Source organism: Adiantum capillus-veneris, chromosome 16 (assembly GCF_014529385.1).
Source record: "Adiantum capillus-veneris isolate H3 chromosome 16, ASM1452938v2, whole genome shotgun sequence".
Taxonomy (NCBI): domain Eukaryota; kingdom Viridiplantae; phylum Streptophyta; class Polypodiopsida; order Polypodiales; family Pteridaceae; genus Adiantum; species Adiantum capillus-veneris.
In genome coordinates this window covers 59,890,628-59,962,716 of record NC_140946.1, presented here as the reverse complement: position 1 = coordinate 59,962,716, position 72,089 = coordinate 59,890,628, and the positions used below count along the sequence as shown (strand labels likewise).

At 42.4% G+C, this 72,089-nt stretch overlaps 1 protein-coding gene across 3 annotated transcripts; it reads left to right on the top strand.

Annotated features, from left to right (window-relative positions):
- The first annotated feature begins 31,877 nt into the window (after positions 1-31,877).
- Positions 31,878-36,468, top strand: LOC147439133 (uncharacterized). Of its 3 annotated transcripts, XM_086485038.1 has the most exons (10): positions 31,878-32,016; positions 32,435-32,973; positions 33,571-33,746; positions 33,865-33,963; positions 34,568-34,717; positions 34,815-34,880; positions 35,545-35,610; positions 35,700-35,765; positions 35,907-35,946; positions 36,042-36,468. In XM_086485038.1, exons 2-10 carry the CDS (start codon positions 32,538-32,540, stop codon positions 36,083-36,085), a joined length of 1,143 nt encoding a protein of 380 aa, XP_086341164.1. In that variant the 5' UTR covers positions 31,878-32,016; positions 32,435-32,537; the 3' UTR covers positions 36,086-36,468. The 3 variants fall into 3 exon arrangements, with proteins under 3 accessions (XP_086341164.1, XP_086341162.1, XP_086341163.1); XM_086485036.1 differs by having other exon boundaries at positions 35,907-36,468; XM_086485037.1 differs by lacking the exon at positions 31,878-32,016 and adding an exon at positions 32,064-32,335 and having other exon boundaries at positions 35,907-36,468.
- Positions 36,469-72,089: the final 35,621 nt, after the last annotated feature.

Sequence of the window (72,089 nt, the reverse complement as noted above, 5' to 3'; positions counted from 1 at the left end):
GTCTGATACTTTGTCTTCAGCACGAATGTCTTCGCAGCTTCCAAGCTCTCGCAACTGATGAAACATTTGATCACAGCCTGTTGTGCGATCACTTCAAACTGTGGCACTATACCTTCGACTTGTGTTGCCGAAACTTGACTGGATCCCGCTTCCATTGTTCCCTGCTAGGGAACACGACTTGCACCGCATGTATCGGGGCGGTGGGATCTCGACGCCATAGTGTCGTGCTAGCCGTCTGTGTGTGGATCTGAGCTGCGTGGGTGAGTGAGTGCGCTCTGTAATGTAGGGTGAGCACTCCTGTGCACTCTCGCTGCAAAGGGTGATGTGCTTGAGCTCTACTAGGCCGGTGACTGCGTGCACAGAAAAGCTCCCTCTCTAGCTCTCTCACTAGTGCAATGACCAAATGAGGTCCCCAAATGGCCTATATACCCACAGGTTTCCGTGACTTACCTTGACACTTGATTCTGAGCATACCATTGTGTAGCATATTCCGTGACATGCAAAATTGACTGTATACATCACATGCTTTGCTTGACGACGCTCTTCTCTAGTCTTTGACATCTTCAAGCTCTTGCCGTTAAGTGGCCATTCGGGCGTTCTTTTTCGATTCTGTCATTTGACCACTCCTTAGAAACCTCTTCACTTGTACCTTCGGCGTTTGAAGTCCGTTTCTGATTTGGAGCTTCCAGCAAATTTTATGGATTTTTCAAAAGAAATTGAAGAAAAATAAGGAAAATTAAAGAAAAATGCCAAAATTGACCAGAAAAAACACAAATAAAGCTCATCAACACACTTTAGCACAGTTGCTTAACTTTTTTCATGATAACACCTTTTGGACTCCATTTGAGCTCTGAATTCTCCTAATTAGTGCTTGGAAAGTGCATTTTGCGCTCGTTTTGGCTCAAAAAGGCAAAAAATTTCAAGAAAACAACCATACACACACGCCGCGCGACATCACACGAAGCCCAATGTGTGCTCTAGACATTAGATTTTAAAAATTAAAAAACAATCCTCCTCACGGTTGACCTGTCCAGCACTCGTGACTCCCCCCCACTTAATCGAAGCACTACGTGCGACAACGTGGTTGTTGTAGGAGTGTGTCGGGTACGAAGCTCGTGTCTATGCAAGGTCTTGAGTGACCCTATGTATGCGTACACAAATCATGCATGTTAAACCATATGCTGTGCAAGAATAGGTCATGGACGATGTTTCCATGGGCTGTCGATGGCGAAGCTCTATCCCATCCTATTCTAATTGATTATGTACAATGTAGGCGATGTCTTTGGTGCTTTGTCACCAGAATGACCTTGAAGATCATGGTGTCATAGGGATACGTTGATATCCTTGCTTCTTTCGAACTCTCTCTTGCCAGGGTTGTGATGGCAACTTCACATATCCTTGTTGGTGACAAACCATTTGTAACCCTGACTTTGTTGGCAGTAATATTGAGCTCCATCCGAATAGCTTACGCTGCAATTCCATAGCTTGATACCAAATCGGCTTTTTGCTTGGAATTGCCACGTCTACCCTTGCTGTGTTTCGTATGAGAACAGAACTCACTTTCTTCACCCATATCTTGCTATGCATCTTGGGTTTCTTTAGTATCTGCATGTCTCGCTTTACTCCTTGAGAACTGTTGTGTGTTGTCTTTGATGGCTTTTGCGACATTAGCGTTTTGGGAACCCAACTCATACCATTATAAGCCGGATGAATTAGACTCTTGGGAACCCACTTCATCTGGTGTTTCCCCTTTGGGTATTCTTCGTGTGTTCTTCGTGTTAGCTTTTTTGTTGTTTCCTGCTTCGTCAAGCTTTGCACTTCATCCTTTCTGATCCAAACCTGTGTACCACTATGAGTTCGTGTGTTTCTAGACTTTGCTTGCTCTTTGGGTTTGGTATTCTTGGCATTTGTCTTTGCTTGTTTCTGCATAGCCGTGTGTGTCGTGGATTTTGATTTGTCATCTTTTCTTTTCCAAATCCATTGCTCTTTTCCCGCGGCTGTGCTTGGCTTCTTGATTGTCTGCTTTTCTTTCTCAGTCTTTGCTTGATTGGGAGTCGTGTGAGTCGTGGATTTGATATTTTTTTTGCTGGATTTCTTTACCCATATCCACTTCCCTTTTGCCGCAACTCTTTCTGGTAGTTCTTTTTCTTGTTTATCAGTGTGAGTTGTGCTTTTCTTGTTAGTCCCTGTTGCTGGTGTAGTTTTTTTTTCCTTTTTGGAGTCTTGTGCTGAATCCGATGCCTCTTTTTCTTGTGCTTTTGGTAATGGCAGCACTTGTGGACCATGGAATTGAGTTGGAGTCACCAGATCCACCCACTTGTGTTGTCCATCTACCTTGCAGTGTACTGACCTTTCCCCCCAATTGAAGTAACAGTCGTATTTCGCTTGATATGTCCTTCCCAAAATGATAGGCACATCCTGCAACTTAGGTTGGGTGACAAATAACTCGTCCCCACAGGTTAGGTCACCAACATTTATCATCAAATCGCAAGCACCTAATGCAGTGGACCTATGTCCTGAATAATCCTGAAATTGTAACACCGTAGGACATACAGACATGTCATTCAAACACCCATACAGTTCATGTGAAATGGTATTACCATCTGCTCCTGTATCTATGAATGCATGTGTTTGCAATTGATTATTTACTGTGACCTCAATGAAAGGCAGAGGTGCATCTACTAGCGAATCATCTATGAACTCTATCTTGTAATGCTTTCCTACACTTTCCTTGAGTGGAATTGCTTGTTTGCGTTTTTGAGCCCGAATTTTTGCCTCCTCTTGAGCTAACTCAATTGTAAGATGCTTCTTCTCCTGTCTCCACTTTGCTTTGTGCAACTTAGCTAGTTGCTCGTTGGTCAGCGGCATATGATACTTCTTTATACGACAGCCACTGATCCAATTCGGCATCTGCTCTCCATCTAGAGTTGAAAGCCTGACTGCACCTCCTGAAGACAATTGACTAATCACGTAAGGACCTCGTCCGTGCTTGGTGAACTTCTTGGCAAACTCCTTCACAGTGTATACTAACACCAGATCACCTAGCTTGAGCCGCCTTGTGATGATATGATCATCGTGAAATTGCTTCTGTCTTCGCTTCAAAGCGTACATTCCTACGACTGCTTTCAGTCTAGTCTCATCAAGCTTTTCTAGCTCTTCTATTCGTTCTAACAACTCATGTCCTGTCCATTCTAGTTCTTTTGCGACACGTAGGGTTGGCATTAGGAACTCCATTGGCACTATGGCATCCAACCCAAAAACCATGTTGAAGGGAGTCGTACCAATTGCCGTTTTATAAGCAACCCTGTAAGCCCACAGAACAGATGGCAGTTTCATTTCCCAATCTGTCTTCGTGTCACTGACAATCTTCTTGAGCACTGTACACAGAATTTTGTTCGTGCTTTCTGCTTGACCATTCGCTTGGGGATGATAGGGAGCTGACTTCTTATGTATCACCATGAACTCGCTAAGCAAGTTCTTAATGACTTCATTTAAGAAGTGTGTACCCCTATCGCTGACTATCTCTATCGGCAACCCGTATCTTGTGAAGACATTTTCATACAAAAACTTCGCGGTGGTGTATGCATCATTCTTCACCGTTGCTTTGGATTCTACCCATTTGGTAACATAATCTGTTGCGACAATGATGTACTCTGGGTGGGAGATGGCTCGATTGAATCCCTTCGCTTGGTTTGCAGAAGGGCCTCGTTCATTAGAGTGACACTTAGCCTCTCTAACCTTCGGCCTTTCACTATTTGACACTCATCGAGTTTCAGCACAAAAGCGACTTTTGTGCCAAGCACTACAAAATAAATAGTGCTAAGACCTTAAACTTCAGAGTTATAATAAGAATAATACCAAAGAAAAAAGTAAAGTGTGTCACCTTCTTCGGGTAACTCGTAAAATCTAAGCATGGCTTCTTGAAGCCTTCTAAGATCCACGAAAATATTGTTCCACATTGTGTAAGGAAAGCCCTTCTCCGAAGGTCTTATGGATTGTTTCTTACCTTTTCCCCTTGTCTTTGTTGCGCACGAAGCATAAGGGGAAGTTGGCATTGTGTCCTCAATGTGTAGGTATGTCCCAATGCGGGAGAACACATCTTCGTTTGTGGCCTTCTTTGCGAGCTTGACCTTGTGAGAAATGGGAAAAAGGTTTTCCACAATGCCATGTTCTTTGAGGGCATCCTTTAGGAGTTGTAAAATAGCCTGATAGGCTTTGGTGCTGATTCCAGCCTCATCACAAGCTTGTTGAACGTCATCATCACTAACCACATTTCTTAATTTACGCATAAGGTCCTTGGTGACTGCATCCTTAATGTGCTTACCTCCAGGTGATTGTAAGATAGAAATCACGTCCTAGGTATTGAGACAACTAGTGAGAAGGTTGACTCGATCATCTTGGCTTGTTCCACCGCATGCCTCCTGGATGAAGTTTCTAGCAACAAATAAACATAAATGTTAGAAAATAGTGTGAAGTAAGAATGCATCATGCAAGTAAAGACCAAATCACCTTGTGGCTGTAACTCGTCGTTTGCGTGCTCCTCCCGAATGTGCAAGAGTTTCAATGGATGAATACGTGCGTTTGTGTTCCCTTGCACCAAGGGGTGTTTCTTTCAAGTATGTGATGGTGTTGGTAAGCTTCTGGATGTGGGACTCCTTTTCTTGCATTTGTTGTTCAAGAGTTTTAACTACCCTCTCCGAAGAGGCAACACTCTCTTGTAATGCCGTCGTCTTGAGGTGAAGAGCTTGACATTCGTGCATCCACATATGCAAAGAAGCACCTGCACCCATACACAACCGCTTGCAATAGCCTAACGAACCTGCTTCTTCCCTCCCAAGAAATTGAAGAAATGTGGAAAGGCTATTAAATGGTGGATGGAAGCGGCTTATAGGATCGTAAGGGTACAAATGGCCATCCACCCAAATGTCAACATTGGTCTCACAAGCGGTGCGACGTTCCTGTGATGACTTTTAATCACCTTCACTAGTGGTCTTCGGTGCAAATGCCGTGGGTAAGCGAATATGTATGCTTTTGGTGTGCGGAGTACGTGGTGGTGGAAGCAAACCATTTGTGATGTCTGTGAGCACCATGGAAGCTGTTGCGTGAGGAAGAAAATGATGAAAAGATAGAGGGGGAAGGGTAGAGAGGTTGAGGAAGATGGGAGGAGAGAAGGAGGGAGGGGGGGGAGGGAGAGATTGGGGAGGAGGAGGAAGGTAGGGGCAGAGAGGGAGAGGAGAGGGAGAGAGAGAGAGGAGGGAGGAGGGAGGAGAGAGGAGGAGGAGAGAACAAAATGTTTATTACTTTTTGGGGGAAAAGAGTTTTGAAAAAATGGACTTTCTAAGCTTGTGGGTTAAAAAATGGGTCAAAAAATGATTTTTGGATATGTATATATATTGGGAGGGAGTTTTAAGTTAGAAACAAGTAAAAATGATTTATTTTTTTTAAAGTCAAATTTTGTCTCTTTGTGACCCACGTTTTTGCTGATGTGGACACACCCCTGTGCTTCCTTCACTTTAAAAAAAGCTAGAGAGAGAAAGTAACCCTTTAGGTCCACATCCTACATTTGTCTAAAAAAAAGGCTAGAAAAGCCTACTCAAAACTACCTTCTTCAATGCCCTTGCCCCCTAAACCCCACACAACATTAGCCTTAATCCGTAAAAATTAGGATTCCTTACAAGGCCCATGCAAGGTTCATATTTCTCCTAATGGACTGCAGGAAGTGGTGGTTGGGGCTATAAAGCTAAAGCTCCCTCTATTTCAAGGTAGTGACGCCTTACCCGACAACATGCATTTTTTGGAAACAGGGGAATGTCCACTCGATTTAACAAAAGGACAGAAGCAATGGCTTACCCGGAAGGCCACAAGGTATCGACTTATCAATGACGGTTTATATTGTAAGGGTAAGGACCAAATACTCAGGAAGGTCCCTCTCTCTAATGAAATTACGGGGGTAATTGCCAGTTGTCATGATAGTGTTTGTGGTGGTCACTTTTCCCTAGATATAACAAGTAGGAAAATCTTGCAGGCTGGTTTTGTATGGCCTAGCCACCACTGGTGTAAGACATGTAAGTTGTGTCAAAATACAGGCACCAGGTCACTCATGCCTGAACCACAGACACCTATTCTTTCATATGGACCATTTGAAAAATGGGGTATAGATGCCATACGACCATTGCCTAGGGCCAACTCAGGAAAGTTCTACATCATCATGGGAGTCCACTATATGACTAGATGGGTGGAAGCTACAACCACAACTAGGATCACAGTTATAGAGGTAGCTAAGTTTGTCTACGAGCACATATACTGCAGGTTTGGCACACCATTAGAAATTATCTCTGATAGAGGACAAGGTTTCAGAGCAGACTTGGTAGGAGAGTTAATGCAAAACTAGGCATTACAAGGAGGCACTCCTCACCATATTACCCTCAATGTAATGGCCTAGTTGAAAAAGTAAATGGAATGGTTTATAAAATTATCACCAAGCGGGTTAAGAATCATCTTGGGGATTGGGATAAATATCTACTCCCAGCTTTGTGGGCCTATCGAACTTCATTCCGCACATCTTTGGGGTTCACCCCATATCATTTGGTTTTTGGCAAGGAGGCAATCTTATCTATTGAGGTGCAACTAGCAAGTCTCAAAGTGATGGCAAGACAGCTTCAATGACCCAACATGCATTTGAGAGATCACATCCTTGACTTAGAATGACTACAGTTGGACAGAGAAGAAGCAATCAATTATTATGCGGCACAGGTAGAACAGAGACGGCTTAGTTTCAATCAACGTCTTCGACCAAAGATTTAAAGAAGGGCATGTTGGTGCTCCGCCATGACAATCGCTTTGACACACACAAAGATAAGAAGATCCTACTCCAATGGGAAGGCCCTTTCATCATTAAAAAAAAAGTATGCCAATGGAAGTTAACAGCTTATGGAAGCTGATGGTAAGCTTCATAAAACCAAAGTAAATGGTTGGCGGTTCAAACCTTATTTTCTATGATTTGATCAGACTCCACCTATCGACATTCTTGATGAGGACACAACATCAATTGGCAATGAGTTAATGGCATAAACGCCCTTACCTTAGGGGGAGGGCTAATGATACTGGATTAGCCGCACCGCCCTCTAGCACAGCTAAAGAAACTGAAGTTGGCCGAGTTTTCAAAATCAAGGCCGTAAAAATCAACCCATCCGGGAAGCTGGAGGTAAAGAAACAACAAAAAAAAAGCATTTCTGATTATTATTATTGCCGCCACCGACCAGCGCGCGTGAAGTAGGCAGCCACGTCTCCTTTTGGCACCACACACACTCCCTTTCATTATTTATTTCCTCTCTCTCTCTTCCACCAAGCCCTGCAAGGTGCTTAAAATATCACACACTCTCTCTCCCTCTAGCAGGCGACCATGCTTTACAAAAGTCTCCCTCTCTCCCTTCCATTATTCATATTAGCTCAATCTTCTCTCTCTTTTACCCCTCCTCACTCGTCCATACTTCCCCCCCGTGGCGGGCCGCCATATCACGCTCTCCCTCTCCCCTCTCGTCCACACCCCCTCGACCTCACTCTCCCCTCCCTTTATCCCCCGTGTCTTTCTCCTACAGGCGGGCCACCACTCTCCCAAGCTTTCTCTCCCTAGTCTCCCTCTCTCCCTCCCTCGTTTTTACACTCTCTCGCTCTCTATGAGAACGGCCCCCGCGGTCATTCTCTCTCTCTGTTTCTCTCTCTCTCTCCCCTCGTCAGTCAGGCCTGCAGGCACAATGCAATGCAATGCTCTCTCTCTCTCTCGCTCTCTCTCTCTCTCTCTCTCTCTCTCTCTCTCTCTCTCTCTCTCTCTCTCTCTCTCTCTCTCTCTCTCTCTCTCTCTCTCTCTCTCTCTCTCTCTCTCTCTCTCAAGCACCCACCCAACCCACACTCACTTCCCTTAGCCCGCTACTCTCAACCCCCATCCAGTTGACCATAAACCCCCCCTCCCACTCTCTGTCGGCCACGCGTAGGCCCGAGGCTCTCTCTCTCTCTCTCTCTCTCTCTCTCTCTCTCTCTCTCTCTCTCTCTCTCTCTCTCTCTCTCTCTCTCTCTCTCTCTCTCTCTCTCTCTCTCTCTCTCTCTCTCTCTCTCTCGCGCGCGCGCGCGCGCTCTCGTCAGTCAAGCCCAAAGGCACCACAGTCGAAAAAACACACTCTCTCTCATAATACATACACACACACACACACACACACACACACCCCACCTCTCATACCCCCTGACGAGCTCGCACGGCATCGCCCCAGTCTGCGTGGAAAAAGAATATATATATATATATATATATATATATATATATATATATATATATATATATATATATATATATATATATATATATATATATATATATATATATGTATGTATGTATGTATAATAAAACTACCTTCTCTTGCTCTCATCCACACATGCATACTCTCGTTTTCAACGCACACACTTCTACACACCCTTACTCATTGACACAATACACACAGGCATATACGCACACCCACCAAAAATAAAAAAACGAAGGAATCGACATCATCAACAAAGAAGGACGGCCAAAAGCACACCGTAGCGACATCAAATCAAGGAAAGGCGCCGAAGGTGCACCCTGTCTGGCACCGAAAGGAAGTGACACATAGCACCTCGGAATCACACAACAAAATACCAATTCTGGCAGCATTAAGCTTCACACCGGCCACTCGAACCATCAACAAAACCCCTTGTAAATGCCCCAACCCCCCACTCTTCCCTAATAACCTAGCCATGGCTAGTGGATTGTAAAAAGAACTCTCCCCACCCCACTCTTACCTCCTCTCTCTCTCTATCTCTACCTTCTCTCCCTCTCTATCTCTCTTCCTAGAGAGGCATCTAGACTCTCTACAGCGACCAATGGATATTTGCAAGGACCATTAGGTAAGGACCACCTCTCAAGCCTATATAAAGAGGCCTCCGCTAAGCACAAAGTACACAAGGGAAGGAAGAATACACTAGCTCCATGCACTCTACATTTTAAGCACCACTAAGCACGTAATGCACCTCCCAAGCTAGGGAGCTCATGACATCATGTTTTGTTGCAAGCATGGGCAATTTAGCATTGGCAACATCACCATCATCCCATTCTCCACCACACCATGGTTGAGTTATTAGTCATGACCACCCCATGCATATAAGGAACTCACTATTACCCCCACAAGGCAACATGAGCATGTTTGAATTGAATGCATCGACACCATACTACCCCGGGCCATTCTCGATGCTGGTGATTGACGTCATCAGTGGCTGCATCATCTTGATGTTTCCCTCAACTAACCTCGTACTAACGTGCTAACCTCCCATTAACTTCAAACTTCACCATGCACCATATGTCGCTCGCATTCCATCATGCATCGCGAGTGCCAAGAGCAAGGTTGGTAACAGTCAAGACCACCGTTTGTAAGTATCATCATCATCAATAAAAGTGTGCAATGCTGTCTTGATCTTTGAGTCCACTCTCTGTTCTCCTTAGCTTTGTTTTCCCCACATTCGTGGGATGTTTCATCTCTTGTATATCACTCTGCTTGTGCTTCATCACGTGCGGCCTCTCCAGTTAGTCAGTATGCTCCATTCCGACCTTGTCACATATCTCTCTCGTACACACAGTCCTGACTGTTGACTAGGCATTTTTTACATCCGAACATTTTTTTATTACCATTTCATGTTGGTTACCTAGAGGGCATCTCACTTTTGCTACCCTAGGTCATCTATGTCTGCGTCCTAGCCGCACTTATGCTAGGTGGTGCCCACTCTAGTTATAGGATTACTCCTACCTTGAGATGATGCTTGGGGATGTTCAGGCCATGTGTGGTGTAGAAGCCACCCCATATGGCTTGTCTTTTCGGGTTATCAGTGCAATGCAAATGGAAGCTTCATGCACCAAATTATACTTGAAAAACACACCTATTGGGCCTAGCCTCAGTCCCAAGACCTCACACACCTTCAAAAATGGTGAGAGCTAGCAGGGAATGAGGAAAGATTGAGAGGAAGATGTTGTATCTTACAAGAAAGAAGTATACTCCTCACATAATCACTCTAATAGCATATATTAGCTTTGTAATTAGCATGGTAGAGGAGATGAGCATGCCATTGAAGCTTTGCTCTTGGTTGGATTTGCATTCCACAGCCAAGAGTTGTTGGTGTAGGCCTCTACTTCTCAATGCTTGGAGAAGGAGATGGAGTTCTTGCTCAACACATGAGTTGTGTGTGTGTGAAGCAAAGTTGGTTAGAGTAAAAATGTCACTCTCTCTCTCTCTCTCTCTCTCTCTCTCTCTCTCTCTCTCTCTCTCTCTCTCTCTCTCTCTCTCTCTCTCTCTCTCTCTCTCTCTCTCTGTCGACCCCTCTCCCAAATTTCTCTTGTTGGCTTTCCATTCGCTCCTGCAAAGCTTAGCCAATAACAATTAAGAAGCATAATTGATAGCCTTGTGACATGTGTCCCCCTTTCCCCTTTTGTGAGAGCTTTAGGTAATTAAATAATTTGTTTAAACTGTCATTGGACCTTTTAGTCTTCTGGCCAATAGGAATCAAGCTCGGCATTGGGATGCTGGATGCTCATTGGACCCCTTGGTAGATTGTCCAATAGTCTTCTAGGGAGCTTAATTTCTATGGGTTCTTTTATCAAGCATTTTTAAATTGATTAGACTAATTTTACTCTAGCGTAATTGTCATTGGTCTACCTCTATGGCCATCCAATAGGATTCCAGGGGAGATTGGGAGAAACTGGGCTAGGAGCCTGCCATGTGTCCATTCTTCCCTTTGCGGAGAGCTTGTGTGTGTGTGTGTGTGTGTTCCTCGCTCTTCCCCTACCATTAGGGCTCGCCCCCTCCTTCCTAGGGATGTGGGAAGACTTTTTAGTCTTCCCATAACCATCCAATTTTTCCCCACTTTGGCCATTGGACAATTGAATTAATTTTAGGAACTTTAGCCTATGGAAGTCGTAATGGAGCTGAACCTTAGGTCTTTTAAGCTCCATTGATGCACATTGCTGTTTTGCAGACTGTCACCCCTTTGGATCCCTATTTTCCCTCCTTTGGATCCCTACTAAGACCGGTCTAGCAGCCTTACCAATATTCTAGCTTTTACTCCCCTAGTACCTCCCCGTATTAAATGATCAGTTTAACATGAGAAAATCATTTGGGAGAATTAGATATTAGTTTTTATGACATTGTAAATGAGTTCGACTACTATAAGAGATGAATTTAATTGTTTAGGGTCCATAAGCTATGCATTTTGTACAAAAAGTAGCTTCCTCTTTCAAATGCTCTCAAGGATAAACTTAATGGTAGATGGGGCATTAACTAGTCAAGTTATTGGTGGAAGTATATGTTTGAAACAATATGGGCTTTTTGTCAAAACATCAAACACTCTTGCTTGTTGTGGCTCATCTTGCATAGGGCTATATGGACTGCTCAAAAAACATTCAAGCTTGGCATTGGTGCATAAATATGATATAGATATCAATGGCAAAATGAGGATATAATTCACCTTTTTTCTCATGTTCATATAATAGGCCACACAAGATCTTTTTGCAAAATTCTTTCAAGCTAACTCATCTAAATCTTTTTACTAGGAGAGATTGGGAGAGTGCATATGCCCTTCATATGTCTTTATGGAAAACTTTCGCATGCCACTAGGGCAATCATTTAATGGTGCACATGGAAGAAAAGATAAGTTTCCCGATGGAGCCTATTCCAGGAGTCCTTCATCAATTCAAGTTATCTACTGAAGTATATGAGAACATATACAATAGCATGCCATATGATGATGACGAGAGCGATGGTGCATCCATGTTACTTGAAACACAATTCCAGAACCCCTAAGTGGGAAAGTGAATGTTTTTTCTCTTAGACAGAATACACGTTTTTCTCCTCATGATTTACTATTTTTCTTGCTATTCTTCACTTCCTCTGTTCAATATTTGAGATTGATGTGCATTAACTGTCAAGCTATGAACCAACTTGCCCCTAACCAATACCAGAATAGTATTAACCAGCACCGAAAGGGACCTAATGAGCACCAAAGTGATGACAAGAAGTACCAAAACATTTACAGTAGAATCCCTTGCATAAGCTCATGAACCAAAAGGGAGCTAATCAATACCAAAGTGATTACAAGAAGTACCTAAATTTGGTGTGTAGAATTCTTTGCATAAGTTCATGTACAATATTGTGAGCATTTGGTGCAAGATAATGGATCCAAGATGCAACTATATATTTGCAACTTTAGGGTTTCAAATACAAGTGATGCACAGTAGGGTCTCCAAAACCTGATAGACAACATTGCTCACTACCAGCATGAAGTGAACAGTGCCAAATTTTTAAGAAAGTTTGGTATTGTGGATAGCCTCAAGTTTTGTCCTGGATAGCACCAAATTTGGTACTGTTCTAGCACCATATTTTGTACATTTTCACCATTATATTAAACCAATGTCAAGGATTTCAAAAAATATGATTTTAGACTACAAACTACTAGATAACACAAGAAAAGACACTAGAGATCAAGATCCCAAGACAGTGTACCACAAAGCGGTTTTCCATTATATAATATGTGACATGATACAAAATTTCACCAAATACAACAATTCAAGAATCTCCTAGGTCAGGGGAATCAAATTTGTAACAGTAACCCTCCATCTATATGAAATAATCAGCAACATACCCAGAAATATCATCTTCTATGTCAAAGATAGGGTTCTTGCGAGTGTACGATGTTGGGTATCGATCTGAGCAACCACGGCAAAATGAGGTCCGCCAAGTAGAAAGAGTGTTCTTTTCCTACCACAATAGGGTAGTATGATCTCATTGCAAGACAATTCTCATAGTTATTTTTTAGTGACTTGTAGCTACTGTCATCCACCGAATTGTGTTGCTAGCATCAAAATCATGGTGCCTTGCCCACACTGTCCGAAGGTTCTTCAGGAAAACAAGCTTATCGCCCACCGCTTTGGGCACATGCGACACCTTCACCATACTCTACCACCAGGTCTCACAGTCTTCTTAGCAAAGTATATCTGCCATGCCAAAGAGGAGGTTAGAAGTATGCATAACTTAGTCTCTGAAACACTGAAGGCTTACATGAGTCACCTACAAAGTACTTCTGCCTCACATGTTCGAGGAAGCAAGCGTTCAACATATCTAAAAAAAATTTCCTTCTACAGTAGGACCACAAAATTATCTTGGCTTTCTTTTTAAGAGTTAGTATGAACTCCTCAGCATCTGGCCTTACAAGACAAATTAGGGAGCTATTGAGTCTGACAATCTGTGGTTGGAGCTTCTTGTCCAAAACCCAAATGCCTTCTGGAAGTTCGCTACAACTTGTCAGTAACACCCCATTAAGATCAAGCATAATCAACCGCATGGGTTTAGCAGCCAAATCAGGCGCAAGCGTTGTGTTTGTCGGTGGCTCATCTAGCCACCAAGAGTTTACTACAATACGAATGACACGGGGTTAACCGCACCGCACTCTAGCTCACCTAGAGGCTAACGATGCCACGGCTCAACCGGGAAGCATGAAAATATAACAATAAAAATAAATTTTATTTTTTTTTCCTCTCTTCCCTACATGCACCACCTCCCCCCCTTGCTCACACGCGTGCAGTGCCCCCCCCCCCCCCGCACCACTCCCTCCCTCTCCTCCATTAGCGCCACCCCTCCCTCTCCCTCTCATTCATTTGCAAGCTGCCATAGGCTATCTCTCTCTCTCTCTCTCTCTCTCTCTCTCTCTCTCTCTCACCCACTCACACTCCCGTTCTATCTCTCACTCTTGCCATATTCTCTCTCTCATTCTCTGTGTCACCAAGCCCATAGGGTGCATAAAGAAATATCTCTCTCTCTCTCTCTCTCTCTCTCTCTCTCTCTCTCTCTCTCTCTCTCTCTCTCTCTCTCTCTCTCTCTCTCTCTCTCTCTCTCTCTCTCTCTCTCTCTCTCTCTCTCCTTTCGTGAGTCGCGAGCACCATAAAAAACCCTCTCTGTCTCTCTACACACACCCACACACACATACACTCCCTGTCTCACCCTCTCTCTCTCTCTCTCTCTCTCTCTCTCTCTCTCTCTCTCTCTCTCTCTCTCTCTATGTAGTCAGCCAAGCCATCCATGTAAAAAATATCTCTCTTACACTCTCATTCCCACACACACACTTTCCAACACACTCACCCACTTACACACACACACACACACACACACACACAACCCCATATACATGCCCACACACTCCCTCGGTCTCTCTCTTTCCACAAACCTATACACGCACACACTTACCATACACACTCACACATTTACAAGCACACACAAATAGTTAAATACACCCACACAAACACAAACGCACACACCCATTCACACAAGTATACGCTTATACGCACAGACATTTATCAAGCACATGCTAAACTACGACAACACCTAGTATAAATCACCTTTCTAGCAAGAAGAACACAAGAAGCAAGAAGGAGAAGCGAGACAAACGGGGGGGAGCCATACGATCTAGGTCTCTTCATCCCATAGCATCCCAACATCGACAAAATACCGACGACGACAGAAGAATACTCCATCCCCTCTTCTACGACTTTCTCCCATCGGCAACACCCTTGTAAAAAACCCTAAACTAAGTTACCCTAAGTCTAGCCATGGCTAGCACTTGTAAATTCACTTATCCCTACCCCACTCCTTCCCTCTCTCTACTCTCTTCACCTTCTCTCTCCTACTCAACAGAATAAGAAGAGGCTCCACTGGAGCAGGTCCCGCAATCACATGGCACACTCACACTCTCTCTCACCCCACTGGTAAGAGAGGTCACCACTCCCAAAATCCTATATAAGGAGGGTGAGCTCTCCACTCAAGGAAGAGGGAAGAACGCCAATGCAGAGAAGCACAACATCACCATACCATATGCACACACTACACAAGCATGATAGACAATTGGTAGTTTTTTTTTGGAAGGTTGGCACTCTAAGCACATGGAATTAGGAGCGCTTGATGCTAGCACCATGGAAATATGGGTTTAGACACACATCTAACTCATAAGAAAATCTCTTGGTTAACGCAAGCCACATCTTGGAGCTTGAGTAGCTTGTAATCTTTCTGCGGAACTACATCAATAGTGAGGACCTCTTCGCCACCAAGACCTGTGTACTTGTGTTGTATCATGTGATAGAAGTCGGGTGTAAGCATTCACCCTCTGGGTGGCAGTTTCTTCTCTATGGAAGTTCTTGAGTATGGTTGTGTATCCATTTGGAACTTCTCATAATAGGGAATAATAAGAAAAGGGTAATCTCTCTCTCTCACCACACACACACACTCTCTTTCATAGTCAAGATTCAGAAGAATGTGATTTGGGTGTGTTGTGCTAGGGTGACAGAGGCTATGATATGTGCCCTAGCCGCATTTATGCTAGGTGGTGCCCCTTAGAGTTATAGGATAGCCCTTCCCCTTGAGCTGATGCTTGGGGACTTCAGGCTATGTGTGGTGTAGAGGCCACCCCCCTTGGCACGTCATTTCCGAACATCATTTTCTTGGTGCCCCCACTGAGGATCCTTTTAAGAAACCTTTAAATTTACAATACTGAAAACCCTAAAATTTTGTGGATGGATGAGTGGTTAGCAGGGTTTGCTAACTAGATGACAGAATAAGAAGAGTTCCAAGCACAGCTGGATGAACTTTGCATCTCCATCGAGGCTCGAGTGCCAATCATACCGGTGATAGATTTGCAGTTCCCAGCACGTCAGAGTCAGTGGATATACATAGCCTGTGTTCCAAGGAGAAGAAGGAGGAGGTCGAGACCATGTCTGCAACCTACGACCAACCCGCAACAACAAGATGGAGGGAGCTCTACACAGTAGAGATTTGACACTATTCTACTTCAAGAATCGGGTAATTCAAGTCACCGAGGTAATTATCACAATCAGTTTCCAAGTCGCACCTGATGCTGCAGCACAGATAATGGACGCACATGCTCACGCCCTCACTAAAGAGACTAGGGATCTACTAAGTCTATTTCACAAAAGGACACCACTCTCTCCCACTAGTTTTGACAGCAACTAAGTACCTCTAAGCTTCACATGAGTCAGTACAACCTACCTTAAGGCAGATCAAACATTCCGATACGAATACGTTCAATCAAGGTAATACTGGATTGGAAGGCTCACTACCAGCAAATCATCAACACCATGCTGGGAGGGGAGTGCTTCTTTGAGGTTCTAGCATCAAATCAGCCATTTGTCCTACCGTTAATACAAGGCAATGTACCATTTGAGATTTTAATCTATGTTATAGTATAGAAAGGGTATACACACCTTTTTGTAAGAAAAAAATAATATTAATGAATCTTTTGGTTATAAGCTAAGCAGTGTATCTTTCTAGCTCTCTCTCTCTCAGTAATCATGGCAAGTGTACCATTTTCAACATTTAAAGGAAAGAAGGGGGAGGATTTGGTAGCAAATTTCTTGGATGACTTTGAAGTAGCATGTGTAGTAAGCAACAAAGACACATATGAGTCCCGGGTTAGAATGTTTAAACATCTCATGCAGGTAGAAGCTAGGTCGTGGTCATGACTTTGCACACTTTCTTCATCAACTTTTGAACCCTCGGTGTCTGCAACCCGATTGCATTCTACCTTTTCATGCAAACTTTCCACAAGAACAGGCTTTACCTCTTCAACCCGCACCGGAACGTCCACATCTGCTACCGCTTTTGCATCTTGGTTCACCTCGACATGGAGCTTCTCCTCGTTGACAAGCTCGTCCACCCTCGGCACATGCACATCACAAATCGGAAATCTCCAAGGAACATAACCAACAATAGGCCTTACCTTAACAGGCTCTGCACTTCGAACAATTGGAATCACTTTTGGTCGGACCAAAGAGCACTTTGTTATCTCCGCAACATGCATATAATCTGCTGGCTTCAACACGCCCAACTCTAGTTTTTGCTTCACCTTTCTGCTCTTTATCTTTGCCACATAGATCATGTCTTCATAGGTATCCACACCGTCCTCGACCTTCTCTCAAATCCTCGGATGCAAGCACTCTAGCAGCTTTGACAGCTTCAAGTATTGATTGCTTCGTAGCAACCTCTAACTGCTTCCAACAAGCTTCAAACTGCTCAATGAAAATAGAGAAATCCTTACTCACATCTTGGCATACCGCCTTCAACCTTGCACCAGCTTCTTTTGCCGTAATCACCTCTCAAAACCACTTCAAAAACTGACTTTGCAATCTTTGCCATGATTCTCGATCACTGCTCTTTAAACAGCGGCACTGTCTCCAACTTTTTTTTGCATCCATCGACATATGCATCGACAGCAGCCATAACTCAAAATCTGCTAACCAATCCTCGGGATCTTCGACGCTTGTAAAGACGGGGCCAAAATTTGGTTCCACCATCTCTGTCAGCTTCAGACTTGACCATCAAACATCTCGACCATCAGCCAACTGCTTTGTCGGCTAAAAAACACCACTTTCGACCTCAAATTAGAGCATCAGGTAGCTCCTCCATGAAGGCACCAGAAGATGGAGAGGGGGAAAGGGGAACACACCCAGCACACAACACAATGCCTCACTATAGCCCAGGGTATACACAACGCCCCAATCCACTAGAGTTCACCTTCAAAACTCGACACTACCCGTAAGAAAACCGCCGCTTGCACACAACCATACGCACACACTCCTTGCAATGCCCCAGAAAGACAATCACTCAACTCAATTCACAACCTTCCACACTCACACAACCTCTCTCTATCTCTCTTTGCACGACCAAATTCGGGGGGGGCACACACGCTTTCACATGCCCGGAAACACACGCACACAAGCCTAAAAGAGAAGGGGGAAGGGGAAATGATGCCCAGAAACAGTAGAGAATAGCCTTCTTGCATATGCAACACCATATACAACCAATACACTGCCGGCATGAACCTCGGCAAAAAAACAATGGCTCAAAAGCCTAGACAAGCAAAAACCTCCAATGGCCAAAAGACCTCTGGGAGAAAGCGCTAGAAAATGAAGTATATATCCTTTTATAGGGGTGTGTTTAGGAGACCTAAAAAATAAATAATGGGTGAGCTCCCATCTCATGCACTTCACTTGCAGCTTCATCTGGAATTTCCTTTGCATTGCTTGCATTTGTCATAGTTTATTTTTGGCAACCTCTACATGATGTACCCCTATGCTTTGTCCACCCTTGCACTTGCCCTTTTGGCTTTTGGACACCCCTCAGATAGGCTCTCTCTCTCTCTCTCTCTCTCTCTCTCTCTCTCTCTCTCTCTCTCTCTCTCTCTCTCTCTCTCTCTCTCTCTCTCTCTCTCTCTCTCTCTCTCTCTCTCTCTCCCACATTTGACCTTTGCTGTGGGATAATGCCCTTGACTTGCCCCTTGACTCGCCTCGGGCTCGTATTCTCTCCATCTTCTCTTCTCACTGCATGTTGCCACGGGACCCCTCCCCTCGGGAGCAATAGCGACATCGCTATTGGGGGCGGGGTACCCCTTTAACCTCAAGAGAATGCGCCCCTTAGCGGGCGCAGCGGGGGAACCCCTGTCATTACTGGTCGGCCACATCACCAATGTATTGACCACCGACCCCTCACAAAGCGGGTGTGCCACTGGCTATGGCCACTGCTATCGAGAGCGCAACCAAAAGGCCGCTAGTCGGCGCCGAGCACGTCATCGCTGAGGCAAGGAAGCTCTCACGCTTCACCACATGCTCTATAAAGGGGTTGTGCCCCAACTCATATACCCTTGCACCTCACAACGGAGCTCCGCATGCAGGACTACTCGAATGGACGTGGTGGCTCCTGGTTAACATGGCCTCCAAGCCCTCAAAACTTCAAAATTTTTTCCCAAAAAAACTCCCCAACCTTTTTTCCCCCCCACTACTTGTCCTGCTTGCCAATTGGCACCTGGTGATCCAATCATCGAGCCGTAAAACCCGACCGCAAACTCACTGAGCCAACTCTGACTACCACTGACCTTGTCGCACTCCACAATTCCTTGCGCCCCCGAATCGAGGCCGCCAAAACCGAGAAAGTCATTTGCAATCAATTTTGAACAATTGCACCCAATCTTCCGACTACTTTAACTTCCTGTTCCGGGATCCACTTGACGTGCAGTCAATTCCTGCTAGCTCCGTATGATGCATACCCTACTCTAAAAACTTTTCAAGGCTCAAAAGACACTAGATTGCACGATCCCCCATGTGGTCGGTGGGCACCAACCTAGCTCCCGACAAACTTAAACTGGCCATCACTTGGGCTCCGTAGCTCGGTTTGATGAGCCGCCTAGACCTGCTCCTTCAGCACTTCAAGCTCTACATTCTTGGACCCAAAGACTGCACCTTGCATCTCCTTCATTTGCTCCCCAAATTAGCCCCTTTTGGAGCCTTTCTTGGTCTATAGACCGCATAAGTCATACATCTCCGCTGCTACCTGTCAGCCCATGATCTTCCTAGCTGCTCCACCCTTTTGCCATGCTTCTGCTAGCTTGCACATATCTACCCATGCCATCTTCTATGGTCGGCACATTTTGGCTGTACCAACGTCAATAAGCCACAAGACTCTCTGTGTATTAAACTTGTGAGACTGTTCTCTTGGCTGAACAGTTGCATTCAAAAAGTTGACCACATCAGCCGCACACTTTATAAGCCAGCCATCTAGTTTCAATTCCTCATGCGTCAAGGTTCTCTTGATGACTACTCTTACCCCATCATGCTCTCCTTTTCCATGCCTAGATGCTGAGAAGTTATGCATCATATGCAAACCTGCTATCTGATAGTACTTGGCCACAAAATAGTAAGGTCTACTAGCTTTGAATTGTGAAGCAGCGCCATCTGACCACATCCGATGGTGCTTCAAACAATATCCATGTTTCAGCCACTTGTCATGAGGCATGAAACAATGTTGTACAAAGAACGTATCATGCTGCCTATCCTCTGATATGTAAAAGTGTAGTGTCTTTTGAACCCCACCTTTTGCATTTCTTACATAAGTGATGTGCACAAGTATTGTGACTTGAGTAGACCACCAATGCATTGATTGAATCTCATTCTGAATTTTAAAACAATAATTCTCTGCAAAGTTTGCTAGGAAACTTAAGCAAACAATCCTTGAATTGTTGGGCTTGCCAGCGGAAGACAATGTTGTGCTTGATAAAGCTTGTGAGGTGGGCTGAAAGTAGGCTAAGAAAAGGTGCACTTTTCATTCGTTGCACAATCAAGTCCTTTCTCTTCTTCTCTCTCCCACATACATCAACTTGTCCCGTTCCAACATGTTGAAGATGATGAAACAGGAAACAGAAGGAAGACAGCAACTCAGAGTAGGAAGAAGATGGAGAAGGAGAAGACACAGAGCTTGTGTACGAGATCTCTGTAGTCTCTCTCTCTGTATTAGAATAATAGTGTATACAAACTCAGAGCTACAAAGATTATATGAAACCCTAAGGGATAAGGTGTCCTTTCACACCGGATGTCCAGGGGGAAAAACCCAGTGGGAGAAAAGTGCCCCTGGTGAAGCGCATATACACACTAACACTACTACATGTCTACAAATCCCCCCTGTAGTGATAGTGTGAATCCGTACAAGGTAGCAGATCATCATGTGTATGAGAGTAAGCCCAAAGCTTTTCGGAAAGATTCAAACTTTTCTCGTGATAATGCCTTCGTAAATAGATCTGCAATGTTATCTTGTGTAGGACAGTAAGTTAGTGTGATCTCCCCTGCATGTAGCCTTTCCCTGACATAGTGGTAGTGAACCTCTATGTGCTTTGTTCTTGCATGAAATACTGGATTCCTTGCAACTGCCATAGCACTCTGACTGTCAGTGAAAATGGTAGTGGGTGCCTGTTGACACTCACAAAGATCTGCCAATAACCTGCGTATCCATACACAATCAATTGTTGCCGTGAAAGCTGCCCTGTACTCAGCTTCACAAGTTGATGTAGCCACTGTGGGTTGCTTCTTGCTTAGCCAAGATATACATGCAGTTCCCAAGAAAAAACAATTGCCACTTGTGGAATGTCGTGTGTCAAAATCACCAGCCCAATCTGAATCGCTGTAACCAAGAAGCTGCATAGAACTGTGCTTTCCATACATATCCCCCCTTGGAAAGAACATGGCAAGATTAGGGGTACCTGAAAGGTAACGAAGTATGCGCTTCACAGCCTGCCAATGATGCATACCTGGGCTGTGCATAAATCTGCTTGCTTGTGAAACCCCAAATTGAATGTCTAGACGAGTGTTGCCCACCAAATATATCAAGCAACCAACGGCTTCTGCATAAGTATGTACATCAAAAGGTTCTCCAGCATCGTGCATGCTCAACTTTGATCCAGTTTCTACGGGTGTAGAGATTGGTTTACAATTTTGCATACCAAACTTGTCCAAAATTTTATGCAAATATTTTGCCTGCAACATGTATATGCCATCCTCTGATTGCACAAACTGAATACCCAAGTAATAATGTAGCAAACCAAGATCAGACATCTCAAAGTTTTTTCTCAAAGCATCTTTAAACGCTTCAATTTCATCTGCAGTATTGCGTGTAAGAAGCATATCATCCACATAAAGTGTTAGCATAATGAGACTCCATCTCTCTTTTTGACATACAAAGTACTTTCTGTTGGACTATTCCGAAATCCCTGGCCAATCAAATAAGTATGTATCTTCTCATACCATGCACTTGGAGCCTGTTTGAGACCATACAAAGCTTTACGCAATCTACATACCTTTTGCTCTTGACCTTTTACAACAAAACCACTTGGTTGACTTACATAAACTTCTTCCTGCAAATCACCATTCAAAAAAGCAGTTTTGATATCCAACTGATGCACTTTCCAACCATGATGAGCAGCAATTGCAACTAGTGATCTAATTGTGGACGCACGAGAAGTAGGAGCAAAGGTTTCATCATAATCTATGCCTTTCTGTTGCGCATAGCCTTTTGCCACAAGCCTTGCTTTGTACCTGTCAACAGTACCATCTTGTTTCCTTTTTACCTTAAAAACCCACTTTGTACCAATAGGCTTTTTACCTGTAGGCAAGTCCACTAGATCCCATGTATGATTCTTATGAATAGAATCAATTTCTTGCTGCATAGCATCTTTCCACTGAACACACTCTAAAGCTTGTTCAAATGAATCAGGCTCATCTGCATCACAAAGAGTGCTAAAGCAAGCCAAATCTACTTGCTCTCTACCAAAAGTAGTACCAGTACGTGTTTTTCGTGGCAACGGTGCATCCAACTTGCTATCCTGCAAAGTTTTCTGAACCCATTTAGGCAAGGTTCTTTCTTCCCTGAGAACTTCTTGCTCTTCACGCACAATTTTCTCTACATCATGAGGTGTCACATGCTGATCAAAAGACTGATCAAGATTATCAACCTGTTGTGATTCTTGATTCTCCACAAAAGAAGGAAGCAAACCTTCAAATACATCATGTGTCTGCATATGCGGTACATCAAAAGCAACCATAGGTTGAGCAGTAGTTTCTGCAAAAATTACATCACGACTTTCAAAAATCTTGTTTGTAGCAGGATTGTAAAGTCTATAACCTTTACTTCCACTACTGTACCCCACAAATATACATTTGATTGCCTTATCATCAAGCTTCCCACGTAACTGCTGAGGGATGTGAGCATAAGCAAGACAACCAAAAACACGAAGATAACTGATTGAAGGTTTTCTGTCATACCAAGCTTCAAATGGAGTAATGGTCTTCAAGGCACGAGTAGGACACCTGTTCAAAACATGTGCTGCACAAGCAACTGCCTCCATCCATAGCTTATGAGGCAAACTCTTAGCCTTGAGCATACATCTAGCCGTCTCCATTAAAGACCTGTTCTTCCTTTCTGCAACACCATTCTGTTGTGGTGTGTATGGCATAGTGCATTGGTGTTTAATGCCTTTCTTTCCCAAAAAATCCTTAAATGCACCTGACATGTATTCACCTCCTCGATCGGTACGAAGAGTCTGTACTTTGCAACCTGTTTCATTTTCAACCATGGCGACATAATGTTGAAAAACTGCAAACACATCTGACTTTGCTTTGAGTGGATACACCCAAAAAAACCTGGAAAAGTCATCAATGAAGGTCACAAAATAAAGGCTGTTTCCTATAGATGGCGTCCTCATAGGACCACATACATCACTGTGTACAAGTTGCAACTTTTGTGTCGCTCTAACTGAACCATCCTGCGAAAATGCAAATATGTGCATCTTTCCAAGAACGCAACCTTCACATACATGTCTTGGTGGAATCTCCAATAAAGACAAATCATGCACCATATTATGACGTTGTAAAGTCATCAAACTGCCATAACTAACATGCCCAAATCTAGCATGCCACAACTCAACATCCTGCATGGCCTGAGTCTTTGTTTCTGCAATACATACCTGAATCTGCTTTTCATAACGATCTAGCACAAATAGTCCATTTTCCAGCGTACCTGTAGTGATAAGAGAATAACCATTCTCTCGATCTCGTACAACACAGTTGTCATCCTCAAAAATGACCCGAAGACCATTTTTTGCAAGAGAGGATACAGACAACAAATTCTTCTTGATCCCTGGAACATATAAGACATCTGGCAAGCATAAATCTGAACCATCTGAAATGGTAATCAAAATATTACCAACGTCTTTGATTGGATAAGAAGCATTATTTGCACATGTCACCTTCTTTCCTGCTGGAGCTGCATCCAATGAACAAAACAAATCCTTCCTTGAAGTAATATGCCTGGATGCACCACTATCAAAGTACCAAATCATTTGTGTCTTGTCAACACTATAAGCAGAAAAATATGAACATACTACAAAAGCATAAGAATCCTGCACAAAGTTTGCAGACTCTTCTTTAGTTGTAGAAGAATCACCAGAAGCTGAAACAACCAAACTTGACTCTTTCTTCTTTTCTTTAGCAATTCGCTTTTTCACTCACTAATGTAGTGACCAGGTTTCTTGCAGTAGTAACATTTACCTTTCTTCTTGGACTTGTCGGAATCACCTTTAGACTTCTCTGAAGATTGTCCTGCACTAGACTTGGAGTGATGAACACTCTCTTTACCCTTGTTTTTGTTCTATACAACAAGAGCATGATCCATACCATCCACTTGTAAAGACTTGTTCTTACGTGATTGATCCTCCTGCAGTAGCAAAGCCACTAACTCTTCAAAATGAAGAGGCTCAGGATTTGCTCGCAAAGACAGAGTCAAAGAAGTCTGAAAAGTCAAATAAGATGGTGGTAGTGAATTGAGTGTTTTGGAAACCAAGTCCTTCTCTGGAATCACTTCATCAATGCTAAGCAATTGCTCTTTAAGATCCCTGATTTTTGTAAGATGCTCGACGATATCGTCACCTTCGTCCATCTGTATTTTGTCAAGTTGTTTCTTCAAAAACTCTATTCTGGCAGCGTTTCTTCCTCCAAACATAGCTTGCAGAGTGTTCCAAGCATCCTCAGAAGTTCTGCAAGATCTGATATGTGGTGTGATTGTCCTCTTTATGGTTAAGGCAATCACAGCCATAGCTTGTGCATCTTTAGTATCCCATCTCTTTTGCTTCGGAGTGACTTGTGAGGGTCCTGCACCAACAGCTACACCACGACCAGGCGTGGCAGGTGCAATGCTACCTGGACGAACTTCATCTCCAGATACATAATCCCACAATCCTTTACCAACCAAAACATTTTTGGCCATAAAAGACCAAAGAGAATAGTTGGTACCATCCAATTTGTCTTCGGATGTAAACGCACCAAAAATCTCTTTCTCCGTAGATTGAGCCATACTGTGGATGCACACAAGAGAGCAAAAGAACCTCCAAGAGATTCACAAATCTCCTCTCCAATGCAAGCAAAACTCTACACAAAATCTCAGCACAAAGCTAAGACAAGCTGCTTCCCAAAAGAACTGTTTACCTGAAGAAAATCTCTCCAAAAGCACACCCTCTTGATCTAAACGCCTCCGAAAAGTAACTTCTGCTACGCTACTCAAAAAAAATTCTGAGGGCTCGAACGGCTTCAAAAGGGGGGTAAAACCTCAGGTCGCCTGCTCAGAATACTCTCGGAACGTCGAGGATGCTCCCACGAGCAAATTTTCCGAAAACTGCGATTGCGCGCGCGGACACGAAAACGCAAGTAGAGGCTCTGGAAATCACCTTGCTCTGATACCAATTGTTGAAGATGATGAAACAGGAAACAGAAGGAAGACAGCAACTTAGAGTAGGAAGAAGATGGAGAAGGAGAAGACACAGAGCTTGTGTACGAGATCTCTGTAGTCTCTCTCTCTCTCTCTCTATATTAGAATAATAGTGTATACAAACTCAGAGCTACAAATCTTATATGAAACCCTAAGAGATAAGGTGTCCTTTCACACCGGATGTCCAGGGGGAAAAACCCAGTGGGAGAAAAGTGCCCCTTGTGAAGCGCATATACACACTAACACTACTACATGTCTACACAACATCCATGAAAACCTTCACAGACACCTCCATGCTATCCTCTGCTATCTCACTAGGACAAAATGTCAACTTCTGTACACCACATTGGGACCAGTCCCCCATCAAGCATTTCTTGGCATGGTATTCACTATTTGGAGGCTTTGGGCACATGATGGATTCCAACAAACTAGTGATGTGATGGCATACTGCTTGGTTTGCAAAACACTCTCTTGTATCATCACTTCTACAACATATGGAGCAAGTGCAAAAGCGACTTTTCTCGTGATGCCCAAATTGGTTTTGCCGCATTTGATTAAAAGCCTCTTTGAAATAGAGCATCTGCACATGGGATACACGGCAGCAAGTATACCTCTCTTTCAACTTCCGAACAAAGTATGCCTTTAATGCCTCAAATTATATAAGAGACACGACCACTGTAGGGTGAGCCTTCTTGAATCTTTGGTATACTTCAGCCTATAGCACCAGAACAAAAAAGGTTAGAAAATCCCAACTTCATGCAGATGGTAAAATACTAAAACTCACTGTAGACAGTACCAAATATGGTATTGTAGAGTACAAAAATGTCCTATTGTATAACCAAAATGATTCATTTCTACCTACTTTGGTACAATACAGAATCAATACACAATGAAGTGGGTTCTTCTGAGGGCCTTTGCTTCTATACAACCATTGTCCCATGAAACATAATAGCATTTAAGAGCCGGACATCACCATAACCAGTCAAGTTTGAGACTATTCAAAAAACATTTGGTGCTATAAAAATTTGAAACATTTCATAAAACATTTGGCACTATAAAGGGCTATTTCCATATTTGATACTGTCTTTAGGATTTTGGTATTATGTACAACCAACAGCCCATAGGAGAGTATCAAATTGGGTAGTTTACAAGTGCTTGGGTACTATACAAAGACCTTTGGTACAATGAAGGCCCATTGCCATACAACAAAAAGTTAGATTTGGTACTGTCTTTTGCTTTTGACTCATACTAGAACTCTATGCAGAAGAGTACCGATATGGGTACTTTGCAAATGCTTTGGTGATAAACAAGAATGCTTTGGTACTATACATGGAGTAGGTTTGGTAGTGAACAAGAACTTTGGTACTACACAATTATGCTTTGGTAAAATAGTGTGAGGCTTTGGTAATCTATAGATATAATATTTCCATATTTGGTATTGTCTTTAGGCTTTTGGTACTATGTACAACCAATGGCATGCAAGAGAGTACCAAATTGGGTAGTTTACAAAGGCTTGGAAACTATACAAAGACCTTTGGTACTATGAAGGACCATTGCCATAAAACAAAAAGTCAAATTTGGTACTGTCCGTCTGCTTTTGATTCATAGTAGAACTCCTTATAGAAGAGTACCCATATGGGTACTTTGAAAATTGTTTGGGGATAAATAAGAATGCTTTGGTACTATACATGGAGTAGGTTTGGTACTGCACAAAGACTTTGGTACTACACAATTAGGCTTTGGTAAAATAGAGTGAGGCTTTGGTACTCTATAGATATATTATTTCCATATTTGGTGTCATTAGGCTTTTGGTACTACGTACAACCATTGCATGTAGGAGAGTACCAAATTGGGTAGTTTACATAGGCTTGGGTACTACACAAATACCTTTGGTATTGTGGAGGGCCATTGCCACATAACAAAAAGCCAGATTTTGTACTCTTTTGGTACTTTTGACTCATAGTAGAACTCTATACAGAAGAGTATTATATGGGTACTTTGCAAATGCTTTGGTGATAAACAAGAATGATTTGGTACTATACAGGGAGTAGGTTTGGTATTGTGCAAAGACTTTAGTACTACAAAATTAAGCTTTGGTAAAATAGACAGGGGCTTTGGTACTCTATAGATAGGCTTTGATGCCTCTAGGGAAGGAAAATGTATTATACAAAGGCTTTGGTACTCTATAGATAGGCTGTGGAATTACTAGTAAACGATTGAACACCAAATTTGGTACTGCACAGGGGCTTTGGTTCTATGCAGGACAACTTCGGAACTATATAGAAATGCAATGGTACTATATATAACCTTCGTAAGGTACTGTATACACCCACTGCCATATACCAGACTACCAAATTTGCTACTGTCTTGACCAAATCAGCCTTAAGGATTGTCAAACAAATTACAATTGCTAAGAGTTGTTGGTACTTGAGAGTCATCGAGTAGATGCATAGGATGTTTGACGACACTTTTCCTTCCAATTCTCTTCTTGTATATGTCCTTCTTGTTAGGTGAAACTCTGGTCTATGATGTCTACAAGGCATGCACCAAATCTCTTATTTCATTGGTGATAGTGTTTCCTCGAGGCAATTGTCTCTCACAAGCACTCAATAGCAACACTTCATTCTCATCTTTATTCTCCAGCCTCGAACTTGCAACAGCTATATTCCTTCGATGGATACCCAGAACACTAGCAATTTTAGATTGGTTTATTGAGGTCTTACCTGTACTGTTGTTCAATATCATTGTCAAAGAGGTTGTTTTCACAAAAAGCTCATTTGCTGAGTGCGGAACCTTAATTTGAGTCAAAGTGTTGCGCAGACCCAATAGAACGATGTCTTCAAAATATAGACCTAGTGTTTTCTTGCGCCAACATTGTGTCACCGCTACGCAGATGTTCTTCCTTGTCCTGGCTTTTGGTAATCCAAGAGCAAAAGAAGGATGTCTTTCTTTGCTTCTCTGCTTGCGTTTCTTTGCAGCCCAATATTTACGAAGAAAAGCCTGATTAGTCAGAATGAAATTGCTAATGGAATGGTTTTCTGTCTGTTCATCCATGCTCGAACCACCTTCTAGGTCGTCGAAAGAGAGAAGCTGTGGATCACCCGAGCAACAATCTCTTGCAATATTGTCCATTAGCAAGGAGCAAGTGCGAGAGGGAGAGAGAGAGAGGGAAAGAGGGGGAGAGAGGGAACAATCTGTGAAATCGGGCTTCACTGTGTAGCTACAGGGTGGGGAGAGAGAGAGAGAGAGAGAGAGAGAGAGAGCACAACAAATTCGGTGGCTATGAAGCAGGCAAGGTGTAGGATGCCAAACTCTCAGAGAGAGAGAGAGAGAGAGAGAGAGAGAGAGAGAGAGAGAGAGAGAGAGAGAGAGGACATCAAAGCACCGAACCATAACCCCCCTAGTCCCGCCCTCAACCCCCACCTCTTCTCTAGAGTGACCACTTTCAAAAGATAAAAACGTCTTCAAAAACAAAGAAAAAGAAATATATGGCCCCTCCCCAATTCCAATTAAAAGGTCCTCTCTTTTTACACACATGAACCACCAAGCCTATGTTGTGTCAAAGATAGTCCTTTTTGTACCACCAAACCATGCTTTCATCCATATCATTGGTGGGGAAGTGGCGAATACCCACACGAACACACATACATATATACACATATAGATACACACACACACATAGTCTCTACTATATTCTCTCTCCTTCTCTCTCAATGTCCATGGGGTAGTGGGGGGGAGAGAGAGAGAGAGAGAGAGAGAGAGAGAGAGAGAGAGAGAGATTATTATTGTCCTCAGAGGTCAAATATGACCTATGGGACCAAAGTTACATGTGATGTAGTATTTGTCTGGCTAAGGAGTGACTCTTGATGCTCCAAAATTGTGGTGATGAGAGTCATAACGGAGACTCCAGACTGTGGCTAAGAGAGGAAAGTGTGTAGGTTTAAGTCATGGCTATAAATGTGAGGGAAATAAGTTCAAAACATGGTTTTGTAGTTGGGTGCAATATGAGTGGTGTAATGTATGAAGCATGAAGGGGGGGGGACATAATGGGAGTGGGATCGTTCTAAAGAAAGGGATTGAAGGAGAAACAATGAGGAAGGTTGTAGGAGAGAGATGTAGTTAAGCTCCAAAATTGTGGTGATGAGAGTCATAACGGAGAGTCCACATTGTGGCTAAGAGAGGAAAGTGTGTAGGTCTAAGTCATGGTTTTGTAGTTGGGTGCAATATGAGTGGTGTAATGTATGAAGCATGAGAGGGGGGGGGGGGGGGGGGGGGGGGGGGGGGGGGGGGAGAGGAGACATAATGGGAGTGGGATCGTTGTAAAGAAAGGGATTGAGGGAGAAACAAGAGGAAGGTTGTAGGAGAGAGATGTAGTTAAGCAAGGTGATGGTGGGGGGTGGGGGAGAGAGAAAGAGAGAGAGGAGAGAGAGGGGGGGGGGGGGGCGTTAAACATTTTTAGAGTGTAGGAGAGGTATGGAAACAATGGGATAGGGAGAAAAAAACAGGCGACGGGTGGGCGGAGGAGGGGGGGGGAGAGAGAGAGAGAGAGAGAGAGAGAGAGAGAGAGAGAGAGAGAGAGAGAGAGAGAGCATGCTAAAATGTCACATGAAGGCCAAAGGATGGATACAATAACAAAGGTATCTAATGGGCAAAGGACATGGTAGTGAGATTGAGGAAGTGAGTGAAATCAAAGGGGTGGATACGATGTGTGTTTGAGTGTGTGTGTGTGTGTGTGTGTGTGAGAGAGAGAGAGAGAGAGAGAGAGGAAGAAGTTAGTGAAGAAGAGGTGTGGAGGCAGTGAGAGGAAGAGACATCAGGAGACTAGAGAGCATAGGATAGGGACGATGAGAGGGGATATGTAGTGGTGGTGGAAGAGGAGAGGGTGGTGGAGGAGTGGGTGGTTTAAGTAGTCAAGGAGGGGAGCAATAGTGGTGGCCAAGGGGGTGGTAGAGGAGGAGAGGGCGGAGGAGAAGAGTTGGTGGCTTTATTGGCCAATGAGGGCGGCAATGGAGGTGCATTGGTGGCTCCCCCTCCCCCCAAAAAAAAGCTCACTTCGTCAAGCTCGCTCCATATCCTAACTCTATTTACCAACAATCAGCACACAATGATACTCACAAATCAATAGGTAAACCATGCCAAAGAATTTTTACGCAAGCCAAACCATACAAGCTCCCATAATAGTCACACAACTTTTTCATACGCACATTGTGCATAGAGTGTTATTGATAGGATCACTCATAAATCAATATTGTGACAATGCTAGTGAATATTTAGCTAAGCTAAAAATGAAAGACAAGATCTCGTGATTGTTAAAGAGCAATTAAATCCAAACCAAACTTCCAACTTTGTCCAGATGATCCCATGATATAAGCCACCATGGGGTGGGTTTGACCCATCCTTTTACTCTCCAGACATAAAGTAGGTCATAACTCTCGAAATTTTGAGGAAGATTGACTTAATTAACTAAAAGTAAGGGAGTAGGTCATAACTCTCGAAATTTTGAGGAAGATTGACTTAATTAACTAAAAGTAAGGGAGTAGCATGTGTAATTTAGTTGTAAATGAATTAGCCATTAGCAAAAGAAAATCAACCATGATTCATGAATGTGACCATTGTGAGATAATGGCAAAACAAACAAGTTGAAACAACAAAGTCAATGTAAACAAAGCAATGAGTTTGAGATATGTGAGAGCGGACCCCCTTCAAGGATTTTGAATTACTCAAGTTTGTCGCTATTCCCATGATGACTAATTTGAAAAGAGAGAGAGAGAGCAATCAACAACCTGATTCTGATTCAAGAGTTTACAAAACCCTCCAATACACAATGTTAATGATAGAAGCAACCTAATAGCTCATCAAGTATATTTATAAGTGTTAACTATTGTGTTGAAATCCATTTATGGAGTCAAGCATTTAAACAGATGGAGTTTAATCCAGCCATTGGAAGAGAAGAAGATCAACTCCTATTGGAGTCTTATCCAAGGCAAGAAGTGCGGCAGAGAGAGAGAGAGAGAGAGAGAGAGAGAGAGAGAGAGAGAGAGAGAGAGAGAGGATACATTTCACCTCGAGGCCCAAAATAGGAAAGAGCTACCTATGCTCCCCTTGCTTTTTAGCCATTTTTTTTGCTCCTCTTCACCTCTCTATGCCCACTTTATCATTGGTAACCAATTTGTGCAATTGGGCAACCCTTAGCGATAAATAGAATAGTAAAAGGCATGACTCTAGGGAGCAGATGGAGTCGAATGAAGCCATTGGAAGAGGAGAATAACAACTCCTCTAGGAGTCTTACCCAAGGCAAGAAGAGAGGCAGAGAGAGATGATACATTTTTTGAGGTCCAATGGGGGGACCCATACCGCACCGTATTCCACATTCCAAATCCATTGTTGCTTTATTGTAATAGTGTTGATAGGCCATTGTAGCATTTTTGATACCACAAGAGCATGCCAACACTTTTTTGGAGAGAGAGAGAGAGAGAGAGAGAGAGACGCCCAACCTTGAAAATTGTTAGTGATATTTGATTACCAGTGACATTCCCCCTAACAATCCCTATTTGGTGCATAGTGCCTCGATGGATTTACTGTTGGCTGAAGCACGTGTGGGACACACAACATTAGAAATTTTTTGTCATGGGAAAGTGGGCAAAGGAAAGAAGAATTGATGGTCATGCAAACGTTGCAGGTAGCCTCATCGTCGTCAGCAGCATAGGTGGTGGGCAAGCTCTACAAGCCACAGTAACCCGAAGAAACTTTTTTCCTATAAGGAGAAGCTTAGATGAGGCAAACTTCTTCACATCAAGCCTTTCATGGCTTTTGTGCTCTCCAACAAGTAAGCGCTGCAACCCAAACCCTAAATTTTTAACAGAGCAAAACCCACTAGCTGTTTGGCTTTACTCATTTCGACTTTTGACCTTTAGGCACATATTGTCTGATTTTGCTTGACTTGTGCGTGACCTAGGAATTTCTGCTTTCATGAGAGTTGCCTCTGGTTTTTCTCCTTGTTGGTTAATGCGCGGAGCTTATCAATGTTGTCTGTTGTCTGTGTCTTGTGCCTTCACATTAACACCTGAATTTTGCTGTTGGAAGGAAAGGGTTTTCCTCCTTAGATCTGTAAAATCAAATCTATGCATGAAAATTGTGAAATAGAGGTAGCAACAAGTTTCATCTCACCTTATGTGGTCATTAAACAAGTCTGCTTTTCTGTGTATGTTTTTGGGCATTAAACTTTGTCAGTGTTCAAATTTCAGGCCTGGCAGAGAAGATTTTTGATGGAATCATATATTTCCATTTTTGATCCTGGACCTAGGGCTGCTTTAAGAAACAGAAAATTTCATTAGAAGACATTTTCGAATGCCATCTTATTGCGAGGAGAAGTTAATGGAAAGTAATGGATGGGATTTTAATTTCGGGGATGCTGGCTCAGATGCAATGACCAGCATAGACACTGATGGCAGTCGACATATCGATTGCGGCATGCATAGTGATCAAGTAGCTCTTAGTGGGACATTTTCTTCAGTTAATTCTGGTGTGGAGTCGAATGGAGTGACAAGTGTGCAAGGGGGTTTACAAAGTCTTGACATGCAAGATTTGGTCAGCCAGCAGCATTCCAGTGCAACTTTGAATTTATCTTCTAACCATCTGCTTGATGTAGCAAAATGGTTTCGTCAGAAAAGACTTCAAAGGGCTTTGGCAATTTCCAGCACACATGGGTTGTCTACAGCTCATTCATATGCAGACAATGGAATGCAAGAAGCAGCTAAGTTGACACTGCGGAGAATTTGGGAAGGTACAATGTTTTTGCTTTGATGTAAGACCTGTCCACAAATAAATGCAGACTGAAGCTGCACTGTGTAAGGACTCTCTAAACAAAGCACAAAAAGAGCATGCACACAATTACTTTTAGGGTGTAATGTCTTCAGGGAGAAGAGCAAACCAAAGGTGAAGCTCCGAACAAGCATCTAACAAGAGCACAAGCTATGCACATAAATGTGTATATATTGTGCGCGCGCGCCCGTCTCTCTCTTCAACTCTGAGAGAAGAAGAAGAAGAAGAAGAAGAGAGTTTTAACGTCGTAGGAAACTATCCGGGGGAAGAGAGAGAGAGAGAGAGAGAGAGAGAGAGAGAGAGAGAGAGAGAGAGAGAGAGAGAGAGAGAGAGAGAGAGAGAGAGAGAGAGAGAGAGAGAGAGAGAGTTCAGGTTTTCTCCCTTTTCCTTGAAGCTGCATGTTAAGTGTTGCCATCCCCTCTTGCTGGAGTTTTCGTCCCTGATTTTGTAAACATTTCTATATCTGAGGGGGTGTTCCCCAAGATTTATGATATTTTGGACAAGATTTTAACAATGAGTAAGGATACAAGCCCTCTTTCTAAAGAGAGTGTGCCTACAGGGGCAGCTGGTACAGTAAACGAGTCACCCTCAGTGGGAAGTAATGGAAGTAAAACTTCGAGCCCTCAACAGGTCTCTTCAGACTCTCTATCTTCTCCCCTGATTGGGAGCTCCCCCTACTTCAATTGTTTTCCTTGCGGCAAGGAGCAAACAGAGCATCATAGTTTACTTTTTCAGGTATGACTAGCCAATCATTATGCACTTGGGGCAAAGGAAAGAATTAGTTATGTACGATCCGCCAATAGCCCAAGGTTCATGTTTTGTAAACTTGTCTATCATTTCATTAATTTTGCAGGCAAGACCAGAATTTCATGATGGTATGCTGGACTCTTTTAATGGTGCATCAGTACATATGAACCATATGCGAGATGCAATGTGGCATTCTCATCCGCAGGTTTGTTCACTATAAATTTTCACATTAAAAGGCCTTGTTTTCTTATGATTACGACGAACTTCAACACACAAAATTCGAAAAACTACCAGGTCTTTACTGAGAGTAGTGTTGAGTTTGGATAAGGCCAAACTCATTCTGTGTCCCTGTGCATCGCTTTCTTTTACATTGCTTTTTACATGCAAGACTGATGTTAGGATTCATGGATGTGTTGTTACTTTTTTACTTTATCAGTTAGGCAAGTTACATAGCATCTCTTCCACTCACGCTAACATGTGTACTCACTCAAAGAGAATGAGAGCTTGGGAGGGTTTGGCTATGGAAGCTCCATCTTCTTTGCATGCTAACTTGTTTCTATGTCTACTAACGGACTGAGTTTGTGTGAATGATTGCATGAGCATGCTTGCGTGTTTCTCTATGCTCCATGGGCGATTCCATCTCTATGTGTGTGCTTCTAGTTGAGCAGGATTGTGTGTGAGAGCATGTTCACCCATGCATTGCTTGCTTATTCTCTATTCCTTGCTTGTGTGCATGTAGTAGGTGATGTGTGAAAGTAGAGAAGGCTTGACTTCAGAGTAGGAGTTGATCCCTAGTTTCTCATTTACAGATGCCTCGTGGAGTTCTGGTGCCATCTTTTCCCAACCACAATGGCATCAACCAGTCTCAAATTCCTTGTGAAGGATCAGCCGGAAAGACGAAGCCTCGTGTGAGAGCTCGTCGTGGTCAAGCTACAGATCCCCATAGTATTGCTGAAAGGGTATGGTACTTTTTTCTCAAAGACAATGAACCTTTGTATACCTTGCCGTTTTCTCATACAGTTTCATGTTTAATTGATTCAAATGGAATCACTTCAGCTTCGACGAGAAAGAATTGCTGAGAGGATCAAGTTGCTACAAGAGCTTGTGCCTAATACAAATAAGGTAAAATTGCGTGTGCATATGCTCAAATTAGAAGCTCCATAGTTTGGCCCCTGCCTGAAGAGAGCAACAATTTTGCAAGCTGATATCGTGACTATTTCTCTGCAAGTGCATGTGTGCTATTTGGATGATAGTGAAAGCAATATTTGCGGTAATTTAAGCATCTGTTTGTGGTTAAGCTTCGGTTCTGTCCATGGAGCTTCCTACTTAACTTAGTTGCACAGAGTTAAGTGCTTCCACAAATAAATGAGATATGTGTATTAGCTGTAGTCACTGATTTGGGAAGGGCACACGTGTGCGCATGTGCATATAGACATACATGTGCATATACACACACATATGCATATGCATACGCACACATACATATATGCACTCATATGCATATGCACACACATATGCATATACATACGCACACATATGCATATGCACATACATGTGCATATACACACACATATGCATATGCATACGCACACATATGCATATATGCACTCATTGCCATGCACATACATACACATATACACACATACATACGTATCCACACATATGTACACACATATCCATACACACACATACATATATGTATATGCACATCTACATATTCATACACAAACGTGGATGCTCGCCCTGCATAGTGCTCTTTTTTTTTACATTCTATCAATCTTTGCAGACGGACCGAGCAATTATGCTGGATGAGATTATAGAGTACGTCAAGTTTCTTTTGATACAAGTGAAGGTGTGCTTTTGAGCTCTTGTTAGTTGTCTAAAGAAAGAGGGTAAAAGTATTACTGATTTTTTTGTGTCTCCATTTTCTACTTGCAACAGCTTTTGAGCATGAGCAGGCTAGGCAGTGCTGCGTTAATTCTGCCCATTGTTGCGGGCGTTCCAGAGGTATGTAGTGTTGGCAATGTGTGTGTGTGGCATGGGCATGGTTCCAGCAGGTTGTCTTTGTGTGTGTGTGTGTGTGTGTGTGTTGTATGTGGAACAAAGCTCCTTCAAGGATCCTCATTTAAATTGTTTGTGGAATTTTAGGCAAAGGGCACACAAGCCTCAGCTGAAATACAAGGGGAAGGTACGCCTCCCCCTCAGGAGAGCATGTCCGCAATTGAAGAGCATGTTGCAAGATTGATTACTAACAATGTTGGCGCGGCGCTGCAATTTCTCCAGAGAAAGGGGCTGTGCCTTGTGCCCATTTCCTTGACGGATACTAGTAAGACGAGCATGGATTTGAGTATACCAGCAGCAGCAGCAAGTCAAACAAGTTCATTGAATCTGTCATCAATTACAAGTGTAGCCAAGTAAAACAATTTGTGTATTCAGCAAGCGGAAAAAGTTGGATACATCATTAGCTTCCAAGAATGATTGTTGTCTGGAAGCTAATGGCTTATCCGCATTTCATTGCTTCCGCCTTTGCAATCATAGTATGTTGAGGCCTCACCTCCAACTAGAGAGTTGAAGGCATCTCTCTGCTTTTATACACCATCAAGCATAATTGACAATTGCATTAAGATGGCATGGATTGCGTATGTAGGAACCCACCTTATGTACATATCTTAATTTTCTGTCAACTTTTGCCAGTGAATGTTTTGAAGATTATCTAGCTTTTGTGCCCGCTTGCTTTGCATTAGTTCTATGTACGGAAGACAATAGTAAGCCAGCTCTATTTCCTCTATAGATATGTCCGTTCGGAATGCACCAGCAAGCTCACCCGCCTGTGCACTCTGGGCCCCCCCAGAAAAGAAAAACTCCAACACACGTGCGCATGCGCACTCGCACTCACATGAAAAAGTGCACATCCGTCCGAAAAAGGAAAAAGAGTAGAGTGTTTCATGTTCAAATGTTTTTTGAAGCCTCCATCTATTGCCTCGTATCTTATGCATGCAATATGAATTTGGAGTATTGAGGGTTGTGCTTGCCCTGGAGTCTTTGCAACATTTGTTTTTACCATGTTCATGTGTTGAGATAATCTGTGCAGAAGTTAGATCTTGGCTACACCTCCTTTCCATGTGATGAAGCTGTAGCTTTGTAACGGCAACTGTCTTCTACATCACTTGGGAAGAAGCTAGATATTGACAATTATGTACATCGTACATGTATTTGCGTCTAAAGTTGAGAGTCCAATGGAGGTCAGAGAGTTTAACACAGGAAGGATTACATGCATGAGGGTGTTATCTATAGCAAGGGATAACAATCTCAGCGCAGTGCTTGAAAAATTTGTGATAAAAGCTTTGCCCATCCCAAGAATATTTGAAGCTCTTTCAAATCGGATGGGGACTCTCAAAGAGCGCTTGCATTTTAAAGTCATTCATTAGAATTCTCACCAAAACAGATTATATATACGAATATAACTTAGGTGCAAGAAGCAAATCAAACACCTATAAGAGGTGGCTCATGCATTGTATATCATCCGTGGATAATAATAGAATTACATTTGAAAAATTGCCTCTTTGAACACCTTAGGATCTCGTGCACGAAGATGGCACCTCCAAATGAATTAAGGTTCGGGCCTTTACTATAGCCGAAGGAGTGGAAGACTCACCAACTCGCTTTTGACTCTTTCGTCAATAATGGCCTTTTTCTCGACAATTATTGCGATGCCGCTCAGCCTTCAAATGCTCTTTATGAACATCCATCTTCTTCTTGTTTTTTTTTTTCTTTTCTTTTCTTCTTACGCTTTTGGTTCTTGTTGTTGTTGTTCGAAAAATTGGCCAAGGCTTCAAAGCTTGATTACTTTGTTGCAATAAACCACTCCTCCCGTTCCAATACCATTGGGACTATATTGTCCCCAGAAATAGTATTCTCTAATAAAACCACGCAGTTGCTAGAAATCATCTAGTCCAACAAGTTTTAGAATCACATTTTACTAATTAGAGATATTGAGTGAGTGAGCAACGTTACCTCATTGAGCATTCATCCCAATATGCCTATTTGCCATTCTCCTCATTAGTTGGAAGGAACACCCTGTGGAATAATGTTTTCTCAAATTCAATCCACATCTTGAGACAAATATATAGGTTATATGTCACCACCACGTGTAGACCTACAAGTGCCTCATTTGTAGCGCCTTCAATGCATCTAGAGTATGATGTAAACAATAAATATCTCCCACTCGATGATAAATGTCTTCATCCTACCTTTATTACAGTTTCTCTCCTCACCACAAAAATTTGGCAGCTTCTTACTCTTGAATAATCATGCCTCCTCTTTCGATCAAGCAACTTTGGATCACCCTCGTGGGAGAGACATTGGTGGCCTATTCTAAGAGAGCTACCCCTTTGGGATTAGCTCCTAGACTTGGAGAGTCCTAAGAACAAGATGCTTGCTGATTCATGAAGTTTACTATCACCTGAAGGCATGTAATGTTTGCATTGAGTGCTTCAACTTGCACCTTGAGTACCTCTATGCATGCCTAATGTAATTGCAATGGATATTTGAATAATAATTCATGGGTTTTTTGAAATTGATTTTATTGATTATGCAATGAGGATTGATATGAATTTGATGATCATATTTTAATAATTATTTATGGGTTTTTTGGAATTGATTTTATTGATTATGCAATGAGGATTGATATGACTTTGTTACGTAGTTTATGGAAATCAATTAGTTAGCAATTTTGGATACTAATGTATTATTTTTGTCAGCTCATTGTGATCAAGGACTATATTATGCCCAAGTCATTAATTGTAGCTCTTTTGAGCACGGACTTGATATACAAATTAAATATGTGCAAGAGGGACATATTCACTCTTGCACATATTGTAGCTCTTTTGAGCATGGACTTAATATACAAATTAAATACATGCAAGAGGGACATGCTCACTTTTGCACGGGGAGGGATTGCACCCATTGCTTATGTCTTCTCTCCCCCACACATCTACTCCTCTAGGCTTGCACAGATAAATGCTCTATGAATCCACATCTCTCTCTCTCTCTCTCTCTCTCTCTCTCTCTCTCCCTCCTTTAACAAGGATAGAGCTAGGCCTTTCTTTTCATAATTCTAATTTATTTTTCTTCCCTTCGTGCGTTGGATAATTGTCTCTAGTGGACCAGATGATCAAGGGTTAGATTAGAACATAGTTGATGTTGGATAAGGTCTTAGACATTGCCCTTGTACATGGTGTAGAGCCATATCTCTTGTTTATCCCACTTTGAAATTATTTTGTTGATAGTGGTTGAGTTGATCTTCCACTTTGACATTCACTTATGGAAGTTGATATGTGTGACAGTTTTGAGTCCACGACAATGACTTATGTGAGATAATGGTCTCGTTCATGTGGACACTTGAGATGTTGGCAATGTGGTCACATAGGGCATATTAAATGATGTTGCTTCAAGCACATGAGGCAAGTAAACACATCCTTCAACTTTCGGGTATACAAACAATACTCTTCTTGGCTTCTTTCATACCCTTGGGACTGCAGGTACTTGTCAGATTTCATGTACCACTGCCTTAAGACTTGTTTTAGGCCATACAATACATTATGCAATCTACACATCAGTTTTGCCCTCGTAGGCTTCTCAAGTTTGACTTCAAAACCCTCTGGCCATTTTATGTAGACATCCTCAGCAAGATCCCCGTGAAGGAAAGCCATCTTCACGTCCATCTAGACAAGTTGCATGTCCTCAATGGCTAGTAGCTACATGTCCTCAATGGCTCTTAGCTACTAGTCCAAGCACAAGATGCAATGCAGTCATCTTGACTATTGGAGAGGAAATCTCATTAAATTCCATGCCTTTCTTTTGCTTGAATCCCTTATCAACCAATCTAACCTTATACTTAGGTTCATGATCTTCTGTTGTTTACTTTTCTTATTCACTCATTTGCAAGGCAAGGCTTATTTGCCCTTTGGAAACTTTGTTTGTTCCCATGTTTTATTTTCCATGATTGAATTTCCTACTCCCACTTCATGCTATCTTCCATCTCAATAACATCTTGGTAGCAGGTAGGATCTCTACATTCTCATTGACCAACAAATAGACTAACCCTGAATAAAACGCTCAGGGACATGAGAGACACGTGTAGATCTCCTCACTCCCTAATTGTTGGACTCAACTGTCTCAAGAGCATCACTAGCTCTCGCTCGAGCATTACTAGTAGTAGATACATTGCTAGTAGACTGAGTTGTTTGTGTAATTGGACTTGAGGCTATGTCCTCGAGTCTCACTTTGCGATAACCTCTTTCATGGGGTTTCTGTGCATCTTTAATTATTTAAAGATCACTTGTCAGCTGCGACTAACTCTCTGAGATTTTGGGTGCCAAAGACAATAACCCATCTCTCCATCTACAGCATAGCCAATGATGCGACTAACTCTCTGAGATTCCGTGTCCCAAAGACAATAACCCATCTCTCCTTGTTTAGATCCGCCTCCGCATGAACCGCTAGATACTTCAAATCCCAAAAAGATATCTTTAGTGTCTTGGTCTAATTCTTACGGGCGTAAAAAACAGATAATGGAAAGGGAGGGATTTGTGGTAAGGTGTCTTTGCTAATACGTAATAAGCATGTTTTCTTCAAGAACATGAGTATGTTTTGGAGGGGCTTAACCCAATTCGGGCCCAAAAACACTATGATCATTGATGACAATAAGTACAAAGTGTGCCATAACCCTGAAGGAAGTTGGCTTATTACTCCCAAGCTAGAGGACTAGACTGTTGAACATCAGCAACAATTTTTGGTAGACACTTTGGCTCCCTAGGTTTGATAGCATTTTTAAGAGTTGTCCAAACCCTCCTAAAGGTATTCAAGAAAACTTTCCTAAATGGGTGCTCAAGGCAAATAGAATACTTGCCAAAGGAAAAAAGAAGGTCGGTCCGAAAATAATTAGTTCATTGACTGAAAGGGATGTGGATATGACTTTTGAAGATGAAGTAAGTGAGCCCTCATGTGTGTAGAAGGGGGTGAACAATGCTTCTCCACTCCTAGTGCTTACAATCAAGCATTTGGTGGTTCAAACCCCACACCTATCACTTCTCAGTTAAAAGGATGTGGTGCAGTGTTAGTTGGTGGTTAAGAGGCACATAGTGCTTCTAATTTGCATCAAGAATTTGACACGCAATGGTTGCTTGAACTACATCTCAAGTGGACTCAAGTCTAGCAGGAATCTTTGAGCGTGCAATATGAAAAACTGGTGGGCCAAAAAATGTTACTGCCATTGTCACATACAATGCATCTAACTACAAAGGTACATGGCGTGCAATCAAAATCAAATATCTTCAGCTTACCTGGGTTCCTGTTGGAATTAGGGTTGCAGAGAAACACACATAGCTTGGAGAAGACAAAGGAAGCTCAAGGCACACAATAGAGAGTGTGTTACTTAGTGTGCAATGGAAAGATAGATAGCCCTAGAGTGATGGTCGTATATACAATGCACGGGGGAAAAAACCTCCTAAAGAGGGAAAAAATGCCCCGGCAGTCCTAGTGTGTTCACACACATCACTACCACATGTAAATGGTAACAAATCCCCCCTGGAGTGATGCGGTGAACGAGAGCTGGCACATGAGTAAAGGGAAGTGCCATGCCCTGAGGACAGGATCAGTCCACAAAGGGGAGTAAGCCCAAAGCTTTGCGGAAAGCTTCAAGCTTCTCACGAGACAATGCCTTTGTGAAAAGATCTGTTGACACATAAGCCAAGCTGATCTCTCCTGCTGAGAGCCTCTCCCTGACATAGTGGTAATGCACCTCAATGTGCTTTGTGCGAGCATGAAAACCTAGGTTCCTCGCAACTGCCAATGCGCTCTGACTGTCAGTGTAGATACTGTTGGCAGTGTCCTGTCCAACACCCAAGTCAGCCATAAGGCGTCTGAGCCATACACACTCAATCGTAGCTGTGAAGACTGCCCTGTACTCAGCCTCACAACTCGAAGTGGCCACAGTAGATTGCTTCTTGCTCAACCATGATATACATGAACTGCCAAGCATGAAACAAAAACCACTTGTGGACACTCGCGTGTCAAAACAACCAGCCCAATCTGAGTCCGAAAAAGCATGTGAGTCTAGCGGCAATGATCCCCCCTTGGGATAAAACAAGCCAAGATGTAAAGTGCCACTAAGGTAGCGGAAAATCCTCTTGACAGCCTGCCAATGCTTAGACCCTGGGCTATGCATAAATCTGCTGACCTGCGAGACTGCAAACTGAATATCTGGCCTCGTGTTGCATACATAAATGAGGCAGCCAACAGCAGTTTGGTAAAGAGTGACATCAGCAGGATCGCCAGCATCATGTAGACTCAACTTCAAACCTGTTTCCATGGGAGTGGCAATAGGTTCGCAATCCTCAAGTCCAAACTTACATAGCAATGTCTCTATGTAACTTTTCTAACACAAGGCAATACCACCATCACACTGCTTAAACTGTATACCCAAGTAATGATGCAACAGCCCCAAATCTTTCATCTTGAAAGTAGCATTCAAATCAGCCTTAAATTCAGCAATATGTCTCTCATTTGGTCCAGTGATCAGCAAATCATCAACATAAAGAACCACAATGAGAAATACATCATCCTCACGCTTTACATACAATGTGCTTTCTGTTGGACTGTTACGAAAGCCTCGTTTAACCAAATGAGTGTCAGCTTTCTCATACCAAGCACGAGGAGATTGCTTCAACCCATACAAAGCCTTCTTACATTTGCACACTTTGTCCTCTTGTCCTTTTATGACAAAACCGCGAGGCTGCGTTACATAAACTTCCTCAAATATGTCACCATTCAAGAAAGCAGTAACAATGTCTGATTGATGTACATCCCAACCAAAATGAGCTGCCAATGCACATAGAAAACGCACAGTAGTCATACGACAAGTGGGAGCAAAAGTCTCTTCATAATCTATGCCTTTTTGTTGTGCATAACCCTTTGCAACAAGTCGAGCCTTATGGCGATCGATCTCACCATCCGGCTTGCGTTTCAACTTGTAAACCCACTTCGTACCAATGGCCTTTTTGCCAGGAGGCAAATCACATAAAGTCCATGTGTCATTCTCTATAAGTGCATCATATTCTGATTTCATGGCAGCAATCCAATTTTCTGAATTCTGTGCTTCATCAAAAGACAGAGGCTCCTCAACATCATGTAAACTAGACACAGCCAAAGCATAACAATCTGATGCATAAGATGCATGGCGAGAGCCTGAACGAGTACGACTAGATAAAGGTGTATCCAATTTACTGTCACGCAAAGTGTGCACCAGCCATTTTGGCATACCTCTAGCCTGCTCATTTTCAGCCCTTTCCTCATCAAGTACACCATGTACATCTGCATCAGTAATAGGCTGTTCTAAAACATTTTCAGAAACCCCCATAGGCTGTACATTTGCCTCATTGGAACTTACATTCGTATTTCCACCACTGAAAAGAGGCAACAAAGTGTCATAAATGTCCTGTGAGCTTACATTACTGTCTCTAGTACATGACAGCAAGGGCTGAACAGAGTCTTCCACAAACACTACATCCTGTAAAACCAGAATACGTTTTGTTTGCGGATGATACAACCTGTAACCTTTGCTTTCAGAACTATAACCAACAAAAATACATTTGACAGCCTTATCATCCAATTTTCTGCGCTGCACTTGTAGCACCAAAGCATATGCCAAACAGCCAAAAACACGCATGTGCTCAATAGAAGGTTTTCTATCATGCCATGCTTCATATGGAGTAATAGACTGCAAAGCTTTCGTAGGACACCTGTTAAGTACATAAGTGGCACACATGATGGCCTCAAGCCAAAAAGAATGCGGCAAAGCTTGAATTTTGACCATACATCGTGCCATTTCCGTTAGTGACGTGTTTTTCCTCTCAGCAACACCATTTTGCTGAGGTGTATAAGGCACTGTACATTGGTGTTTTATCCCACGACTAGCCAGAAATGCATTAAATTCATGAGACATATACTCCCCCCCTCGATCGGAACAGAGGGTGCCCATAGTACATTTTGAGACATTTTCAGCCATAGCCAAAAATTGTTTGAAGCACATAAAAACTTCGGACTTCGCTTTAAGCGGAAATACCCATGCATGCCTGGAGTAATCATCAATGAAAGTCACGAAGTACAGGTAATTGCCCAAGGACGGAGTTTGCATGGGCCCACAAACATCACTATGCACAAGCTGCAACCTGCATGTGGCCCTAACTGAACCATCCTTTGGAAACTTAGAACGCTGCATTTTACCCAGAATATAGCCTTCACAAACATGTTTGACAAGTGCTTCAAGAGGCGGCAAAGAAGCAACCATATCAGATTTCTGCAAACGCAGCAAACTGGCAAAATTCAGATGACCAAAACGTGCATGCCAAAGTTTTGCATCTGAAATAGCCCTTGAATCTGCAACAGCATTTGCAAAATTTTGTCCACACTTGTCATACAAAGTGAGCTTATACAACCCACGGCACAAAAGCCCAGATGCAACAATTTCATCACCAAAACTGAGATCATGAACTGTACATCTGTCATCCACAAATTTGACTACAAGTCCAAGTCTAGCAAGTGCAGATACAGACAAGAGATTCTTCTTGATCCCAGGTACATAAAGTGCATCAACAAGTGTGAAGGAACTGCCATTAGCAGCAGTGAGCACAATCTTTCCAACTCCCTGAACTGGATAAGAGGCGTTGTTGGCACAAGTGACTGAATTCCCATGAGGGACAGACTCGAGAGAGGTAAACAATTCACGATGTGAGGTAATGTGCTTTGTAGCACCACTGTCGAAATACCACACATGTGAATCTGCAGCAACTGACAAGCATGCATCATGGACAGCAGGATTGTAAGTGCACTCTGCGCTAAAAGCCCATTCTGCATCAACATCAGCATCACAATCTCCTTTCACAGAAGACTCAACAATGGCTGCATTTGTAGTGGAACCAGCATTTGCAGTGGAACCACCCTCTTTCTTCTTAGCCTCTTTGGCCTTCAACCACCCTTTCTTTGAGAAGCAATAAAAGCCTGTTCAACTGCACGCTGCCTAGTCCTGTTTTTTCTAGAAAGTGACTCTTGCAACAGCAATGTGCATAATGCATCAAACTTGACAACTTCAGGATTTCCTTGGGTCATCAGTCTCCAAGTACTAGCAAAAGTCTGGTAGGAATCTGGTAAGGCATCAAGAACAGTCTGCACAAGGGAACTGTCCGAAATGACTTCACCTGCAGAAATGAGTTGCTCATTGATATCCTTGACACTAGCAAGGAAAGTGTCCATATCATCTTCCTCATGCATAATCTTTGACTCTAGCTCTTTACGCAGCAAAGCAATTTTAGCCTCATTGCGGCTTGCATAAAGACCTGCTAGAATATCCCAAGCCTGTTTTGCAGATTTTGCTGAACGGATGTGAGGAATAATGGTGCGCTTCACAGACAACGCAATCAATGCATGAGCCTGCGCATCCTTAACATCCCAACGAGCTTGTTCTGCCGTAGGCAAAACAACTCTAACAGCTGCAATCCTTGCAGCAAGACCTGCAACATCCTCAATATCGCCTACATCTTCAGAACCAGGACGTACATCAATGCCCTGCACAATATTCCAGACACCTTTTGACACAAGAACATGTTGCATCATATAAGCCCACATAAGGTAGTTGTCCCCATCCAACCTGTCCTCAGCAGCAAACATCTTGAACACATATGTGTTGTTGTTGTCAGCCATGGTAAATGCTGCACCTGATGTGAAAACTGCCCGAAAATAGGAGAAATGGAGCGGGAACAACTTGTGCTATATAGCACAAACCGTAGAAGACTATAAGGCACCTGTTATGCAGAAAACAGCACTGACAGAAAATCTGCACAAAATGACGAAATAGCCTGTGCAGTACTGCCCGTAGTGGAAACAGAGGCCGAAATGAGCCCAAATCAAAATTCTGAGCAGACCAAGCTCTTCGAGCTTGCCCAAAATATTTGTCGACCTGCGAACACTCGCCAAAGCTCACTGAAATCGGAGAAAGTGAGCAGGCGTGTGCTGGAGCAGCTGGCGACTAAGCCCGGGAGGACGTGACCTGCTCTGATACCAATTGTTGGAATTAGGGTTGCAGAGAAACACACACAGCTTGGAGAAGACGAAGGAAGCTCAAGGCACACAATAGAGAGTGTGTTACTTAGTGTGCAATGGAAAGATAGATAGCCCTAGAGTGATGGGCGTATATACAATGCACGGGGGAAAAAACCTCCTAAAGAGGGAAAAAATGCCCCGGCGGTCCTAGTGTGTTCACACACATCACTACCACATGTAAATGGTAACAATTCCATGTATTGCCCACACTTTGAATTTGCTTCTCAAAGACTTTTGAAAAGTGTCGTAAAGTATGTGAGACAAACTTTAATAGATGCTAATTGTCATAAAATCTAATATCTAATATCTAACCAACCCAAATGATTTTCTCATATTAAATTGATCACTTAATGTGGGAGAATAAACGGGAACAAGTGTTAAGATATAGACATGTGCTTATAGATCTATCTCAACACGGGGCCAATGGTAAAGGGGCCCAAATGAGAGATGGTCTATCAAAGAGCAAGGCTAAAAAATGGAGCATAAGACCTTAGGGTTAGCTTCATTGAAGACCTCCAATAATGTGTGTAAAAGGCCTTTGACCTTAGGTAAGCTAGGGCTGAGCTTGAGGCGCGGGAACCCGACCCAGCTCGAAGTGCTTGTCCTGCTTGTCATGCTTGATGACTAAGGTGCTTGAGGTGCTTGATGATTGAGGTGCTTGAGATGCTTGAGGTGCTTGATATGCTTGAGATGCTAGGGTTGCACTTGAGGTGAGAACCCAGCCCAAGCTTAAAGTGCTTATGAGCCAAGCTTGTGGTGGGAACTGGGCCTATACATGAGGGGCTTAAGGTGTCAAAAAGACAAAGATTCAATCCCTACAAGGAGGGGGCGAGCCCTACATGAGGGGGGATGAGAGAGAACACCCACACACTCACACAAGGCATGCATGGTACAAAGAAAGAAAAAGGGACACTTGTCAAGTTCCTCCTCATGTTGCCCTCATGGTGTGCCTGAAGCCTATTGGTTGGCCACCCAAGGGGTCCAATAATAATTTAGGAGATTTAATTAAATGATTTACCATTTATCTAGCCCTCTCTCTCTCAAAGGGGAAAGGGGGACACTTGTCTAAAGGCTACCCTTGCTGCTTGGAGTGCCTCCTGCTTGTGATTAGCTAGGCTTGGAGGGGTCCAATGAGCTTCAAGCATGACCTACAAGGGGGGGTTGACCCATGCAATCCAGGGGGTTTCTTAGGGGGTATACTCACCCACACACACTCACAAACACTCTCATTGTGTGCTATGCAAAGTGCAAGAGCTCCCTCTCCTTCTCCAAGCAAGTAGAGGTTGAGAGCCTACACCAACACTCTTGGATATGGAGTGCAAATCCAACCAAGAGCCATGCTTCAATGCTTAAGCTTGCCATCTCCTTCTTCTTCATTACTATGCTATTATGTATGCTAGCAACAAGAGTTATGATAAGTGAGGAACTAATTCTTTCTCCTACGAAATGTTTCTTCTTCCTCTTCCCTACCCTCATTCCTTGCTAGCTCTCTCCACCTTCGAAGGTGTTTAAGGTCTTGGGACTGAGTCTTGGGATATTTAAAGCTTTTCTTCAAGTTTATGTTATGTTTGTGATGCATGAAGCTTTCCATCTTCATTGCATCACCTAGGTCACAAGGAACACAAAGATTGTATTGTAACAAGTCTCTCTTAATGGGAGAAATCATAATACAAATGCCTATTGGAGGGGGGACCGCCTCCACATAAATCTGGTCCTCAACTGTTGTCATGTTCTCTAAATTCTCTCTCATGCAAAAGTATTGTTCATGCCAAGTTAGCTAATTGCTATGATTATGTTGCTATCTTCAATTATGTTCACTTGCTATGCTCACAAAGTCATTTCTCAAAAGTACTCTCATTAATTTCCGCTACTCTCAAGTTAAATAGGCCAATTCCATTACATTGTATCAGAGCATTTAGTTTCTCTTTTCTTGCTTAAGAAGAGAGGTCCTTAAGTAGCCTATAAATGGTTGATGGTGTTAATTATATTAGGGTAAGTGGAACTGGGATCTATTATCGGTTTTGCTGAACCCACTATGTGGGGGATGGTGCACACCTCGGGAGCTTTGGACTTAATAATGGAGTCTTTTTAGACTTGCCTATGGCTTTACCATTATTGAGCCATAAGAAGTTCGAAAGGAGATAGCCCTCGGCAACTCTGCTATGTTAGACCTACTCCTCTACTCTCTATAATTAACCACTTCGAGTCGTGGGTGTAGATACTTAAGAGCCAATTTTCAAAGGCTAAGAGGAGTGGCAACTAAGGTTTTGAATTGCCAAAGCATACACTAAGTACATACATAAATTTTGTTAACATGACTAACAATAATCAAGAGAGTAGAATGAACATTGATAGCTTTGATTTTGCACATGAAGGGGCTAATGATGATACTCCCATGCTTGTGAATTATCTCGTCACTAGGTTGCAGCCAGCTATGGGCAACCCTGCTTTGCAAGCCGAAGTTACTCAACAACTTCGTGCTTATGGAATTTCCCTTCCTCTCCAAGAGGAGAGAGAGCTTAGGAGGCCTCTTGAAGAGACCCCCAAAAGAAGACTCTCTCCCATTCAAGAGGAGGAATCCAAAGAGCAAGAGAGCAATGAAAGTTTAAGTTGCTCTGAAGATGTGGCTCCACGAAGACGACGGTCTAGACGATCACCCACTCCTCCCAAGAGGAAAAGATCAACACATAGTCCTTCTCCTCATCACTCTAAAAGGCAAGAGAGGAAACAAAGGAAGAAAAGGGCTAGGAAGAGGTCACCCTCTTCTCCTTCTTCTTCACCTTCCTCCTCTTCCGACGAAAGTTATGGCTATTCGCCTAGAGAATACAAGAGTGGAGGACATCGCAAATCATTTCCTGCATGGCGAAGGTTACAAAAGCTAATGAAGTTCAAGGAGGGAGGAAAGAGTATCTCTTTTCTCACCTATGATGGCACCTTTGGTGCTACCGACAAAGTGTTGGCCTTCATCCAGCAATTTGATGCGGCCTTTGGAGATGAGGGCTTCACAGAGTCCTCCAAGCTACGCCATGTAGCTATGCACTTCTAAAAATCAGCTCGTCAATGGTGGGCTAGCCTTCGTGGCAATGGTGAAGTCCCAAAGATATGGAAAACTCTACGAGTTTCCATCATGAAGCAATTTCTTGCAAGCGATGCAAAAGACAAAGTGCTTACTGAATGGGGCAGCTTGAAGCTTCTCTCTCATGATTCTATCCACAAGTACGTAGACAAGTTTTGGGATTTACATCTCAAGGCTACTGTCTTTCAAAAGGTAGACTTTGCCAAGAAAAGGCAGCAATTCTGTGCGGGATTACCTGAAGAGATGGCCAAATACATCAACTCTAAACGGCCTGGTACTATTAGCGAAGTAATCCATCACACCATGGTTGCTTCACGCATCAATTTCCATCAAGGGGCTAGATGTAATGTCAAGCCCATGGAAAACAAAGACAAAAATGATGCAAAGGGGAAAACCAATGTTCAAAATACTTCCCAAGTCACTTCCAGCAACAACAACAATCGATCCAAGGAGAAGGGAGTTTTCAAAGGTAAAAACAAACTCTCTCCTGAAGAGCTTGAATCTTTTTGCAAGGACCATAAGTATTTCAAGTGTGGGGAGCAAGGACATGGCTATCGTTATTTCCCCAAGAAGAATACTTGCAATGAGACTCCTAGGGCTTCCACCATCGAAGCTCCAAAAGAGGATGCTCATTGCAAAGGATCATCACTTTCCTATGCTTCGGGAAAGGTAAGAGAGCATGATGCCTTCATCTTGTTTGACCCTGGCTCTTGACCCTGGCTCTACTCTCAACTTCATATCAACGGAGTTGGCCACCAAGTTGGGCATTCAAGCTTTTGAGATGGGAGATATAATAGTGGCTGATGCAGCTTTCAAGGGACAACAAGCCTCCGTTACTCCCTTGATTGGGAAGTTGAGGCTTCATGTCCAAAGCTATGTCGACAAAGAAGACTTCTTCATCTCTCCTCTCCAACATGAGGATGTTATCCTAGGGGCACCATGGTTTGATCGTATGGCTGCCAACATGAAGTTCCCTGAAAGGAGAATCTACTTCACCTACAGGGGAAAGAACATGTATATAGATGCTAGTGAGCGTGGTCGAACTATTCCACTTGTAAATCCTCTTGCTTTTGATAAGTCAATGAAGAGCTCAGTTTCTGCGTACATGATTTTTGTCAAAGAGTCTTTAAAAGATACTAATGTTTCATCAAATGTAAATGGTAGGAATGAAGAAGAGTTAGACTTGTCTAATTTTCTAAAAGGATTCCAAGATGTGTTCATTGATGATATCCCTATGGACTTACCTCCAAAAGGAGGGGATGATGACCATCACATTGAGCTCCTTCCTGGAAGCTCACCACCTAACAAGCCTCCTTATCGAGTCTCACAAGCTCAATAAGAAGAGATAATGAGGCAAGTACAAGAGCTGGTAGACAAAGGGATAGTGAGGCCTAGTTCCTCTCCCTTTTGTTCTCCATTCCTTTTAGTGCAAAAGAAAGATGGTACATACCGTATGTGTGTGGACTATCGAGCACTAAACCATATCACTATCAAAAACAGATTTCCCGTACCTCGGGTAGAAGATCTGTTTGATAAGCTACAAGGCTCTACCTACTTCAGTAGGATTGACCTTAAGAGTGGCTATCATCAAATAAGGATAGTGGATGAAGATATCTTAAAGACCGCGTTTCGCACAACATTTGGTCTTTATGAATATCTAGTCATGCCTTTTGGCTTGACTAATACACTAGCTATGTTCAATCGTTTGATGGAGAAAATTTTTAGACCATACCGCAAATTCATTGGAGTGTTCTTTGATGATATCATCATCTACTCCAAGTCTTTGGAGGAACATAAGCAACATCTCCAAGTGATTTTTCAAGCATTGAGGGAGAACAAGCTTTTTCTCAACAAAAAGAAAAGCGAATTCTTCCTTCAAGAGATTCAATTGCTAGATCATATTATCTCTAAAGATGGTATCCAAATGGATCCATCAAAGTTAGAGGTAATAAAATCATGGCCTAACCCAAGAAATCTACATGAGCTAAGAAGCTTTGTTGGTATGTGCGCATACTATAGACGCTTCATAGCAAAATTCTCTCAAGTAGTAGGACCACTACACGACTTAACTAAGAAGAACGTTAAGTTTGTATGGACTGCTAAGGAGAAAATGCTTTTGAAAAGCTCAAAGAGAAGCTTACTTCCCAACCAGTACTCATGCTTCCGGATCTCTCAAAGCCATTTGAGGTCCAATGTGATGCTTGTGGTGATTGCCTTGGAGCAGTTTTGCTTCAAGAAGAGCATGCCATAGCATATGAGAGCCGAAGGCTCAATATTGATGAGAACGAGTCTTGGGCATTTATGAAAAAGAGCTTTTAGCTGTTCTACATGCCCTAGACACATAGAAGCAGTACCTATTGGGGACTCCATTTATCCTACGAACCGACCACCAAAGTCTCAAGTATTTCATGACGCAAACCAAGCTTTCCGACAAACAAATGAGGTGGGCAAATTTTCTTTCGCAATTTAATTTCCATATTGCTCACATAGCTGGTAAGCACAATCAAGTGGCTGATGCACTTTCACGACGACCCAAAGTTAATGCGGTGTCTGTAGCTACTCACAATGATCTATCCTCTATGATAGATGAGTATGCTACTGACCCTGACTTTAGAGACATAATGTCAGCCCTTGCTTTGGGGAAGAAAAAGGAACCATTCACCTTGCAGGATGGTTATCTTCTCCACGGCAATAGGCTATGTGTTACCCATTCCCTTCGTGAGAAAGTTATGTATGAATCCCATGCTCCTCCATATGCGGGGCATAGAGGTATTCAACCTACTCTCCGAGGAGTAGAGACGTACTTCTATTGGCCTACCATGAAAGTGGACATACAAGAGTATGTTTCAAAATGTGTAGTATGCCAAAAGACCAAGTATGATAGAGGGAAGCAACCTGGATTACTCCAGCCATTGCCTATTCCAAATTCACAATGGGAGAGTATATCCATGATTTCATCTTTGGATTACCCAAGTCTATCCATGGGAATACAGGAATATGGACAATAGTTGACAGGTTTAGCAAGCAAGCACATTTTATTCCAGTCAAAAAGACTATTAAGGCACATCAAATGGCAACTCTCTTCATATCTCAGATTTTCAAGCACCATGGATTACCCACATCCATCGTGTCAGATAGAGATCCTAGAATGACCAGTAATTTCTAGAAAGGTCTCTTTGAAAATCTAGGAACAAGATTGAATTTCTCTTCGGCCTATCACCCACAAACGGATGGCCAAAGTGAGATAGCCAATCTTACGATACTCGATCTACTCAAGACTTATGTTACCGAAGTAGATCAACGCTCACAATGGGAAAAGTACTTACCTCTTGTAGAGTATGCCTACAATAATACCGTAAATACTTCTACGAGAAAATCACCTTTTGAGATCATTGATGGAAGACCTAAAAGTCCCTTGCTACTCAAAGTACATGGGAAGATCTTCGCCCCCGATGAGTATAGCCGTGACCTACAAGAATCTTTTCAAAAGATTAAGGAGGCTATATCCATCTCTCAACAAAGGCAAAAAGCTGCTGCTGATAAGCACAGAAGAGCCTTAATGTTCAAAGAAAATGATTGGGTCTTACTCAAGTTTCCTAAGGCTCGATTAAGCCAAACGACGGGCAAAAATCCCACGGGCCATCAAAAGTATTATGCTAAACTAGCAAAAAGATACTATGGTCCTTTCCAAATCGTGAAGCCCATCAATGAGACGGCTTATCAACTCACGTTTCCCAACCATTGGCTCATACACAATGCCTTTCATGTAAGCCTACTTAAGCCCTACAAAGAGAGCCACCAACTGAACCAATTATTGAAGACCCTCCCGAAGTTGAAGACGAAGAAGAGGTGTTACAACCCGAATCTGTCCTTCGGCATGAAGACAAGGTACTACCACATGGTAAGATTATCTGACGGTATCTTATTAAGCTAAAAAATTATTCTTTTGAAGATGCTAGATGGATGCAAGGAATACAGCTTAAGGGTAGTATGAACCTTGTCAATGCTTACAATGCTACATTAGAGTAAGCAAATGTACAAATTTCTTTTAAATGACTCATGTTTTTGTCTTATAAGACTAGTCCTCTTTTTAATTGTGCACAAATTTAACTAGTATGTATGCTTAGAATCATGTTTGTGATGACGACGTCTCTCAAACACCAAGTAGAATTTGTCACTCGACTTTGGGAGAATGAAATGGACTAAAGAGCAGACATGCTTGCGGCAGCTATGTCTCCCAAGCACCAAATGCATTAGTCATCCATCTTGGAAAGATGTCGTAGGGTAAAAAGGGATCCTCTACCTGCTAAGTAAAATTGACTAATGACTAAGGCTTTATCTCTTCTACCTCATAGTCGAGGATGACTATGATTTCAAGAGAGACGTAATGTCATAAAATCTAATATCTAATATCTAACCAACCAAAATGATTTTCTCATATTAAATTGATCACTTAATGTGGGAGAATAAATGGGAACAAGTGTTAAGATATAGACATGTGCTTATAGATCTATCTCAACACGGGGCCAATGGTAAAGGGGCCCAAATGAGAGATGGTCTATCAAAGAGCAAGGCTAAAAAATGGAGTATAAGACCTTAGGGTTAGCTTCATTGAATACCTCCAATAATGTGTGTAAAAGGCCTTTGACCTTAGGTGAGCTAGGGCTAAGCTTGAGGCGCAGGAACCCGACCCAGCTCGAGGTGCTTGTCCTGCTTGTCATGCTTGATGACTAAGGTGCTTGAGCTGCTTGAGATGCTTGAGGTGCTTGACATGCTTGAGATGCTAGGGTTGCACTTGAGGTGAGAACCCAGCCCAAGCTTAAAATGCTTATGAGCCAAGCTTGTGGTGGAAACTGGGCCTATACATGAGGGGCTTAAGGTGTCAAAAAGTCAAATATTCAATCCCTACAAGGAGGGGGCGAGGCCTACATGAGGGGGGATGAGAGAAAACACCCACACACACTCACAAACACTCTCATTGTGTGCTATGCAAAGTGCAAGAGCTCCCTCTCCTTCTCCAAGCAAGTAGAGGTTGAGAGCCTACACCAACACTCTTGGATATGGAGTGCAAATCCAACCAAGAGCCATGCTTCAATGCTTAAGCTTGCCATCTCCTTCTTCTTCATTACTATGCTATTATGTATGCTAGCAACAAGAGTTATGATAAGTGAGAAACTAATTCTTTCTCCTACGAAATGTTTCTTCTTCCTCTTCCCTACCCTCATTCCCTGCTAGCTCTCTCCACCTTCGAAGATGTTTGAGGTCTTGGGATATTTAAAGCTTTTCTTCAAGTTTACGTTATGTTTGTGATGCATGAAGCTTTCCATCTTCATTGCATCACCTAGGTCACAAGGAACACAAAGATTGTATTGTAACAAGTCTCTCTTAATGGGAGAAATCATAATACAAATGCCTATTGGAGGGGGGACCGGCTCCACATAAATCCGGTCCTCAACTGTTGTCATGTTCTCTAAATTCTCTCTCATGCAAAAGTATTGTTCATGCCAAGTTAGCTAATTGCTATGATTATGTTGCTATCTTCAATTATGTTCACCCGCTATGCTCACAAAGACATTTCTCAAAAGTACTCTCATTAATTTCCGCTACTCTCAAGTTAAATAGGCCAATTCCATTACACTAATCATGTCATCAATTTCATTAGAGAGCATGATTTTACTTATGCTCTTTTTAAAACTAAATCACCCAGCAATAATCTACTGATCTTTTGGAGACACAACTTACAACTACGTACTACATTCTTGAAACATTGCAATAGGTTAAGCCAGCCCTTTGTGAAACAATCTTAGATAGAAGATGGGATATTTGGATTGAGACGTAGCTATGAGCTCGCAACTACTAAGTGCTTTCAACTTGTGAACTCTCATGTGTTCTGGAGAAATGTGGAAAAACTTTGTCAATGTTAGAAAGCCTTTTGTGCATCTAGTGCGCTTGGTTGACAAAGATGTGTTCATATTTGGATGGGTCTATTGGTACATGCATAAAGCTATTCGCAAGCTGAAAGAGAGCACATCCTTTGCAGTACGAGAGAAAAACATGATGGTCTCTTTTGTTGAGAAACGTTGGGATCAATTACACACCCCTTTACATGAAGCAGGATTTGTGTTGGATCCAAAGTTTCAAATGCACAATCAATTTGCTAATAGTGAGGTCATCGCTCATTTTAAGAAAGTGTGTGCACAATTATTGGGTGATGCAGATGACAGGGTAGCTTACACGCAAAAGACAACCTACACCAAAGTCCATGGCACATAGATGCAATCAAGACATTGAGTGCACATCTTTGGTGGAAGGAATATGGTAGGGAGAAAGTGGAGCTACATCACATGGCTCTCAAAGTCTTGTCGGTGACCGCCTCTAGTGGAAGCTATGAGTAAAATTGACCATCTTTTGTTTTTTTACACATTACCAAGAAAAGAACTCGATTCACTCCTAAATGGGCTACATATTTAGTGTACGTCTTTTCCAATATGCGACTAATGCACAAGCCAACAAGGATAAATACACGAGCTACAAAGCAAAGCTTTGGATGTTTTCAAATCCACAAAGAAATTGCAAATGAAGCCCAGTTTGATGATGAAATTGAGTCGGATTTGGAAGATGTGGACCCCCAAATTGTTTAGATGTGGAGGAAGTGGATGATTTGATGCATGTGATTGATGCTCCAGATGATGTATAAGTAATTAATCAAATAAAGACCTTGTGTCATAAAATATAATATCTAACTTTACCAAATAATTTTCTCATATTAAAGTGATCTTTTAATATGGGAAGATAAAAGGGGAACAAGAGTTAGAATAGAGACATGTGCTTCTAGAACTATCTTAGAAGAGGACCAAAAGGAGAGATGGTTGCATCTCAATAGGGGTCCAAAAGGAGATGGTCTACCAAAGAGCAATGTGTTATAAGTGCTTCGAGACTTATCTCAGCAGGGAACCAAGAGGAGAGATGGTTACATCTCAATAGGGGTCCAAAAGGATATAGTCTATCAAAGAGCAACGTGTATCTGATGGAGCTTAAAGGCCTTAGGGTTAGCTTCATTAACGACCTCCAAAGGTTAGCGTTAAAAGTCCTTAGACCTTAGGCAAGCTAGGGTTGGGCTTGAGGTGGGAACCCGACCCAAGATTGAGGTGCTTGCTGACTAAGGTGCTTGAGGTGCTTGTCGTGCTTGATGAGTAAGGTGCTTGAAGGGCTTGTCAGTGCTTACTAACTAAGGTGCTTGAGGTGCTTGTCATGCTTAATGAGTAAGGTGCTTGCGAAGCTTCCCATGCATGGGGGGGGTAAGGTGCTTGAAGTGCTTTAGTAAAAAAGAGACCCTACAAAGGAGGGGGAAAGCCCCAAAGTTAGGGGAATCTTTGACTTAACCTCCCACTCACCCAAAGGGCACCCCTTTTCTCAAGGGGCACATGGACACATGTCAAGCTCTCCTATGCTTAGCCACATGGTGTGCTTAAATCCTATTGGCTAGGCTAAAGAGGGTTCCAATAAGCTTTTAGTTCAATTCAACAAATATCTAGATATTTTCAAGCTCTCTCTCTCTCAAAGGGGTAAGGAGGACACCTGTCCAAAGACTACCCATGTTGCTTGAAATGCATTGTGCATGTGATTGGCTAGGCTTAGAGGGGTCCAATGAGATTCAAGCTTGAACTATAAGGAGGGGTTGCCCAAGGCAAGCAAGGGGTGTGCTTGGGCATATACACCCTCTCACACACTCATTTTTCACACATTCTTACTTGGTGAAAGTGCAAGAACTCCATCTCCTTCTCCAAGCTTGTTGAGAAGTTGAGAGCCTACACCAACACTCTTGGCTATGGAATGCAAATCCAACCAAGAGTCATGCTTCAATGCTTAAGCTTGCCATCTTCTCCATCTTCATTACTATGCTATTATGTATGCTAGCAAGAAGAGTGATAATAAGTGAGGAACTATTTCTTTCTCCTATGAATGATTCTTCTTCCTCTTTCCTACCCTCATTCCCCATTAGCTCTCTCCACCTTCAAAGGTGTTTGAGGCCTTGGGACTGAGGCCGGGGATGGTTAATGTTTTTTACAAAGTCTATGTTATGCTCATGATGCATGAAGCTATCTATCTTCATTGCATCACCTAGGTCACAAGGAACACAAAGATTGTATTGTACCGAGTCTCTCTTTATGGTAGAATCTATAATACAAAAACCTATCGAAGGGGGGACCGGCTCCACATAAATCCGATCCTCAACTGTTGTCAAGTTCTCTAATTCTCTCTCTTGCAAAAGTATAGAGCGCCAAGTTAATTAAGTATAATGGTTATGTTGCTACCGCTAATTAAGTTCACCCTCTATGTTCTCAAAGTAACCTCACAAAAATGCTCTCGTTAATTCTCCTAATTTCGCTATTCTCAAAGTTCATAGGGCATTTCCATTACACCTTGAGTGTTAGAAATCTCTCTCTCTCTCTCTCTCTCTCTCTCTCTCTCTCTCTCTCTCTCTCTCTCTCTCTCTCTCTCTCTCTCTCTCTCTCATACATCGAGTAATTTCATTAGTTTGGTTATTATAAAAGTGCGAGGTTTTACAAAAAGGGAAGCTACAAAAAAGATAGGATGTGCACGAAGAAGATCTAGCTTAGATCCTAGGTGTAATCTCCTATAATCTAGGATAAGCAAAACTTATATATTCCCATGGATCTGCTTTCCCCTGGTTCCAATATATCCTCTTCCAAGGGACCAAACTTTGCTTCGTATCTTGCTAGCTTTCGCTTCAATCCAACATTCTCAGCTTCTAGTGCTTCACATTGAATGCACAATGATTGTTCAATCTCTCCTTGGCTTGCCAATTCTGTGCCTTGGGTAGCAAATTGCTCAAGTATTTCTCCCTCCTTGGGGAGGTAGGTAAAGCCCTTGTTACACAGAGGCTCTCCTTCATTTTTCTCTTGAGCATGAACTTGTTCTGTCGGCTATCTCTCGCCAAATCCTCTCGTGCTAGGTCGATCATTCCAGTCCACTTTGCGTCCCAAAACATAATAACAATAGCATTGATGCACAAAGTATATGGCTATATGGTTGTTGTTTGGGTTTTGTATGTACACCTGTAAGAATCTCTCGAGTGCATATGATATGCCAATATCGTGTACTGCTACACAAATCTCATCCTCTGTGTAGATTTTTTGTGCTAGTTCATGGTTCAAGCAGGGATCTTCTTTAGCATTTTGATCACGCTGCAATGGTACATCATCTTGCTCCTTAAAATTGAGCTGATTTTTGAAAAATTCCTTGAGACCTAAATTGAAAAGGCATTGCACAATTCAAACAATGGCACACAGCTTATGATTCATTGATCATGCAATCATCAATTGGTCGTAGGGAGAGTAAGATACAAATTTGTAGCCAGCATTATGGGCTCCATTTATACAAAGTGATAAATCCCATGCCTTGGGCCTATTTAAGGGATTCCTCTCTTTCCCTTGGGCAATATGTTTCGATACATTGCACAAAAAATCTTGCTTCTCATGTTCAAATGGTTGCGGAATACACAAAATCAAGTGTCTAAGAATCTAACATAAGCTATATACATTAGAGGCTTTAGCGAAAGAGGGGGGGGGGGGGGGGGGGGGGGGTGCTAATATTTTCAGAAGAATTCCATGGATAATCTCTTTCTTGTTGTGCTCTTGCTTCTAGGGATAGTTGTAGCAAGCCACAAAATGTCTCTTTGGTGTTTGCGATAGTGCTTGATCCCCAATCAGCAATGCCAACATATACACCCTTGTCACCAAAGTCTATTATTATGTTACAAGCATGCGGATCATTTTGTAGAAAGTCATGGCTATGCAGAAACTTCAGTGTCTATACGAGGGCATTCGTGATTGGTAAGATTTTCTCAATAAATTGCTCCAAAGATCCCAAGGTGTGGAACTCTCTTATAGCTAGTTTGCTTCCATCATGGTGACAAGTTGCACCACTCATCAAAGAGCAGATCATTTGTCAAGGATTGTAAAGGTATAACTACATAAGGGAGTAGACGATGATCTACCAATAGACGATGATCTATTGGTAGTCCATATCTATCACAAGATATGGACTACCAATAGAAATTGTCAGTGGTAAGGGAACTCATTTCCTAAATGAGGTAATTGAGTATCTGCTCAATGAGTTTATGGTCATCCATAACAAATCAGCTCCCTATTACCGTACAAGCAAATAGACAAGCTGAGCATACGAATAAAATTCTTAGATTGGTATTGACTAAAGTGGTTAAACAGATTGGGAAATGAATCTCTATGCTGCTCTATGGGCTTATAGAGTTTCATTCAAAACAGCTTTAAATGCTACACCCTTTAACCTTGTTTATGGTCTTGATGCCATATTGGCGATAGAATTTCTATTGTCGACACTAAGGGTAGCTAAGGATCTTGATTGGACTGGACATGAACTATCAGAGAGACTTGAATATTTAGAAAGGCTTGATGAGCAAAGGCTAACTGTTGTAGCTCACGTCTATGCACAAAAGCGAAAACAAAAGCAGTTTTTTTATTCCCATCTAATCACAAAAACCTTCAAAAAATGGGACTTAGTTTTAGTCTATTCCCTTAAGCAACACATTTCCAAGTTTCAGAAAAAGGGAAACGGGCCGTTTATGATTGAAGATGTATCTCCAAGTGGAGCAGTTAAGTTGTCCATCCTAGATGGTGAACCAATGGCTAATTGGATTAGTGGATGCCGTTTGAAGAAGTACAATTTTCCACTAACCAATGAATTGCTAGAAAAGATGCATGCAGCAAAGCAAAGAAAGGTAAAACGACAGCAGGTTATTGATGAAGTCCAAGAGGAAGCTCGGCTTCGAGTACTCAAAAGGAAAGCTGCTCTCAAAAATCAACAAATACCTATTTCCATCACCACTCTGGAACTAAACAACCGACTATGGGAATTACAGAGAGATGCAGTGTCAACAGATGATGAATGGTTAGATGGAATGGACCTTCGCATCAAAGTACAACGAAACAATCATAGCACAAATGCATTAGTCGATACAGGAGCTCGAGTAAATGCAGTCAGTTATTCCACGTACAAGACAGCAACAAGTCAGTCTTTGACAACCGAAATATCGATTATTAAAGGATGCAACAAGAACCTAACATCGACACTGGGAGTAGTCAACTTACATGTCATAGTACATGGTTGTTTTTGCCCACATCAATTTGTATGTTTACCAGATGAACACATGAATGAAAAAATGATTCTTGGAGTCTCATGGATGTGGACTTACAAGACAGTACCAGATTGGGATACCAATCAGCCCAAGCTATCACCTAAAGGAGGAAAACTCATTGTTCCAATTGCACCAAGCAAGGAGGAATGGAAAGGAGGTTACCAGCAGAGCGAACCACAAAGCAATCAATCTTCTCCATCCTATAAACAAGCAAATGCTACATGTAGCATGCAAGGAGTCAGGCAAATTTGGGTACCAAAAGCACAGCTTAAGTACAAGCCGATGCAAATTTGGGTGCCCAAAACATCATCTACTATACCCAAGGTTCACAGCACAAAGAGGAACATCTTCGAGCAGGGAACCTAAAACAAAATGGATTTGGAAGAAAAAGGAGCACTTATCTTCTCCGCAAATTGTCAAACCGATGAAGCAATGGAGGATTAAGTCTCAAAACACTCTACCACAACATTTCATTGAAGAAAAAACCAAGATATCAATGGCGGGTAAAAGCTCGACAACCATCATTATTGATACCAACAGCTCTCACCCACAAACAGATGGCCAAAGTGAAATAGCCAACCTTACAAGTCTAGGTCTACTTAAGACCTATGTTACCGAAGCAAATCAACATTCACAATGGAAAAGTACCGAACTCTTGTAGAGTACGTGTACAATAACACTATCCATACTACTAGGGGAAGGCACCTTTCAAAATCATTGAAGGAAGACATAAAAGTCCCTTGCTACTTAAGGTACATGGGAAGATCTTCGCATGTCGATGAGTATAACCGAGACCTACAAGAATATTTCCAAAAGATTAAGGAGGCTATATCCATCTCACAACAAAGGCAAAAGGCTACTGCTAACAAGCATAGAAGGGCCTTAGCTTTCAAGGAAAATGATTGGGTCCTACTTAAATTTCCCAAGGCTCGATTGAAGAAAACTACGAGCAAAAATCCTACGGATCACCAAAAGTATTATGCTAAACTAGCAAAAAGATACTATGGTCCTTTTCAAATCCTAAAACCAATCAATGAGATGACCTATCAACTCAAGTTGCCCAACCATTGGCTCATTCACAATGATATTCATGTGAGTCTACTCAATCCTTACAAAGGAGAGCCACCACAAGAACCAATCATTGAGGACCCGCTCGAGATCGAAGATCAAGAAGAGGTGCTTCAACCCGATGAACGAGTACTAGCGGAAGTGCGACGCGAGAGAGAGTGCGAGAAGAAGAGATATGGTGAACTCGCTCTGTTGTAATGTGTAGAGCATAGTGAGTTCTTATTAGGTTTTTACGAAAGAATATGTGTACATACCTGGCGGCCTGCCCACTTACCTGGGCGACCACATTGGGCTTTATATCCCAACAACCTCCCACATAAAGTCCAATGTGGTACTTTAAGTGTGAGAGAAGCTACTATACAAGCTAATATACAAGAGATGTAGAGAAGTGATGTACTACTCTACACCTAACTGCTTGGGAAAATGCGCAAAGCTGTTTGAGGGAAGTCCTTTTGTAAGTAGATCAGCAGGATTTTCTGTGGTGTGAACTTTGACAAGTTGAATTTGCTTATCCTCAAGCATTTCCTTGATGAATGATACTTCACATCCACATGCTTTGTCTTTGAGTGATAAACTGGATTGCGAGCCAATTGTATAGCACTTTGACTATCACAATATAACACATGCATCTCTTCTTTGATTCCCAAATCTGTTACTAGTCGATTAAGCCAAATTGATTCTTTGCATGCCTCTGATGCTGCAACATATTCAGCCTCTGTAGTAGACTGAGTAACACAATCTTGTAACCTAGAACGCCGTGATACTGCTCCACGAGCCAATGTAAAGACATACCCTGACGTAGACCTTCGGTTGTCTAAGTAACCTGCATAATCTGAGTCTGCATAACCCTTTACACTTAGCTCCTGACTCCCATAGCATATACGCATACTCTTTGTAGCTTTCAGGTATCTCAATATTCCTTTCACTGCCTCCCAATGTTTCTTGCCTGGGTTTGACATGTATCGACTTACTACTCCCACAACAAATGCAATGTCTGGGCGAGTAGCAATCATTGCATACATCAAACTACCCACTGCAGACGCATATGGAATCTTATTCATTTCAGCCTGTTCTTCCTCAGACACAGGACAATCTTGTTTGCTAAGTTTCACATATGGTGGCAATGGAACACTCAATGCCTTTCCCTTCTCCATATTGAAACATTGCAAAACCTTGTCAATATACTCTGTTTGAGATAACCAAATCAACTTCTTTGATCTGTCTCTCTCAATGCGCACACCAAGTATATGACTTGTCTCACCCATGTCTTTCATGTCAAATGATTTTTCCATCTTTGACTTCAAAGCTGAAATTTCTTCGAAGTGCTTGCCAGCAATCAACATGTCATCCACATACAAAATAAGGATCAACCAACTGCCATCCTTAGACTTCTTTGTATATAGACAGTGAGATCGAACTCACTACGTTTGTAGCCTTGAGAAAGCATAAACTTGTGGAATTTATGGTACCAGGCCCTCGGTGATTGTTTTAAGCCATAAAGACTCTTTAACAACTGGCATACCAAATCTTCCTTGCCTTTCTCAACAAACCCTTCTAGCTGCTGCATGTAAATTTCCACATCTAAATCACCATGCAAGAACGCTGTCTTGACATCCATTTGGTGCAACACCAAATCTAATATGGCAACCAATGCAAGAAAGCATCTCAATGTAGTCATCTTGACCACCGGAGAGAAGAATTCATCAAAGTCAATGCCTTGTTCTTGCTTAAAGCCCTTGGCAACAAGCCTTGCTTTGTACTTTGGCTGACTATCATGAGCGATGATCTTATACCTGTAAACCCATTTACAAGGTAGAGCCTTTTTGCCCCGTGGTAATTTAACTAGCTTCCATGTTTGGTTTTTATGCAGAGCTGTTATCTCTGACTGCATGGCCAATTGCCAATTCCCGGAGTCCTTCCTTTGCACTGCTTCCTTGTAACATGAAGGCTCATTGCAATCAGTCAACATGACATAGTTCATAGATGGAAAAAATCGATCAGGAGGTCGCATGATACGTCCAGATTTACGCAAAATAGGTGGCTCAAGCTCAGGCTCAGCCACAACCTGTGGTTCCACTCTATCATGTCCTTGCTCCTCTTGAGCCCTGACATTTTGTCTTGCACGTGTAGGTCCATCTTCTTGGAAGACAACTCTTCTAATCTCCTCAACCCTCTTTGGTTTAGAATGATATTTGGCTTCATTAAAGTGAACATCATTGCTGTGGATAACCTTTCTGGATTCGGGATCCCAAAGTCTGTACCCCATCTCACCAGAATTACCACAGCCTAGAAAGATGCACTTTCTACTCTTTGGCTCAAGTTTGTTCCTAAATTCCTTTCAAACGTGAGTATATGCCTCACAGCCAAAAACTCTGAGATGCTTGTATGAGGGCACCTTGCCTGACCATACCATCTCTGCCACTGAATCCTTCTGCAAAACCTTGCTAGGAGATCTATTTATAAGATGAGTAGCTATTGATACAGCTTCAGCCCAAAACCCATTTGGCAGTTGTGCATTAGACAACATACTTCTGACCTTCTCTTGTATGTCCTATTCATCCTCTCAGCAACACCATTCTGAGGAGGATTGTAAGGAGCAGTAAGTTCATGTTTTATACCTTTTGACTCACAAAAGTCCTGAAAGGCCTTTGAAACATACTCTCCACCATTGTCAGTGCGTAAGCATTTAAGCTTCTTGCCACTTTGATTCTCCACAAGTGTCACAAACGTTTTGAAAACACTAAATGCTTCATCCTTGTGCTTGAGAAAGTAAACCCATACTTTCCTCGAGTAATCATCTATAAATGTCATAAAGTACGAAGCTCCCCCTAGAGATAGGTTAGGCATAGGTCCACACAAATCACTATGAACAAGTGCCAACTGTGTATCTCTTCTACTGCTTCTATGCTTATGTGGCTGTTGTGTTTTCTTACCATACAGACAATGTTCACAGAATTCAAAATCATTAAATGAAAAGCCACGCAAATAACCAGAACGAGACAAGATTTCCATCCCCTTCTCGGACATGTGTCCTAACCGGCTATGCCACAAAGAAACGTTCGGCTGCTCGGTTACATTGATTACATTTTTAGAGACATTTGATACCTAAATCATGTAAAGTCCTCCAGACTTTCCTCCATGTGCTACTGTCATAGAACCCTTGGATATTTTCCACATGTTCTGTCCAAAAGTGGTGACGTAGCCAGCATCATCAAGTAAACCTGTGCTGATCAAGCTCTTTGTAATTGCGGGAACATGTCTCACATTCTTCAGCGTGAAAGAAGAGCCATTCTGAAACTTCAATTGAACATCTCCAACACCTAAGATCTCACATGTTTGCCCATTGCCTAGCCGAACATGATCTTTAGTGGTCACATAAGAGGTAAACCACTCCTTGTTTGGAGATACATGAAGTGATGCCCCTGAGTCTATAATCCAGTCACTCAGTGCATGTCCATCAGATGATGTAAGAAGAGCTGAGTCCATTGTATTCTTCAAGAAGTAGACGTCTCCTGACACTAGATTGTCATCCTCTGCAACAGTGTTTGTCACATTTATTTCTTGAATCTTCACTGAGGACTTGTTCTTCTCACCATGGTCTTCAGCTTTCTCTTTGCCTTTTTCTGCTTTCCATTCTTTGCAGTCTCTTTTCATGTGACCCTTCTTGCCACAATGGTAGCATTCTATGCCACTCTTGCCTTTAGCACTGCGGGACTTGCTACGAGACTGATTCCTCTTTCCACCTTTGTACTTTTCTTTGGTCCTTCCCCTGACAACTAAGGCTGTTCCTTTGCCTTTGTCCATTGTCTTTCTGTTGGTTTCTTCAGTAAGCAGACTACCTTCTACACCTGCTATGGTCAAACCATCTAGAGGTGCATAATTACTCAAAGCTGTGCGAAAAGTGTCCCAACTTTCCGGCAATGTGATCAACAGGAACATAGCTCTAACAGGTTCATCAAACTTGACCCCTTGAGCTGACAAAACTGACTGTAGATGGTGTTGAATTCATTCAGATGATTGGACATAGGTGTCCCGTCTTTCATCTTCAAGTCAACAAGATTCTTAAGCCAGTATACCTGTGAAGCTGCACTCTGCTTCTCATAAAGATCACTCAGCTTTGTCCATGCTTCATAAGCCGACATCTCGTCTGCTACATTGAAGTAAATGCTTTTTGCCAAAGTCAGCATAATGGTAGAAAGTGCCAATTCATCCATTTTGCTCCATTCATCTTCGTCCATATCTTCTGGTTTTATCCCCTTGAGCTTTATAGGTTTTATCTGCTTCTTTTGTACCAACACGTGCCAAATCTGCTTCTTCCACAATAGGAAATTGGTTCCATCCAGCTTCTTGATATTGTAAAGAGCAGTGTCCTGTGATCCAGCCATAGCTACGCTTCACAGTAGTTTACTTTCCTGGGAAAAATTCGACAGAGTTTCCCCTATAAACTGACCTCTGAACCAATATCAACTTGATGAACTAGTGGATGTTGCCTACAGTCTGTGTGTAGATGCGCCCGTGTCGTAGGTGACACGACTCCAAGAACTGTGAGCCGTCCTTCGATGTGTAGACAGCCACAAATCAGCACTCTGGGAGTGCCGATATCCTCAGCACCTGCAGTCGTAGGCCGAAACCCCAAATTTGCAGAGTCGGATCTGCACCCGCCTAGACCATATAGTCGAAAATGGCCTGCGCAGAACTTTGTCGAAGCCGGCCGAGATGACCTCAGAATGAAATTCTGAGAACACCTAGCCCTTCGGGCTAACCCACAGGATTTGGGGCCGTGTCTTCGCCTGTCGAATCTCACTCCAATCTCAGCAGGTGACTCTAGCTTCCTGCAATGCTGCCCCGAGCCTCGATCTGAGCTCTGATACCAGTTGAAGGAGTACTAGCGGAAGTGCGACGCGAGAGAGAGTGCGAGAAGAAGAGCGCGATGATATGGTGAACTCGCTCTCTTGTAATGTGTAGAGCATAGTGAGTTCTTATTAGGTTTTTACAAAAGAATATGTGTACATACCTGGCGGCCCGCCCACTTACCTGTGCGACCACATTCGGCTTTATACCCCAACACCCGATTCAATTTCTTCAACATGAATACAAGGTACTAAGACATGGTAAGATTATCCAACGGTATCTTATTAAGTTTAAAAACTATCCTTTAGAAGATGCTAGATGGATGCAAGGAACGCAGCTTTAGGATAGTATGAACCTTGTCAATGCTTACAATGCTACATTAGAGTAAGCAAATGTAAATTCTTTTTAGATAAAAAATGTTTTTGTCTTATAAGACTAGTTCTCATTTTATTGTGCACAAATTTAAATAGTATGCATGCTTAGAATCATATTTGTGATGACGACGTCTATCAAACATCAAGTAGAATTTGTCACTCTACTTTGGAAATATGATATGGACTCAAGAGCAGACATGCTTGTGGTAGCTAAGTCTCCCAAGCACAAAATGGATTAGTCATCCATTTTGGAATGATTTTGTAGGGTAAAAAGGGATCCTCTACCCACTAAGAAACTCCGAATAATGACTAAGACTTTATTTTCTCTACCTTATAGTCAAGGACAACTATGGTTTCAAGAGAGAGGTAATGTCATAAAATCTAATATCTAACTAACCCAAATGATTTTCTCATATTGAACTGATCATTTAATGTGGGAGAATAAATGGAACAAGAGTTAGAATATAGAAATGTGCTTATGGATCTATCTCAGCACGCGACCAAAGTCAATGGGTCCAAATGGGAGATGGTTTGTCAAAGAGAAATGCTAGCTAATGGAGCTTGAAAGAACTTAGGGTTATCTTCATTAAAGACCTCCAAAGGTTAGTGTTAAAAATTCTTAGACCTAGGACCTTAGGTTAAGCTAGGTTCATGTTTTAGGTGTTAATAATTAAGGTGCTTGACATGCTTGATAGCTCAGGTCCTTGGCCAAGCTGGCCCTGTGCTTGAGGTGTCCAAGTCCATGTCAAAGTTGAACCCTACAAAGAGGGGGGAGATCCTACAAGCTAGGGATATGAGAGAGAGAGATCCCTTGCTCATACTAAGCCTATGCATGCTGACTAAGGTGCTTGAGAAGCTTCCCCATGCTTGGAAGGTAAGGGCTTGAGGAGCTAAAGTAAAAAAGGGGCCCTACAAAGGAGGGGGTGAGCCCCAAATCTAGGGACTTGCTTGACTTGATCTTCCACTCACCCAAAGGGCACCCCTTCCTCAAGGGGCACAAGGACACTTGTCAGGTTCTCCCTATGCTTAGCCACATGGTATGCTTGAATCCTATTGGCTAGGCTAAAGAGGGATCCAATGAGCATTTAGATTCGTTAATCAAATATCTAGGTATTATCAAGCCCTCTCTGTCAAAGGGGTAAGGAGGACACTTGTTCTAATGCTACCCTGGCTACTTGATATGCTTTATGCATGTGATTGGCTAGGCTTAGAGGGTCCAATCATATTCAAGCTTGAGCTAGAAGGGGGGGTCGACCAAGCTAATCAAGGGACTTGCTTGAGGGGTATACACCCCCTCACACACTCATTTCACACATTATCACTTTGTGAAAGTGAAATAGCTCCTTCTCCAAGCTTGAGAAGTTGAGAGCCTACACCAACACTCTTGGCTATGGAATGCAACTCCAACCAAGAGCCATGCTTCAATGCTATGCTTTCCATCTTCTTCATCTCCATTACTCTGCTACTATGCTATGCTAAGATCTATGACTAATGGTATGAGAGGACACTACTTCTTTCTCGTAAGAATATTTCTTCTTCTTCTTCCCTACCCTCATTCCCTACTAGCTCTCTCCACCTTTGAAGGTTTTTGAGGTCTTGAGATTGAGGCCGTGGACAAGTTAATGCTTTCAATAGATTAAGTTACAGACATAATTGTGGTTCATGAAGCTCTCTATCTTCATTGCACCATCAAGGTCTCAAGGAACAGAAAGCTTGTATTGTACCAAGTCTCTCTTTATGGGAGAAGCTATAATACAAAAGCTTTTTAGAGAGGGGACCGGCTCCACATAAATCGGGTCCTCAACTGTTGTCAAGTTCTCGAATTCTCTCTCTTGCAAAGTATTGTTCATGCCAAGATAATTAAGTATAATGGATATGTTGCTACCTCTAATCAAGTTCTCTCTCTATTTTATCAAATCATTATCATAAAAATGCTCACTACAGCTCTCTGAATTTTGCTATTTTCAATGTTCATAGTTGAATTCCATTGCAAGCAAGAAAAGTGTCCATGTCATCTTCCTCTTGCATAACTCTCTCAGAACTTGAAAGATCACCCGGAGATGTTGCTTATGCTCCTCAAGAGAATTGGACTAGATGATGATATCATCAAAGAATTCTCCAATAAACTTGAGGTAGGGCCTAAATATTTTCTCCATTTATGCGGCCAAAGCATTTGTCAAGCCAAAAGACATGACAATAGATTCATAAAGACCAAATGTCGTGCGAAAAGCGTTCTTTACGATATCTTCATTGATTACGCTTATCTGATGATAGCCACTTTTAAGGTCAATCCTAATAAAGTAGGTAGACCCTTGTGCTGGAGCCTGCGGCTAGGGAGGATGGAGCAAAAAATCCATGGCGACCTGCTGAGAGCATGCAGAGGGGATGATCAAGAGAGAGGGAGAGAGAGTCGATACACAGAACAAAGACATGCTATATCTATTGATTAAAAGACTTGTTACACATATAGAGTTGGACTTTCCATGCAAACTTATAAATGAAGTAGAGTTTATCTGCATGCCTTAGGACTTGTTCCCACACGACTCAGACACGCCAACAATGGCTTGAACCCAACACCTTGTAATTATCAAAAAAATCTTGTACCCATGGTACGAGAAATCTATTTTTGATAGAGATTCTATTTAGTGCTCTATAGTGGACACACATACGAGAAAAACCGTATTTCTTTTGGACTAAAAGGACTGGTGAACAAAATGGTAAAGATCTAGTCCTCACCATTCCTTTTTCTACAATTTCATGGACTTGCCTCATGATTTCCTCTTGTTGAGCTTGTGAAACTCGATAAACAAGCTTATTAGGTAGTGAGCTTCCTGGTAGAAGCTCTATTGCATGATCATCATCCCCTCGTTTTGGAGGTAACTCTCTAGGGATATCATCAATAAAACATCTTGGATTTACTTAGGAAAGTAGACAACTCTAATTCCTCTTCATTGTTGTGACCATTTTTATCTATAGAACATTAGGATCTTTTAGAGATTCCTTAACAAAAATCATGTACACGAAAATTGAGCTTTTCATTGACTTATCAAAAGAAGGCGTATTTACAAGGGGTATGGTGTTACCCTACTCATTAGCATCTATGTATATGTTCTTTTCCCTGTACTTGAAACATATTCTCCTTTCAGGGAACTTCATATTGGCAGCCATGCGATGGAACCATGGTGCCCCTAGGATAACATCCTCATGCTGGAGAGGGGAGATGAAAAAGTCCTCTTTGTTGTCGATGTAGCTTTGGACATGAAGCCTCAATTTCCCAATCAAGGAGTTACGGAGGCGTTTTGTCCTTTGAAAGCCACATCAGCAGTTACAGTGTCCCCCATCTCAAAAGCTTGTATGCCTAACTTGGTAGCCAACTTCGATGATATAAAGTTGTGAATTGAGCCAGGGTCAAAAAGGATAAAGGCATCATTCTCTCTTATTTGTCTCCAAGTATACAAAAGGGGAGATCCTTTGCAATGAGCATCCCCTTTTGGAGTTTCAACCATAGAAGCTCTAGGTGTCTCATTGCATGCATTTCTTTGGGGGCAAGCGCGATAGCCATGTCCTTGCTCCTGTACTTGAAGCACTTGTTGTCTTTGCAAAAACGCTCTAGCTCTTCAAGGGAGAGTCTATTCCTAACTTTGTAGACTCCTTTCTCCTTACCTTTTCTGTTGTTGTTGCTATAGTGGCCCTTAGAGGAATTTTGAGCATTGTTCTTCTCTTTAGCCTCATTTCGATCTTTAGTTTCCATGGGCTTAGAATTTCTCTTAGCCCCTTGTTGGAAATTGATTCGTGAAGCGACCATAGTATGATGTATACTGCAGAGATGGTCCTAGGCCTTTACAGATTGACATATTCAGCCATGTCTTCAAATAGCCCATCACAAAACTGTTGTTTTTGTTCTCCAAACTGTATCTTTTTGTAGACAGTGGCTTTGAGATGCAAATCCCAATACTTGTCCACATGCTTGTAAATAGATTTGTAGGGAGACAGCTTCAAACTTTACCATTCCTTAAGAACTGTGTCTTCAACATTGCTTGCAAGAAACTACTTCATTACGAAAGCTCTTAGGGCTTTCCACATCCTTGGAGCTTCACCATTAGCTCATAGACTAGCCCACCATTGTCTGGCCGACTTTTGAAAATACATAGCTACATGTCGTAGCTTAGAGGAATCCATGAAGCGCTCATCACCAAAGGCCGCATCAAATTGTTGGATGAAGGCCAAGATTTTGTCCCCATAACACCAAAGGTGCCATCATAGGTGAGAAAAGAGATATTATTTCCTTCCTCCTTGAACTTTTTGAGCTTTCTGGACCTTTTTCAAGGAGCATAAGACTTTCGATTCCCTCTCCTTCTAGGAGATAATCCACTACTTTCATCGGAAGAAGAGGAAGGTGCTGAGAATGAAGAAGAGGGTGACCTTTTTCTCTCCAAGGAAGAAGGTGTTGAAGCTGGAGAAGAGGGTCACCTCTTTCTCTCCTTTTTCTTCCTTTGATTCCTCTCTTCCTTCTTGGGATTTCGAGGAGAGGGACTATGTGGTGATCTTTTCCTCTTTAAAGGAGTTGGAGATCTTTGTGACCACCATCGTCGTGGAGCCACATCTTTCAAAGGGTTTGTAGACTCACTTCTTTCTCTTTCATAGGGTTCCTCCTCTTCTCTCATCAAAGAAAGTCTTCTTTTGGAAGCCTCACCAAAAGGCTTCCTAAGTACTCTCTCTTCTTGGGGAGTTTGGAATCCCATGGGTGCAAAGTTGTTGGACAACTTCATCAAAGAAAGTCTTCTTTCGGAAGTCTCACCGAAAGGCTTCCTAAGTACTCTCTCTTTTTGGGGAGTTTGAAGAATCCCATGGGTGCGAAGTTGTTGGACAACTTCACCTCGTAGAGCGGGATTGCCCATGGCTTGTTGTAGCTTGGTGACAAGATAATTCACAAGCATAGGGGCATAATTAGTAGCACGTTCATGTGCAAAATCAAAGTCATCAATATTCATTATACTCTCTTTATTATTGTCAGCCATGCTAGCAAAATTTAGGTGTATGCTAACTTATTCCTTTGGTAGATTAAAAACCTCTCGTAAAAAGCTTTTAGGACCTCTCCTCTTAAACAAGAAAAGAGAAACCAATAGCTTTGATACCAATGTAATGGAATTAGGCTAATAACATTGATTGTAGCCTAATTAAAATGATAGTATTTATCATTTCATTAAGAGAATTCCTAATGAAGATAGAGAGGAAGGACTTGATTAAAGGTAGCAATATAAACATGACACCTAGTTAGCTTGGCATAAACAATACTTGTAAAAGAGAGAGAATTAGAGAAATTGACAAAAATTGAGGACCCGATTTACTTGGAGCTAGTCCCCCCTCCAAAAGGCTTTTGTATTATATGTTCTCCCATAAAGAGAGACTTTGTACAACACATTCTTTGTGTTAATTGAGACCTTGTTGATGCCATAAAGATGGAAAGCTTCATGCACCAATATTATGCCCAAAACAACAATTAAACTTACTTGAAATAGCATAAACTTGTCCCCGGTCTCAATCTCAAGACCTCAAACACCTTCAAAGGTGAAGAGAGTTGGCAGGGAGTGAGGAAAGTAAAGAGGAAG

What these genes read in the sequence shown, in the direction of transcription:
- LOC147439133 (XM_086485036.1), top strand. Translation starts at nt 32,538, where the DNA reads ATGCCATCTTATTGCGAGGAGAAGTTAATGGAAAGTAATGGATGGGAT. An exon ending in TGTGGCATTCTCATCCGCAG is followed by an intron (nt 33,964 to 34,567) that starts GTTTGTTCACTA and finishes TCTCATTTACAG; the next exon opens with ATGCCTCGTGGAGTTCTGGT. An exon ending in TTGTTGCGGGCGTTCCAGAG is followed by an intron (nt 35,766 to 35,906) that starts GTATGTAGTGTT and finishes GTGGAATTTTAG; the next exon opens with GCAAAGGGCACACAAGCCTC.